We start from the raw sequence: 72,089 nt of genomic DNA, 5'->3' as shown, positions 1-72,089 counted from the left end.
GATACCCCTTTATTCATGATTAAACGTTCAGCCGTCGTGGTGGAGATGTTTTGCTTAGGGGCATAAGACTGTGTTATAAAGAGTCCCATACACGGCTAATTGTTACCTGAGAGCTAGCCAAACCTATTCTATTGAAATTATCTGTTTACCAAGGCTGTCCCTTATCGCCTTTGTTGTTTGCCATATTATCTTGAACCCCTTTGCCTCAGTATTATTAACTCCGCACCTATCCGTGGTTTCTCCCTGACGCAGTGTGAAATTACGATTTTAGCCTGTGCAGATGATGTCACCCTCTTTCGTTTTGACAAAGATAGTGTGCTGCGGCATTGCGTTCGACTAAACAATTTTGCGAGGTATCAGGTGCGGCTCTTGATCTAGATAAATCCAAGAGGTTTTGGTTGGGCCATTGGGGTACAACGACAAGTCATTACTTATTTTTATTTATTTATTTATTTATTTATTTATTTATTTATTTATTTATTTATTTATTTACATACTGCAGACCCTGGTTAGTTCCAAGAAGGACGGGCACTGTACAAAATGAGTGAATCAGAAAAATCACATGGCAACTTGCAGTTTACAGAAAAAGAACAAAAAAAACATATGCATACAATTACAAAGCATGGCTCATGTCAAATATGTCAATGTTGGTCCGTGGGGGGCAGAGAGTTCCAGTCCGCTATTGTGCGCGGAAAAAAAGAAAATTTGAACTCATTTGTGCGTGCGGGATATGGTGCTAATAGGCTGGTGCGATAGTGGCGGGTGGTTCTTGCGGGCTGAGGGAAAAGATATAATGACGGTTCAAGTCCCAACTTATGTTTGAGCAAGAGGGAAAGAAAATCTATACGGGTACCTTTTCGACGAAACTCAAGGCGGGGGGCATACCATGAGACTGCATTATTTCGGAGGGTGAATCAGATTTGGAAAATTTGGAGAACACAAACCTAACTGCCTTCCTTTGTATTTTTTCAATCTTCTTTATGTTGGATGCCGTATGCGGATCCCAGACTACACACGCGTATTCGAGTTTTGGCCTGATCAAAGACAGATAACTAAGAAGCTTTACGTTGGGAGGGGAATTCCGAAGTTTATGTCTCAGGAAACATAGTTTTCTGAACGCAGATGAACAGATGTTGTCAATGTGGGCGTTCCATGACAGATCATGAGTGACTGTCACACCCAAGTACTTGACCGAAGTAACTTCCTTAAGCGGGGATGACCCAAGAATATATGCATGTTTTATCGGATTCCTTTTACGAGTAATGCATAGAGAAACAGTCTTGTCCGGATTTAAAGCCATCCCCCAACGACTGCACCAGTTCATTATATTAGTGAGGCTATTATTCAGGTCTATTTGATGACGAGCAGTCGAGATTTCTGGAAATAACACACAGTAATCAGCATATAGTCTGATCTGAACACCGGGCACAACTTCATCGACAATATCGTTAATGTACAGTAAAAACAGTAAAGGCCCCAGGACGCTTCCTTGGGGCACACCAGACGCAACAGGAAGAAAGCCGGATTGTTGTCCACCAAGAGCGACGTATTGTTTTCGGTTATTTAAATAATCACTTATCCAAGAAATAAGAATATGCGGGAGGCAAATGGAAGGTAGTTTTAATATAAGGCTGCTGTGGGGGACTATGTCAAACGCCTTGCTAAAATCTAGAAAGATTGCATCAATCTGACCATTAAAATCTAGTACTGAGGCAAAGGAATGAACTACGGATACTAGCGGCGTCACGGTAGAGTAACCTTTCCGGATACCGTGTTGGAAATTTGTTAGTACCGAATTAGACTCTAAAATTCGTGAATGCAGGTGGCGATAACATGCTCCAACATCTTGCAGCAGGACGAAAGTAATGATATAGGGCGGTAGTTTTTTTTTTTTAAATGAGTCGGTCACCTTGTTTAAAAATAGGCACAATTCGGGCTGTCTTCCATTCACTTGGCACTTTCGCTGACAACAATGAGATGCGAAACATAATAACAAGAAACTTGCAACAGATTCGGCATATTTGCGGAGAAAAATGTTTGGAATATTGTCAGGGCCGGACGATGTTTTAGTTTTCAAGTTCAGAAGCATTGAAAGCACACCTTCGTAAGTAATAAAATTCGCTGCAGAGGGATAGGCAGGGGCAGCATCAAGTGTGTATGGTTGTGACACCGTGAACACGCTGTAGAAGTATTCGTTGAAATGGTGAGCAATGGCCCTTTGATCATTTACTAATGTATCAGCAACTAATAATTCAGAAACCGGTTTCTTTGCGTCACTTATAAACCCCAGAATTTGCTCGGGTCATTTTTTATGAAGTTTGGAAGAGATATTTTGAAGTAATAATCTTTTGATTTGCGTACCGCGCCAGAGAGTGCCCCTTTAAGCTCCGAGATGAGATCAGGTTGCACGTGTTTTTGTTTCAGCCGTTTTATTTTGCGCTTAAGGTGAATAATGTTCCGATTCATCCAAGGCGTTTTCTTACGGACATTTTTGCGCTTTGTAGGCAAAAAATTATCTAGACAGTAATGGCAGATTTCTTTGAATTTGGTCCAAAGTGCGCATGCGTCCGTTCCATCAAAATCTATAAGGCACGTTTCCAAGTGGTGTATTATGAGGACATCATCAGCGCCCGTGTAATCTTTGAATGTACATACCTGTTGCTGTTTGCGTACGCTGCGCGCGTGAAAAGGTACAGCAATGCTCACAAGATAATGGTCAGAAAGCCCTTTCTCAACCGATACAGTGCAGTCACTAAGAGCACGAGCTACAAATGCCAAACCTAATATAGAATCGCGACTGCTGGATTCACGAGTCGGCTGGCGTACAATCTGGAGCAAGTGATGTGTGAACATAATATTGTAGACAGCATTCACAGGTTTCTTAGAGCCTATACATTCAAGGCGGTCCCAGTCAACACCTGGAAGGTTCAGATCGCCGATCAGCAGTATTTTATTCTTTGTGTATTTTGACATATGGATTTGTAATTTGACTAAGTAATCATCGTTGACGTCAAAGGGGCCTATAAAGCGCATAAAAAATGAAACCATGTCCCCAGCACGACAACTTAAGACATAGGCATTCAAGATCGGGGACGTCTTCGATTAAGGCGGATTCAATTTGGTATGGTGGCATAAGCTGGAACTGCGGGCCCCTTAACTACCTAAGGGTTCCTCCTCACCAAATTCGCAACAGTGGCGCCTACTGGGATTCACAGATAGTCTCCATGAGGCCACAAACCCAGGCGTGGATGCGTACGGAACTATCAGTGTTTGCTCGGGCTCAAGTCTGCAGCATTTTATTTGCAAAACTTGCCTATGTGTTGCAGGTTCTCCTTGTACGAGGAAGGAAGAGCTGGTGACGCACAGAATATTTGCTACATTTGTATGGCGTTCTAAATAGGAACCCATGCGTCGCGATAGCCTATTTCTTTCTCTAGAGTCTGGTGGAATCGGCCTTGTTCACTTATTCGTGCGTCAGCTTGATTGGCGTTTTTTTTCTTTTACAAATCTTCAAATCAAGGCCTTTTTTAGTCGCTGTGCTTATTAGGCGTCTCAGTGGTCAATTTTCTTTCGTATTCGAACCGACAGGACACACTGGTGAGGGGCCTTTAAGGGGATTCGAAGTTGCTGACACCTTCAATTTCCTCACTGTGTGCTTTTCTTTACCTTTATAGCTTCTCCAGAAGGCAGATGACTCAGACACTCACAGAGTATTCGTGCTCTGTAGCGTTAATCGGCAACCTTTTCAGGAGTTCCTTGACGCCAGTGTTTTAAAACGCGTTATGCGAATGTGCATTTCTTCTGCCGCGAAAACATTCTTTTTTAATCTGCACACGTCAACGCTGCCTGTGGAGGCATGGATTCATGCTAAGGAGATGCTTGCGCCATGGACGATGAATTGTCGCCTGTGCAATACACCAGAGACAATTGACCATTGTTTTATTTTGTGCATTGATCCTATATTCTTCTTCTGGGACATTTCACAACGAACAACTAAGAAGGACATTGACATCACAACTTACAGTATTCGTTTTTTGCCTGTGGAGAAAAACAGTGCTGTGCCATATGATCTATTTATGTTGCTGGGACTATTTAGTCTTTGGAAGAGCCGCATGATGGACCGCTACGCCGAATTCCCACGGTCGTCGAAACCTTGGTTTCGGGAACAATGCGCTTTCGTGCGGGGAGTATATGCTGCCCTACAAAAGCTGCCTAGCTGGCTCCCCTATCGGGATGCATGTGTGTGCCTCGCAGACTCTCACGTTTTGGAAGGAGGGGTCATGCAGGGGTAAGGTGGCCTGGTGTTTTGTGGCGTAATCGTGCTTAGACTTTCCTTTTCGGCACTATTTTCATGCAATAAAGAAAAAAAGAGCCGTCGTGGCCGAGTGGTAGCGCCTCCGCCTCATACGCCAAAGGCCCTGGCTCGATTTCCAGCCTCGACACAGGGATTTTTTTTATTCAGTGAGTGTACGGGGTTTCTGTGGCTCCCATAGATGCCGCCGCCGAATACGTTGGTTAGCAGTCAAGCGTGTAAGGGCGGGTAAGGGTAAGGGCAGCTCCGCGAAGAGGCGCGTGGTGTGACGTCATGCCAGATGGCGCGGCGAGCGCGCAGAGCTTCCGCCCAGCTGCGGCGGTTGCTAGGCAACGGCTCAAGGTCTGTCTCTGTGCCTCCTCGAAGCACCGCCAATGCGAAATCGAAATTTCGTGGCGAGTATAGCTTTCGCTGTAAAAATGCTTCCTATGCTACGCGCCACCCTGAACACTGGAATGTGGTCACTCCTCTTGCCAATTATTGCATGGAAAAGCCCTCCCACATCCTGCCTGCTTTCCTTAATGAGCTCAACGATAATAGACTTGATTTACGATGCACTACGGTTTGCGAGCTACGCCACTTTGTTTGCCAATTGCAAACAGCTTTTTTTTTTCTCTGTTTTGTCCAGCCATAAATAATACAGTTGCATTGTGTGTTTCACGTTTGCCTCTGTATCGGCTTGTAGAAGCGACCGTGGGCTCCTGTCCAGCTGTCTTGCAGCTTCTACCCCCGGCCCCCTCCATCTCTTTGATAGAACAATAAACATTATTATTATTATTATTATTATTATTATTATTATTATTATTATTATTATTATTATTATTATTATTATTATTATGTGAGCATGGTTCTTCTGTTTGCAGGCGGTGATTCATTGGTTTCTTTATATATGCTGTTTACAGGCGACATGCAATGGGTCCAGTCGTTTTAGGTATAACTGCCTTGCTGAACCATACATTGCGTAACCACAGCCTAAGCAGGAGCGTACAACAGGGCAACAAATTTCTAGATGACATGCCCTATCAGAGCTCGAGTGTTTGCATGGAAGGACTTCATGTATGTCAACATATCACGTAGCTTTTTTTTTAACCGCGTTTATGTGCGGCAGGAAAATTAGGTTTTATCAAACGTTACACCTAGAAATTTGCGTTCACTTTTTATGGGCACTTCATTTTCGTACATATGTAAGATGGGATCTGTCTTTAATCCTCGTTTGAGAGAGTCAAGAATGCCCAGTGTTTTCCGCGGTAAAAACAGGAAACCATTTCTGTTTGCCCATGTTAGCAGTTCATATATTGTTATCTGCATTATTTTTCGCTTGTTTATATGAAGGAGGACGCGCAAGCTTTCTCAAGATCGTTAACGTAGGCCGAACACATAATAGACATTGCGATTATCTTGTTAATAGAATTCATTTTTCCTACAACGTGTGCTGTACTTGACATGCACCCTTGCGATACTGTATTTTTCTGAATGAAATCCTTCCAAGCTGGCCATTCTAGACCTTCACGAAATGAACGGTTAGACAAGAAGAATTAGGAAGTTCAACGTCCTGTTGCAAATTTCAAGCTCAGTCAAGTCCTGAAAAATGCAATTCTTTCTGGTTGTGTCATATACCTTATCGAAATTTATTAAAATAGACAGCAAGACATGTGCTTCTTGCACGAAAGCTTCTCAGGCAGTATTACTGTGAGAGCACTTGTCCGATGGGTAAACCTCGATCAAGATCTTGCGATGTATGTGGATTTGCGAGAAATAACTCGCGATGAATGTAAGTTTCTTTCAAATGAATAAATAACGTAAATTTTTCCGCGACTAGGTTTCGAACTCGCGGCAGCGCGAGCAGCTCAGCTTCGCTGGCCAGTGCACGAAAGCACTGTGCTATCACCACAGCCGATCACGCCTCGTGTTAAACTGCAACAAACTCTGGCGCTCTGCATTGCACATCTTCTTCATCAACTAATACTGCTTTCGAACTATTATCGTCGCCAGACATGCCGTCCACCCAGCGAAGCAAAGCCATGAGCCAACTAAGCTAAACATGTGCTTTCACGCGTCTACTCAGTTTAACTGCGTTAAAACGCTACCAATTTTTTTTTCGGGATGAGCTATACGGTCGGTTGTGAAGAGTGCCTTTTTAAACCCACATTGATGAACGTCGAGAAGCTCACGGGCTTCTGGAACGAAGGTTAGTCTAATATTGCAAACACTTCTAAAGGATCTCGCAAGACAGCTGGTGAGGGCTATGATCCTGTAACTACAAGGAGAGGAAGGTGGTTTTCCGGGTTTTAAAAGTGGAACGATAAGAGCCCTGTCACACTAGCCCGACACGCCGCCCACGCCGACCCGACAAAGACACCAAAGATCGGCCAACTCGATCGGCAGGCCTTGTCTGTGGCAGACCGAGCTGTCGCACTAGGCCGACTACAACACCAACGCGGCCGACGACCAAATGTTTTCGTAGTGTAACAAGCTTTGACGCCCGCTACGCTGACAAAACCAGTCTGCCGACCATTTCGTGTGTCCTTTTGTGCACCATAACATATTGCTGCAAAACTTTGTGCTGTTCACAATCAAAGCCACTGGCACTCGGCTTCATCATTTCGATTGTGATGCAAGTTACGACCAGACTTATCTCTAATGACCGCAGCCACGTACAACGGCTTCCACTTTGTTCAAGATTGTTGTAGTTGCTTTGGCGCCTTATGTGATCACGGCTTATGTGATCAGCTTTAAAGTGATCACGGCCGAGAGTGCCAGGCATTCTGTTCAACGACCGACGAGCCCGATTGTTGCTACGCCACCGCCGAGTCATTCAGTTCTTTGTGTACGCGAGTCAGCCCAATAATGAGTTCCTTTTGAAAGCCTTTTCGCTGTCTTCCTTACTGTCCTGCGGCCGTCACCAATACGTGCACACCCTGCAAAGCCCCACTGTGTCCATCACGTAGGGGCTGTGTCCAGGGCGTTTCTTTTTTCGTTATTTATTTTTATACATCTTTTTTAATTTGTTTCATTCCTCATTAGCCCCAACATTTTCAAGCAGGGACCCTGCACTTAGAGCCGTCCTTTGCTTTATACTTCAATAGATATTTCGTTTTTGGCGGTTTCAATCAGCATGAGGACAGCTAGGGAACCGCCAGTACAACCGCTTCAGTTTCATGCTCGTAAAAAAGTAACACTTAATAATAAACTTTTAACTCTCGCAAAGGTGCATACCCTATAGCTATATCGATTTATTGCAGTAGCATACTAATCGCATACAACTTTCTCAGCAGCAAGAGCCTTAACGAATTCCGGGCCACGTCAGCAATCGACCGCTCTCATTTCACTCTTAGCGCCTCAGCACTCTCGTCACGATCGCACGCGCCTAAATCCGCTTATTCGGCGCCAGAAAAGAACAGTTACGTTCCCTGTTTCTCACCTTGGCGCCAAAAATATATCGAACGTGCATGTGATGGGTCATTCATTCCGAATCCTCTCGCACCTTCACTAACAGTCGTGGCAGTGTTGATAATTCCATGCGTGAGAGTGCTCCTCTTCGGAAGCGCAGTGTTTCAGAACCGAGCGAGTTCTACTGAAAGTGCAATGACGTCAGTTATGAGCTACGAACCATTACATGCTGTTTTGCAACGGCGCATTTAATGTTACGTCTCTTTCATATCTCTCTGCACAACTATGTTTTGTTGTTGTTGTTCCATCAATGTTTCGAGTTTGTGTCGATACAATGAATACTGCGCCTATCTCTATGATATATGCAATGTAAAAAAGTTGCTGTACTTAATGGCAATTAAATGTGCAAGGTAAACTTCAACGAGATTTATGCAAGAAGAGGTAAACTTAATCAATACTAAAGTAATAAATAGAATTTCCAACCTTGCTTTCAAGTGATCTGGGAATTTATTGTGGTCCAATTTATTATTGTAAAATTTTTAGTTTTTAAACCCCACGTGGTGTTGATTCTGAACCTGTTTGTGTTTGCCGTTACAATTTGAAGAAAAGCACAAAATACTAAATGACAAATAAGTCTAAAACAACAGTCGGTAATTTGTACTTGGCAAAATATGATCTCAGAATGGTAACCCATAAATGAAATACAGTCGAGCCCTGTTAATAAGGACACTTTGGTTCCCCAGTAAAGCTGTCCACAACGCGTCTGGTGCGTAATAATGAATCGTGATGAAAAAGGAATATTTAGACGAAAAAACCCGGATGTGAAGTTGAAATTAGATACAACTTCGTCCGCTACAAGCTCATTAACCTGGTGGCCGTTATGCCTAAAAAATGCAGTGTACCTTGGCGCGCCTTATGTTCTGTGATATGCTTGATGGCGTCTCATGCCTAGATGACCTAACTTCTGCACGACCATTCAATTCCCACGATCAGCTACTACGTATGAACACTCAGTCGGCTGGCCACTGCTGAAAGTGACTTCCTTCGCCCATGTCGCAAGGTGCATACAGTTTTCTTTACAGCTATTCTTCCAATACGGAAGAAAGTAAGGCACGTCGACTGAAAAAAATTGCACTGTAAAGCATGAAACCACAAAATAAAAGAGGCATCACTCAGCCGTTTACTCTTTTTCACTCCACTCGTCTGGTGTGCTCCCCTCAAAATGCAGAAGATGAATCACCTAGTTGGGGCAGTAGATGTTTTGTTCACAATGCCGTCCATATTAACGACGCAAAATAGATTGGTCCCAATTGGTTCTGTGTATTTTACCTCAGTCCACTGTCCGCACAGAGAGTTTTCATATTAACGAGGCAAAACTGCGTTGAAGACATTCGATCCTTGTAAGCATTTTTCATATTTCGAGTCGTCAATATTACAGGAAGTCATATTGACACGAGGATTGGAAGTAGAAGAAGAAAGAGATCGCAGCCTCTAGAAGTATATGACGCTGAAGTGTAGGTCCGTTTCTCTGGTGCCCTCGTTCAGCCGCTGCAGTTACTTTTCAGTGTAACAACTGTTACACATCTGGTGGAGCAGTGCTGGGTACGCTTCCCGACCTGCGTACGCCTACGAGATAAAGACGGCACTCACACCGGTCCATCAGCGCCTAAGCCGCCGCCTCCGCGGTGAGACACCTGAGTTCGGGCTTCTTGACAACCCGACGAGGAAGACGCAGCCTCGACCCACGGTCCCACCGGAAATGGCCACAGACAGTAGGTTCCCGGCGCCCATCCTCTACCACACGCCGCGAACACCGCCATCTTTTCACGGCGACGTGTACGAAGATGCGGAAGACTGGCTGGACACCTTCGAGCGGGTCGCCCGCTACAACGGTTGGAGCGACGACCGTAAGCTCCATAATGTGTATTTTGCGTTCGAGGACTCCGCTAGGACATGGTACGAGAACCACGAGAGCAACCTGTCCACCTGGGAGACATTTCGCCAAAATCTCATAGCTACATTCCCCAACGCAGACCGCCGGGAGTAAGCTGAAGCTGCACTTCGCTCCCGTAACCAGCGGACTAACGAAAGCGTCCGCATGTATGTAGAGGACATGACGCGCCTCTTCAAGCGTGCTGACCCATCCATGGCGAAGGAGACGAAGCTTCGCCACCTCATGCGCGGGCTCAAGCAGGAACTTTTTGCCGGTCTTGTGCGCAGTCCACCGCGTACTGTTGCCGAATTCCTCACGGAAGCGACTACCATGGAGACGACGCTCCTGCAACGAGCCCGGCAATACAATCGGGATGTAAGCACGCTTCGGCCCGCTGTTTCTTCGATGCCGCTAGGGAGTGATGCGGCCGTTTTACGGGACCTAATCAGGTCGATCGTCAGGGAGGAATTACAAGCCCTCCGGCTGCCTCCCAGCGCGCCGTCTGTTACATCGCTGTCTGAAGTCGTCCGGGACGAGGTGCGCCTAGCAGCACAGCAGCAACAACTGCCTGAGATCCCAAGACAGACTGAGGTCAGACCAACCTATGCATCTGTCCTCTGCCGGGCCCCAACGCCAGGCTACGACGTGAATACCGCGACTCACGCAGCGCAGCAGTCTGGTCTTTCCCGTGTGCCTGCTCGACCAGCTTATCAGCGGCCACGGAAGTGTGAAGTGTGGCGTGCACCGGACCGGCGGCCCCTTTGCTACCACTGTGGTGAGGCGGGACATCTTTACAGGGCCTGCCCGTACCGCCGAGTGGGTCTGCGTGGTTTCGCGCCCGACGACCCTTGCCCCCGGAATGGCGAACGACCATTCGAAATTGAAGCTCATCTGTCGGCCCGTCAGAGGCCTGGGACATACGGTCGCTACGATCCTAGGTCGTCATCTCCGCTGCGTTACCGTTCCCCAAGCCCTCGCCGAGACGCCGGCTACCCTGAGCGGCGTTCTCCCAGTCCACGCCGGGAAAACTAATTCCAGCGGTCTCCGGAGGCAAGGCCGCTGCTGTCGGGAAAACTGAAGATCCTCCGCCACCGATATACCGATACGCTGATTCCTCACCGGGGCAATGTAGCGACAGCATCCGACGCGCTACTTCTGATTTGCGTGTGACGATTGACGGAACTGACACCATCGCTTTACTTAATACTGGGGCTGACTATTTCGTGATGAGCCACACCCTCGCCCAGGAATTGAGCAAAGTTTTGACACCATGGTTGGGCCCTAGCATTCGCACGGCTGGAGGTCAAAGTCAAAGTCAAAGTCATTTTATTCAGGCAGCAGTAATAGGTGCCTAGGAGGCAGACATAAAGGCAAATTAATGCCTGACTCAGTGTCGGCCCCCTTCCCCCCTTCCCAAACACATCACTCAACAGCAGGTACAGTCACATCGTTGAACAAAGTTTCGATCAACATAAAAGGAACACATTATTACAGCATAGCATACAGGGCTAAGTCATACTGCGAGGAAACGAACAGCCAATATAAATCGCATGCAGTAATAGGCAGAGCCTGAAGGAGCCGGAAGGTGCACAGCCCGAGTCGGCAGACGCGGTTTCGTCTACGTGTGTGAATTCGTCGTGTTGAGCGAGTGTTCGAGAGATTTGATCCTGGGCCTCGACTTTGTAGAGGCAAACGGTGCTGTGATCGATCTACACGAGGCGCGAGTCACATTTTCGACGAAGCAAGCCGGGGCGCACAGTAACACAGAAGGCCCAGGAGTCAACGCTCTTCGTATAGTCGAAGACGACGTAATGCTGCCACCACGGTCCAGTGTGCTGGTGTTAGTGAGGAACGACTCGTTTCACGACTACGAAGGTATTGCGGACAGTCACCCTTCGCTGTTGCTAGAGAAGGGTGTGGCTATCGCGCGCGGTCTTGTTGAACTGAATGACGGCTGTGCGACAGTTTTTCTGACGAATTTCACGAACGAAATTCAGCACCTCGCCAAGGGAACGGCCGTCGCCTTCCTCGACGACGTGGATAGGTTGCCGAATCTGTGCCCCGTACAGGTGAATCTTCACGACGATGCCGCACCAAGTAACGCCCTTCAGAAGGTTAAAATAAACCCGGAGTTGTCACCTCATCAGAAGAACCTTCTGTCGTCGCTGCTACTTGATTTTAAAGATTGCTTCGCGGCGAGCTCCAAGGTCGGACGTACGCCGGTAGCCAAGCATCGCATTGTCACCGATTCGGCCACGCCACCAGTTTGTCAGCGTCCATACCGCGTTTCGCCTAAAGAGCGCAAAGCTATTAGGACGCAAGTCGATGAAATGCTTGCAGACGACGTTATACAGCCGTCAACAAGTCCGTGGGCGTCGCCGGTGGTCCAGGTGAAAAAGAAAGACAACACGTTGCGATTCTGTGTTGATTACAGGAAACTGAATAATGTTACCAAAAAGGACGTATACCCACACCCGAGGATCGATGATGCCCTTGACCGACTCCGGGACGCCAGGTTCTTCTCTTCCTTAGATCTGAAAAGCGGATATTGGCAGGTCGAGTTGGACGAGCGAGACCGCGAGAAAACGGCTTTCGTGACACCCGACGGTCTGTACTAATTTAAGGTGCTCCCGTTTGGACTTTGCTCCGCTCCGGCCACATTTCAACGCATGATGGACACTGTTTTAGCTGGTTTGAAGTGGCAGACGTGCCTTGTGTACCTGGACGACGTGGTCATCTTTTCGTCTAGCTTCGAACAACACTTGCAGCGATTGCGCATTGTCCTTCAAGCTCTTCAGTCTGCACAACTAACGATCAAGCCAGAGAAATGCCATTTCGCCTTCGAGGAGTACGACGTTACGGTCGTCTATAAATCGGGTCGGCAGCACCAGGACGCGGACTGTCTATCACGAGCTCCTGCGGAACCAGCTACGCAAGACATCCCCGAAGATTGCCCTGTTCTTTGTGCCATTAACATCTCCCGTATGGCGCAGCTTCAACGAACAGATTCTGAGTTGGCGCCACTCGTTAAGTATCTGGAGGGTTTGAATTCTCATGTACCTCGTGTGTTTCGCCGTGGACTACAGACCTTCATTCTGCGGCGTGGAGTCCTCTACAAGCGCAACTTTGACAGCAACAAAGAGACGTTTGTGCTAGTTGTGCCATCCCAGTTACGCTCCGAAATCTTAAGCGCTTGTCATGATGAGCCATCCGCCGGCCACATGGGGGTTAGTCGCACACTGGCAAAGATTCGGCTTAAGTATTACTGGCCCAATTTACTCCCATCCGTGCGTAGATACGTAGCAACATGCCGGGATTGCCAACGGCGCAAATCTCCTCCTCTGAAGCCAGCCGGCTTTCTGCAGCCCATAGCACCACCAAAGACCCCTTTTCAGCAAATTGGCATAGACCTCCTCGGCCCTTTTCCGAAGTCGACCAGAGGAAACCGGTGGATTGCGGTCGCGACAGATTATTTGACCCGATACGCTGAGACCACGTCACTTGCAAACGATACTGCTGCTGAAGTTGCCGACTTCTTCGTCCACAACATCGTCCTGCGTCATGGCGCTCCTGCAGCTATTATTACTGACCGTGGAGCTGCATTTACGGCCCGCTTCACTCGGGCTGTACTCAAGCTCACGCACACCAGCCATAGACGTACAACAGGCTACCATCCGCAGACAAACGGCTTGGTAGAACGCCTCAACAGGACCTTGGCCGACATGCTTTCCATGTATATGGATATCGAGCACAAGACATGGGACGAAATTCTCCCATACGCAACATTCGCGTATAATACCGCGCAGCAAGAGACGACGCAGTTCACTCCGTTCGAATTAGTCTTCGGTAGACAGGTTACCACCCCCCTCGATGCTATGCTACCCGTGGACCCCCCTGACAGTGAGAGTGAACTTGTTTTCGACGTCGCCACCTATGTTCAGCGCGCGGAAGAAGCACGGCAACTGGCCAGACACCGCATTCACCGTCAGCAGCAGATCGATTCTGACCGCTATAACCTTGGACGCCGCTACGTTACCTACCACGCAGGCGACTATGTGTGGGTTTGGACGCCCATTCGTCGTCGCGGCCTGTCCGAAAAGTTACTGCGCCGCTACTTCGGACCTTACCTTGTTGTCCGCCGCCTCAGCGACGTAACGTCCGAAGTTGCACCAGCCTCGCCAGCTCGTTCATCGCACAACGGCAAGCGCAGCGACGTTGTGCATGTGGTGCGGATGAAGCCGTACTACGAGCGACCCCCCGAGTGACTTTCCGGCTGCATGTAGTCATATTCCGTGATGTCAGACTCGTGGTGTACCTCTTGAACACTTTTTCTCCCGCTATTCGGTCTGACGGTAACACCGCATCGGGGCGATGCTCCTGAAGAGGGGGCAGTGACACGAGGATTGGAAGTAGAAGAAGAAAGAGATCGCAGCCTCTAGAAGTAGATGACCATATTACTTGAGGAGAAGAAGAAGAAGAAGATGACGCTGAAGTGTAGGTCCGTTTCTCTGGTGCCCTCGTTCAGCCACTGCAGTTCCTTTTCAGTGTAACAACTGTTACAATATTAACTAGACACGGCTGTACACCTGTCGCAATCTTCAGGGAAGTATTGGTAGCTGCAGTCTAATTTGTCGTCGAACAACATATTGAATTTTACCCCGATCCACTATTCTGATTCCGAAGCAGCCGTACCCTTCTCGGTCACACAGCAATCTTCTGTCAAAGTTTTGCGGATATTTATTGATTTCAGGGCACAGCTTAAAAGCCACCGATACGGCGTATTGAATGAGGGATAGCGCTATAGTTCGCTAGACAATATTTCCAATGGCATTCTTAAAATCTTATCGGTTCGAGTGGAGCGCGGATTCAGTGGGAAGACCATTCCAGTTTTTTGCAATTTCGATAAACAACGAGAAGTGATGCGCAGTGTAGGGCACGCGGAGGGCAAACTTTTTTTTTGCGTTTGGCTGATACGTTGCAAAGTCCGGCGGGAGGGAAAGATGACGGACCTAGATAGTTGGGAATGATAGAATTTATGGAACAAACGAACTCTTGAACGGTGACGCTGAAGAACGAGCGCAGGAAGATTAGCTCGAAATGTCACCTTAATACACCAGTGTAGTAACAACAATTCGAGTAAATAAACCGAACAGCTCGGTTCTATATTGATTCAAGAGTGTTAGAAAAGAATGCTGATGCGGGCCCCAGATCGCGTATCCGTATTCTAATTCTGGTCAAACGAGAGTTAAACCGTAAGTTTCACCGGTTAAGCTAGCTTTAAATGACGGCGAAGAAAGCCAAGACGACCCATTATTAAACGCAGCATGCTGGTTGTTAATACTTTCTTAATTATCTCTTCCTTATTGTTCTCGTCCATCAGTACAGTGTACTGCGATTTTATTCTATTCATTGCTGATTCTACGTCCTCATAGAAGCTTTCAACGGCCTGGTCATCATGGCTGGATGTGGGTGCGTAGGCCTGCACCACTTTCAGCTTGTACCTCCTATTCAGCCTAATTGCTATAGCTGCTACCCTCTCGTTAATACTGTAGAACTCCTCTACGTTGCCAGCTATATCCTTATTAATGAGGAAACCCACACCTAGTTCTCGTCTATCCTCTAACCCGCGATAGCACAGTATGTGTCCGTCCTTTAGTACTGTATACGCCTCAACTGTCCTCCTAACTTCGCTAAGCCCTATCACATCCCATTTAATTCCCGCTAGTTCCTCGAACAGCACTGCTAGGCTAGCCTCACTAGCTAAAGTTCTAGCGTTAAACGTTGCCAGGTTCAGATTCCAATGGCGGCCTGTCCGGAGGTGCGAAGGTGGGCAAGAAGCAGGCTGACGACCACGCGGTAGGTGACTATGGGATAGGCTCTAGAAATAGCAGGGGAGAGTTATTAGTCGATTTCGCGGATAGAAATAATTTACGGATCATGAATACCTTCTTCCGCAAACGAGAAAACAGGAAGTGGACCTGGAAGAGCCCCAATGGTGAGATTAAAAATGAAATCGACTTCATACTATGCGCTAAACCTGGCATCATTAAGGATGTGGCCGTCCTCGGAAGGGTGCGTTGCAGCGACCATAGAATGGTAAGGTCTAGAATTAGCTTAGACTTGAAGAGGGAACGGAAGAAGCTAGCGAAGAAGAAGACCATTAACGAGTTAGCCGTAAGAGGGAAAGCACAGGAGTTTAGGATAGCGCTGCAAAACAGATACTCGGCTTTAACTGAGGAAGATTATCTTGATGTTCATTCAATGCACGATAACCTGACATCAATAATTACGGAGTGCGCAGTAGAAGTAGGCGGTAGGACAGTTCGAAAAGATACCGGGAAGCTATCTCAGGTGACGAAAGATCTGATTAAGAAGCGCCAAAACATGAAGGCATCTAACACTACCGATAGAATAGAACTAACGGAGCTATCAAAGTTAATAAATAAGCGCAAGGTAGCCGACATAAGGAAGTTTAATATGGAGAGAATCGAGCATGCTATAAAGAACGCAGGTAGCCTAAAAACAGTGAAGAGGAAACTAGGCATAGGTAAAAACCAGATGTATGCATTAAGAGACAAGCAGGGCAATGTCATTAGCAATATGGATAAGATAGTTAACGTAGCCGAAGAGTTCTACACAGACCTGTACAGTAGCCAATGTAATCAGAGCGCTAATGAGAAAGACAGCAGTGCACAGCAATGCGTCATCCCGCCAGTAACGAAAGATGAAGTAAAGAAAGCCTTAGAAGCAATGAAAAGGGGAAAATCAGCTGGGGAGGATCAGGTAACAGCAGATCTGTTGAAGGATGGAGGGGACATCGTGCTAGAAAAACTAGCCACCCTGTATACGCAATGCCTTATGACCTCGACTGTACCAGAAGCTTGGAAGAATGCAAACATTATCTTAATTCATAAGAAGGGAGACGCCAAGGACTTGAAAAATTACAGGCCGATCAGCTTACTATCCGTTGCCTACAAAGTATTTACTAAGGTAATCGCTAATAGAGTCAGGGCAACGTTAGACTTTAATCAACCAAATGATCAGGCAGGCTTTCGTAAAGGATATTCTACAATAGATCATATTCACACTGTCAATCAGGTGATAGAGAAATGCGCAGAATATAACCAACCTCTATATATAGCTTTCATTGATTACGAGAAAGCATTCGACTCAGTGGAAACCTCAGCAGTCATACAGGCATTGCGTAATCAGGGGGTAGAAGAGCCTTATGTCAAAATACTGGAAGATATATATAGCAACTGCACAGCTACTATAGTCCTCCATAAAGTCAGCAATAAAATTCCAATAAGGAAGGGCGTCAGGCAAGGAGACACGATCCCGCCAATGCTGTTCACCGCATGCTTGCAGGAGGTATTTAGAGGCCTGAATTGGGAAGAGTTGGGAATAAGAATAAATGGAGAATACCTAAATAATCTGAGATTTGCTGATGACATTGCCTTGCTGAGTCACTCAGGAGGTGAACTGCAAATCATGATCAACGAGTTAGACAGGCAGAGCAGATCGATGGGTCTAAAAATTAACATGCAGAAAACCAAGGTAATGTTCAACAGCCTAGCAAGGGAACAACAGTTCACAATTGGCAGCGAGAGCCTAGAAATTGTGCCGGAATACGTCTACTTAGGGCAGGTAGTGACAGCTGATCCGGATCATGAGAGGGAGATAACTAGAAGGATAAGAATGGGGTGGAGCGCATATGGCAAATTCTCGCAGATCATGAGTGGCAGTTTACCAATTTCCCTCAAGAGGAAAGTGTACAACAGCATAATCTTACCGGTACTCACCTACGGGGCAGAAACGTGGAGGCTAACGAAAAGAGTTCAGCTTAAGTTAAGGACAACGCAGCGAGCCATGGAAAGAAAAATGATAGGTGTATCGTTAAGAGATCGGAAGCGGGCAGAGTGGGTGAGGGAACAAACACGGGTTAATGACATCCTATTCGAAATCAAGAGAAAGAAATGGGCTTGGGCAGGGCATGTAATGCGAAGGCAAGATAACCGCTGGTCTTTAAGGGTAACGGAGTGGGTTCCAAGAGAAAGTAAGCGTAGCAGGGGGCGGCAGAAGGTTATATGGGCGGATGAGATTAAGAAGTTTGCAGGCAAAGGGTGGATGCAGCTGGCAAAGGATAGGGTTAATTGGAGAGACATGGGAGAGGCCTTTGCCCTGCAGTGGGTGTAGTAGGGCTGATGATGATGATGACGATGATGATGATGATATTGTTCTCGTTATCTTTTCCGGACGCGGAAGTCGAGACTCAAATGTGGTCCGAATAATTAGGAGGTCACTGAGGCCGGCAGATGCATAAGCGACGAAAACCTAGTAGCATGAGATGCTAGCACGAGGTCTAAAATATTTGAAGAATAATCCATTTCTCGTGTAGGGGCGGCAACAAGTTGCGGTAAACCAAATGTCAAGCAGGAATCAACAAAAATGGAATGCATCTTGAAACCGCCCAAGAAAGAAGGCACGAGGAAGAAACCAACAGGAAAGAGCGCAGAACTTCAACTGGTTTATTACAACGGTGCGTCACTTTTATACAATCATCGCAAGCACACTGTAACCTGACAAACGATGATCACGTAACAATGGTGCGCAGGCGTGTACGAGACATCATGCTATCCAGATATGAAAACTCTTTATCGGACAAGTTTACCAAAGTTTTGCTGACACACGAGCCGGATCCCTTTTTAATACAGTAGGCCTCCCACACTTCTCTACTTAGGTTAGACGCGAACTTATTCAAGGTTGTGGTATCGTGGAACCGAGGCGTGCAACCATGGCAGTGGCGACGATGGTCGGCCAGATGCCCACCCCCCGCCAATGCGCCTACTGCTGCGTGGTGCTCCTGAAATCTGACGTTTATATAACGTCCAGGTTATCCAATGTAGCTTTTGCCTCAGGACCAGGGTATTCTGTAAACGACCCTTCTTTTGCAATTGACAAATTTGTCTGCGTGCTTGATACGGCATTCTTCCTTGGGCCAGTTTTTGGGGTGCGGTGAAGACCACCGGCACGTCACATTTCTTAGCCATTTTTTTCAACCGATGTGAGATCTGGTGGTAATATGGGATGGGAACGGGTCTCTTAAGTAGCGCTTCTTCCCTGCCGTGGTGCTCAGGTACGCCCCTAGCTTCAATGGCAAGGGTCTCTAGCACAGAGGTGATCAAATCCCCGCGGATCTCAGCACTGGTCAGCCTTTTTTATCTCGAGAGCCACACTGTGTGCCATTTCATTATTGAAGAACTTCTAGAGTTCAGCACGCACGCAGTTTTTGCAATACCCCTTTTAACAAGCTTATTGACTGGTGGCTTAAAATACCTTTGTTTTGAGCGAAACTGACACCTCCAGCACGCTTCGGTTTCGCGGACAATAGCGATATCCAGGAATTGCAAGGACCCTTGCACTGGCACCTCATGGGTAAAGTGGAGACCAAAAGAGCACTCGGAGAATATTTCTAGAACCCGGTTCATCACATTCGTACCCTCCTCATGCGTAACCCCTTAAAGGAAAATTGCGTAATCATCCACGTAGCTAAATACCTTAGTCCAGTAGGCTGCGTTAAGGCGTTCATCAATTCGCTTGTCACAGTACGAAGAAACTACGTCGCTCAGCAAAGGGGCTATCAAGAACAAATACAAACACCACGCTTTTGAATGAAGTTGTTTCCTTCCAAATTGACAATGGTCGATGAAAGATAAAACCTAAACATTTCTAAAAAGTTTTTTACACTTAATCCGCATGCATTATGAAAGGCCACAGGGCCATAGTCATCAATTGTATCTTAGAGAGCGCAAAAGAGTTTGTCCTGAGGTATGGAATATAAAACAGGTCGGTTACTTCTACTGAACAAGGAAACAAAGACTGATTCGAGCTTTCATGGTCACGAAGAAATGCGATAACCTCTTCAGAACTCTTTATCATGAACGGGTTCGAAGTATACGCAAATGTTTTTGTAGAAACTTGGATGAAGACTCCTGCCACGTATTGCGCTCAGAAGAAATGGCTCTAAAGGGAACACCTTCTTTATGAGTTTTCGCGGAAAATAAAATAGGTAGAACAGCGAAGCTACTCTCTCTGTCTGAAATCATTAGGGCGAGATCATTGTACTTGAGATAATCGATGGTTTCTCTAACTTGTAGTCAGCCTTTTTTTCTGGCCTGCATCGACACCAGGCAGTTAGTTAGCACCTTCCGAGATGCACCAGCATTTTTCATCTTCGCGAATGCGTTTAGCTATATCCTTAACTAAGGACAAGAGTTCCAATTAGGAGACCTTAGTCTCAGTCCAGAATTTGGGAACATGGGACAATACCTTATCAACAATTCTCGGTACAGTGCACGGACTGACATAATAAACTTTTCCTGGTTGTGAATTGGCGCTTCTCCGACACTTTAACCAATGAAGGAGTGCTGGAATCCGGAATCGGAAAGCAATCCGGGTCGTGTGACAGCAAAACCACGGTAAACTTGTCCGATAAAGAGTTTCCATATCTGAATAGCATGATGTCCCGTACACGCCTGCGCACCAGTGTTACGTGATGATCGTTTGTCTGGTTACAGTGCGATTGCGATGATTGTATAGATGTGACGCACCTTTTTAACAAACCAGTTGAAGTTCCGTGCTCTGTCCTGTTGGTTTCTTCCTCGTCCCTTGTCTATTTTGGGCGGTTTCAAGATGCATTCTTCTACCAGACACCAACTAGCCCGCCTCTCTCTATTATATTTATTACTTTATTGTTCAATAGGGCCTGTTCTACCTTCTTTTCTCTGCGTCAATCTCTCCGTTACCCTTGTTTACTTGACTGCGATCACCACCTGCCCTCCGCGTGAGTGTGCGTTCGCTGCGAAACACCGGCTCGTGCTGCCGGAGGTAGTCGCCCTCTTCTTCCCGTGTACCTCTTCTCCGATACATGCTACAAGGCTAATGAAGATACTCCGCTCTGCACTTTGGAGGCAAGCCCGACATCTTCAAGGGAACCTGCGTGTGCTGGCAGCGTCCCAGCCTGGGACACAAGAGGACCATGTTGCTGTGTACATAGGGTACTTTCGTGAATCTAGATATTGCACCGAAGTTCCGTGGTTCCAGTGTTTTCCAGCACTGCTTTTTTTGGTTAAAGTGTCGGAGAAGTGTCAATTCACAACCAGGAAAAGTTTCTTGTGTCGGTCCGTGCACTGTGCTGAAATTTCTTGACAGAGTATGGTCCAATTGCCCCTAATTTTGCACTGAGCCTAAGGTCTCCCCAGTGGAACTCTCGTCCCTGGTTAACGATATAGCTAAACGTAAGCCTGACGATGAAAAAGGCTGGTGCATTTCGGAAGGTGTTAACTTCCTTGTGTCGATGCAGGCCAGAAACAATGACTGACTACAAGTTAGAGGAACCATCAATTATCTCAAGTACAATGATCTCGCCTAATAATTTCAGACAAAGAGAGTAGCTTCGCTGTTCTACCTATTCCACTTTCTCGTAAAAAAGCTAAGAAAGCCGTTTCAAAAAACTTCTGCGCCACGAAGTGTAGTGCTATTAGGCTGAAAAAACTAGCGTTGGCCTTGGGCAGCAGGCACAAGCTTACAAATCTTGGGAAAACAGACAAAGGGGAAAAAATCGGGCCAGTGAGAATTTTCTTTTCCGCAAGAACCCATACAGAAGGTCTTCCCTTTAGAGCCATCGTTTCTGAGCGCGATACGTGGCAGAGGGCTTTACCCAAGTTTCTACAAAAACATTTGCGTATACTCCTAATAGTAGACCCGTTCATGATAAAGAATTTTGAATAAGTTTTCGCATTTCCTCGTGACCATGAAAGCTCGAATCAATCTTTGTTTCCTTTTCCAATAGACGTAACCGACCTGTTTTATATTCTATACCTCAGGACAAACTATTTTGCGCTCTTAAAGATACAATTGACGACTGTGGCCTTGTGGCCTGTCAATGCATGCGGTTTAAGTGTACAAAACTTTTTAGAAATGCTTAGGTTTTATCTTTCATCGACAATTGTCAATTTGGAAGGAAACAACTTCATTCAAAAGCGTGGTGTTTGTATTGGTTCTTGCATAGCCTTTTTGTTCAGAAACATATTTTTGTCGTACTGTGACAAGCGAGTCGCTGAACGCTTTAACGTAGCGTACTCGGCTAAGGCTTTTAGATACGTGGATGATTACGCTATTTAACTGAAAGAGGTTGCGCATGAGGGCGTTACGAATGTGGTGAACCGAGTTCTAGAAATCTTCTCCGAGTGCTCTTTTGGTCTCAGCTTCACCCGTGAGGTGCCAGCGCAAGAGTTCTTGCAATTCCTGGATATCTGAATTCTTGTCTGCGAAACCCAAGCGTGCTGCAGGTATCAACCTCGCTCAAAACAAAGCTATTTTAAGCCACGAGTCAGCTCATTCCAAGCTTGTTAAAAGGAATGTTGCGAAAAACTGCCTTCGTGATGCTCTGGTAAGTCCGGCAATCATGAAACGGCACACAGCGTGGGTTTCCAGCTAAAAAGGCTGACCAGTGCTGGTTTCCCCGAGGAGTTAATCACCTCTGTGCTAGCGGCCCTCGCCAGTGAAGCTAGGGGCGTACCTGAGCACCGCCGCAGGAAAGAAGCGCAACGCAAGAGACCCATTGCCATCCCGTATTACAACCAGACCTCGCATCGCTTGAAAAAGCGGCTAAGAAAGGTGACGTTCCGGCGGTCTTCACCGCACCCCAAAAACTGGCCGGACTGCGCAATAAGGTGCAGGGAAAGCCCAAGGAAGCATGCAGTATCAAGTGCGCAGACAGATTTGTGCCGTGCAAAAGGCGGGTTGTTTACAGAATGCTCCTGTCTCGTGGAAAAAGCTACATTGGACCAAACTGGATGTTGTATAAACGTCCAGTTTGTCCAATGTAGTTGTATAAACGACTGACTTCAGGAGTACCACGCAGCTGTAAGCGCATTGGCGGGGGGAGGGAATGTGGCCGACCATTTTCGCCTCTGCCGTGGTTGCACGCCTTGGTTCCGCGATACCACTATCTTGAATAAGTTCGCGTCTGAACTAAGTAGGGGAGTGTACGAGGCCTCTTTATTAAAAAGGAATCCGGCTCCTGTGTCAGCAAAACCTCGATAAACTTGTCCGATAAGGAGTTTTCATATCTGGATAGCATGTCCCGTAAACACCTGCGCACCAGTGTTGCGTGATGATCGTTTGTCAGGTTACAGTGTGACTGTGATGATTGTATAAATGTGGCGCACCATTGCAATAAACAAGTCGAAGTTTCGCGCTCTGTTTTGTTAGTTTCTTCCTCGTGCCTTGGCTTTTTTGGGTGGCTTCAAGATGCATTCCACTACTAGTCACCAACTAGCCGCCTCTCTCTATCATACTTGTCAACAAAAATGCTTTCAGTGTTATTTTCCAATATGGTGAGAGTCAGATTAAACAGGGTTGTGGAAGGACAACTGAAATCGCCAAATAGAACGGTGAATCCGTTCGGTTGTGATAAAGATATCTAGTGCAGGGCTTCGCGGAAAGGGCAACAAAATGAGTGCCAGCATGTGGTGGGTGCTATCGTGAAGCATTGGTTACCCGCAGGCAGGAAGTGTTGGATCGCAAGAATAAAATTCTTGAAGGCGATTTTTATTCGACAGTAGAACACTGTAGGCGACGGTTAGCAGAAAAGAGGACCACTCTGTCGCGTGGTTTTGCACGGCACAACGAAAAACATCAAGATTTGGTAAACTATCCTGTAGTTCAGTGTTAATGCATGAAGCTTAGCACGTTTCAGTTCGCAGATTGACGTCGGTAAAATGCTTTTATTAGTGGATAGAAAATTAAGTGCATTATGATTACGATTTACTGCATGTTTTCAAGACACTATGAGCAATGTGGGATTACCTTTTGCTCAATGCATTCATAAATCTATGTGTTGTTGCCAGTGGAAATCTTATCATGTAGGAGCTTCTGCAATTTATCCTCGGTCTTCGAAAATTTGATCGCACGTTTCCGGGCAAGGGAAGTATTTTTCGAGTATCTTCAGAAATAGTGTACCTTAAACGTCTAAGTCTACTGGTTTTAAAGGTGCCGATGCTATTAGCGTGTTCTAGTTCGATGGTAGCACAGTTAATCCTAGATTATTTCGACATACCTCTGTGACTAATTTCTCAGAAGTTTTTAGGCTTAGCGCTGTGTACATTGCAAACCAAAATGCAAGGTATGAGCGCCCAGCTCGGTTCTAGGCATCATCGATACGCGCAGTCAAATTAGAGGTATCCTTAATTTCATAATTTTTGTTGCGGTGGGCAAGTCAAAGAACTAGACGACTGATAAATGGGTGACATAAGCTTCAATGGTAGAAGTGCCTAGCGCGAAACGCCGTCTCACGCCAATGCGCGCTTCGTCGATGACTTGTACGTAGCAATCTCATCAAATCTTGCATCCCTCTTATCTGCGTCTTGTTATAAACACTTCATTAGAAACGACTGATGGCAGCATATGAATGGCCAGTTCACTCTCTCATATTCGTAGTTCTTAAGTGATAGTAAAGCCTTATTAATGATTACTCTACATGAGTTTGTTTCCGCTACTGTCCGTGTTATCTTTTCAATCGAAGGAGTGTTTTACTGTAAGCAGGCAGCTCTATGTACCACGTAAATCTGTTAGGGAGTGAAAAGTATCAGACGGAAAAAGGTTGCAACCGCAAGCGCTTCAAGTTTTTTTTATATTCTGTCCTATTATTCGTCATGCCACTTTGTACCATGTTTCACATATTCCTATACGGATTTCAATTAGCTCAACATGTCACCTCTGCAAATTCTGCGGCTTTTGGGCTGGCGGGGACATTATTTCGAATAATCTTTTAATTTTTTTTACTTTTTAGAAAGAAAATGAAAAAGGCCCACTTACTGCGCGAAGTCAGCTCATCTAAAAATCCCCAGGTGGTCGAAATTTCTCTGAAATTGTCCACTGCGGCGCCTGTCATAGCCACGCGCAACATCGGAACGTTAAGCTCTTAAACGACGCCGCACATTCACTCTATTTTAGACTTTCCTGTTGTGACAGCATTGGCTTCGAATTGATTCTGGACGTTTTTTTTTTTGCATTCCCTTGTACCCAGGGGAACAGGCAGCATGCAGGTTAGATGAGTTTTGAAATCTGCTCGCTGACACGAGTGGTTTGCACCAACCATGCAAGCCGAACCTACACCATCCTTACTGTTTACAACGTAGGCCAAAAACGTTCACAATGCGGATGCACAGATCAGAAAATATTTCAGGGCAGTCACGCGAGGGAGGCGGCCGAAAGGTATAAATATGTGAGGGGACGTGCATGCGCCATTGACTGATAGCGCTGCCAGCCGACTGGGTCGCGAGGCTGCGTTGCACCAATTCCACAAACTTTTGCTGCCGATAGTACCTTTCCCTTCTGATCATTTTGACTCCAAAAATTCTTGGGACAAAGCGGTGTACAAAATCTACCGAGGGTGAAGCTGCTCCCCCGCCTTCTCAACCTACTTCCAACCTACTTCGCTCCCTGCCCGTTACTTGGCAAGCGCCACCTTTATTCTAGTGTTTGGGCTCGAATTTAAGGGTATTTCAATCTACTCCCAACGACCACAACTACAGCTTTCCTGTCGCGTATAATTTCCACATATATGCGTCTTGTAGAGACTGCTTGTGAAAAATTTTATGGCCCTAAATTCCTCTTTGCCGCTTCTAGAAGCTACAAGATACATGTGTTTCTTTTTAATCGTGAAACTCTGTTACCTTTAATTCTCGCCAAACTAAAGCAAACTTTAAACAGCAACCACGGCGAGGCCCACACGCAAATACTAAGGTTCAAACATACTGAAAATTTTCTTATGAGCTGTGTTCAGCCGAGAAGCGACTTTCCTGCGCCTCTGGTCATACCTTCAAGCATCCGAGATTAATGCGCATAAGCGAGGATATTCTCTGTGTTCTCCCGCGTCTTAGACAGTAGTTGGTTAAATGATTTCATTGAGAGTGCTGAATTTCTTCCTGCGAATTATGGAGCATACTGGAAAGACCGTGGATCTCGAGCAGGAGGAGTTGGCATTATTCATAAAACTTCAGTTTGTACAGAAATTGCTTCCCCACCTGATTTGGGGTGTGCCGTGTGTTCCATGAACATTTGTGGTTTGTTGTAGCAGTATATCGTCATCCAGCAACAACCGAGGAATACATGATTTTACTTAATAATTTCTTAACTGACAAGTTTGGTCACAGTAAATGTAATCTGATAATGGCTGGGAATTTGAATCTACCACTTATTGACTGGACAAGCTTTAAAGAAGGTCAGAATTAACAGGCAACTTCTCGCGCTCTTCGAGATATTGCTTTTTCCCTAGATTTAACGCAAATTGTGAGCACACCCACGCGAACCCATGAATCTGGAGAGTCGCTACCTGACCTGGTCTTTTCAAATAAGTCTGTTTTACAGCTCAAATTTCGGTATAAAGCCTTATACGGGATCTCTGTTCACATGATGGTGATTGCGCACATATCCACTATATATCACACCGTTGAAAACAATAAAACCTTGACCGTCCCGGACCTTGCTAAAGCTGATGATGTAGCAATATTAGATAACTTAGAACTAGGGTGTGATGATTTCCCTCGTTATATTTCTCTAGAATTTACGTCTGTCAACAATGCGTGCGAGAGGTTTAAAACAGTAGTATTTGACTTGTTAAAGCGATTTGTTTCCATGCGCACTAAGAAAGTCAACAAAAGAAACCCGTGGATTACATGATCAAATATTCATAAAAAGCGCCCTTTGAAACGTCTGAGGGCTAAAAAATGCACATCTAAAACCGCACGTGAGTGTATTAAAGTACTCCCTCAGGAGATTAAAAGGGAAGTTATCCAAGCAAAGCACCTTTATATGAGTCAAAGACTAACTAGTTTCATCAAAACGGCTCCTGGAAAATTTGGAGATTTGTTTCAAAGCAAAAACCCGGCATTGAATTTTTGATAAGCGGTGAGAGAACTATTACTGACAGAACTGAAATGGCATGCCTCGTAAATAAATACTTTGAATCAGTTTTTACTATGGATGACGTTACGTTACTACGCCCCAGTCGAAACACTTGATTTACCTGAGCTGAAAGTAAGTCAAACCGGCATTATCAATCTACTTCTTGAACTGGACGAAAAAAAATCTCCAGGTCCTCATGAAATCCCTAATGTTTTTTTAAAGTGATATGCAGAGTGGTGCTCCTTTTACCTCGTAGATGTTTTCACGCAACCCGTTGAATCTGGTCAAGTACCTAATAAGTCGAAATGGTCTAAGGTTATACCAATTCATAAACAAGGTCCAAAAGGTGATGTCACGAACTATCGACCAATTTCCATGACCAGTACGTGCTGCAAAATGCCGGAGCATGTTTTGACCAACCGCTTGATGAAATTTATGGAGGAAAACGGCATTCTGGGTACCAATAAGCACGGTTTTCGATGAGGTTACTCAACATCCACAATTCTGACGGAGCTTTTATATGAGATTGGTGAATGTATTGATGGAAGGGGACAAATAGATATAATTTTTATATATTTACGATAAGCTTTTGATAGAATATCGCGTAGAAAGATGCTTATAAAACTGTCCTGAACCTACGGCAACAATCAGCTAGTGAACTGGATAGAGGCATGCCTATCACAAAGGGAGCAATTTGTTTCATTAAACTCTATGAATAGCTCTAATAAATCAGTTCGATCAGGTGTGCCGCAAAGATCGGTAATAGGGCCTTTATTGTTTTCAATATATATCGGTGATATGAGCACAGGCTTTTCCCCACAAGTTGTGATGAAACATTATGCAGGCGATACCATTGTGTATTCAAAAATATATTCCTCTCCTGACCAGCGAGTACTTAGCAACCATTTGGACAAAATTAGTTTTTCGTGTGACGAGTGGCAAAAGGAAGTAAATGCATCGAAAACATTTTTTATGCGCATGACACGCAAAAAAACCCTTAATATTCTCTTACAGTATCAATATTCCAGCATTAACTGAAGTATCCGATGTCAAGTACTTAGGAATTCATCTTAAACAAGACCTAAACTGGACAACGCACATTGACCACGTTTGCAATAAAGCCATGCGGAAGCTGTGGCTATTGCGAAAAAGCTTCATTATGACACTGCAAAAATAAACCTACTACCTTACAGGATGGCTGTGCTTCTAGTGCTTACTTACGCTAGTCATGTTTGAGAGCCGTATACTCAACAAAACATTTGAAACAGCGAACGGGTACATAACAAAGCTCTAAGATTTATCTTCAACTCGTGCTCCTAGAACCCAATCAGTGTCTGAACTTAGAAACTGTGCCGGGCTCACAATTGTGGAGATGAAAATGCAGTTTAGCAGGCTGATATTCTTTTTTCTTCTGCTGACAGGTAACTATAAGGCCAATCTGGACCGATACATCAAGCCACTGAATAATTCTGGCAGCAGAACAACACATTCCAAACATGTCACACCACTGGATTTCAGAACAGATTCTTTCAAATCCTCTTTTCTGGTTCGCACTATTGACGAGTGTGACAAATTCCGAAAAGAGGTTGTTCAATATTCGGATTTAAAGGCTTTTGAAAACGCCCTCACAAAGTAATTGTGACTAGTTTGACTGGTATGTCTTTGACCCATATCACATTTCATTTTGTCTAAGCCGCTTAATTTACTTTTGCGCTGTTTGCACATACACATGCTTGGGACACTTTACTGTTTGATTTTGCTTGAAGTAATATTCCTATTCCTCCCCAGGCTATGATCTGCTCATGTATTGCATCTTGATTTTGACTATTTTCGCTACATTTGCGGCTTTCGTTTGTAAATGGTTTGAAGGAAACCAATTCTGAACAGTGGACGCTATGTTTTGTTTTTTTGCCGTGAATGTTATGAACTGTATCGTCGCATGTGTGACTGCAGAATGTAGCTTTGTATTGCGGTTTATATTGTTCAACAACCGCAACTCCTGTCTTAGCAGCAATTGAAAGTATGATTACATATATAAAATAAATAAAAACAATGTTCCTGTGGATGCTTATCTTCACACGTTTTCAGAACTTATTCCAAAGACATCTTCCACGGACAAAAGCCGCGTTCAACTCCTCGCTGGTGTCACGGTTCCCGAAGCCGCCCGCGACGTCCTGGCTCGTGGTCTCAAGTACGCAGTTGACAGACAACAGCTCCTAAGCTGCAGAGCCTGGCTCTCCATATTTGCCCCTGAGGCCTACGTGGCACGATGTGTTTTCGAAGCCTTTTACGTTTTTAAGGGTTGCAAAGCTCGCAGTGGAAAATTACGACCTACTTAAGGGAAATTGAAACTTCCTGTCTGCATGCGGGTGAGGAGGGCGACTTGGCTCTGATGCCGGAAGGAGAACACATGATTAAGCGTCTTCAGTCCATTGGTTTGTGGTCTGAAAAATGTAGTGACGTGCCGCTGTGAAGGTGAAAAATCATTCAAATTAGCCATATGGACGCACTAGCCAATATATATTGTGTTGTGAAATAAACTGCAGCAATATTCTGCGCTTGAAGATAATTTCCTATATGATAATCGAAAAGGTTGACTACCCGCTCTAAATAACTGTTTCTGAATCAAGGAATGAGCTTAAATTTGTTTTGATCTATTTACAATGCCCACTTAATTTAGTTACTATCATTTAAGGATTTTTGGTGAGGTGTTTGAACCAAGAATACAAACATTCGGACCCTGAGAGGATCGATAGTGGCGGCTCAACGTGGTGTAAAACATACCGTCAGGGAGACCAAACACGCCCTCCGTGTCGAAGAACAGAAGCTGCAAAAGGCAGCGGCGCATCCCGCAAAGCTGGCCCATGCTCAACGCGAACTTCCAAAATCTACAGAAGAAGACGAAGTTGTTCCAGACCAGAACGCTGTCTCTTTGCCTCTGAAGTTTTAGCGTTTTTTTCTCAAAATCAGGGAGGCGCCGCTCCCTCTTCGTGACGGCGATGGAAGTGGAGGACGTCAAGCCTCGTCTGAAACCCGGTAGGTCGGCGGCAGCCGCCCAGAGGAAGCGCTTCTACCAATCGAGCGAGGCAAGCAGCCAGGCCACCGTGGACTCCTCGGCGGACAACGGGTTCGTCCCAGTGATGAGCAAGAAAGCCAAGAAAAGGCTGCGTAAGACGGAGTACTCGTCTTTATCAAGTACATCTACCGTCATCACGACGCGTGGTGCATCGGCGCAAACAGTCCTGTTTGCGCCTGAAACGCCCACCGACAACCTCAACCTGCTGAACAGACAAGCTGCGTCGGTATTCCTCGAGGCTCGCGTCCCGGGGGTGATCAAGGACGTCAGGATCAACAGCCGAAGGAGCCTCCTTGCCATCGATGCAACGGAGCGGAGTGCCTTGGAAGGTCTAGCCACAATCAAGAAGATGGGAGACATTCCCGTCCGCTCTGTTGTTCTTGAAAACAATGGCACAACCGCTGGCGTCATTTACGACATCGATTCGAACATCTGACTACGACCTGCCGATACTCATTAAACCAGCGACGAAAAGCATCGAAATAACCAAGGTTAAGCGCCTCGGCCAGTCAAAGTGCGTCAAGCTCACTTTTAATGGCGACTGTATTCCATCACACGTGAAGGTTGGCCACTTCTCACATGCAGTTCGTCCATTCGTCTCGAAGCCGTTTCAGTGTCGGAAGTGCATGAAAATTGGGCTTGTAAGTGGTATTTGTAATAACACCATAGCGTGCCCGCGCTGCTCTGAACCACATAACGGTGACAGTTGTCGCGCTACTGTCTTGAAGTGTGCCATCTTTCGTGGCTTCTTCGAAAGTCACTCCCCTCCTGAAGAAAGAACAGACGGTGTTGAAGCAAATGGTGCGAGACTGTTCAACGCACAGAGAAGCCGCAGCTACGGTGCATCGGCGTCGTTCTCGTCGCCGATGTTCTACTAGACAAAAGGGTAACAGCGGCAGGGAAGCCCCCATTGCTCTTGCTACTTGTCCTCCCGAACCACAGAGTAATGTAAGCCCGGTGACTGGTGAAGCCGGAATGAGTCTTCGGAGGTGACACGGCCACCATTGCCGCAGCCACGCTCGACCTTGGTGTCTGAGCAGGCACCACGCCCCCACTGTCCCACGCCTACAGCTGAGCGAGCGCAAGGCAGAGATCGAGCCCCAAGTGAGGAAGTGCAGGCGTTCGCCATCTTGAGGTCCCTTATGGACGCCATGCGTGTGGTGCGGTCTAGCTTTCACTCGCCAGCAGCATGGAACGAATTCCAGGTACTGGACGCGCTAAATCCAATCCATACAGCTTCCCAGTAGCAGACAAAATGGCTCTCCCAGCGTTACCATTTGAAAGCCAACTCAGAGAAGCATTCATTTTCTAGTGGAATGCCTGTGGACTGAGTCCCCGCATTCCGAACATTCGCGATTACGTCTATAAACACAGATTTCCAATCCTTGAGATTTGTGAGCGCAATTTACCAAATCCCGTCCGAATTTCTGGCTATGAAGCGTTTGCATCCTCCACGCACAGGGGAAATAGCAAGGTCATCCTCTACATTCGAAGGAAGCTTACTTAAGTACACCATACGGTTCCCCCTCACAACCATAACCAGTACGTCCGTTTAACGATGAAAAGGCGCACCCTTACGTTTACGCTTGTGGGCGCGTACTTATCTCCAACAACAAGGCTTGACGCCAACAGACTGAGGGACTTGTTGGCTGTAAGTCCTGGCCTTCGGTCGTCACTGGTTACTTTAATGCGCATCACGCCTGTGGGGAGGTATCCGGATGAATTCGAAGGGAATAAGTCTTGTCTGTTTCGCCTCTGACCACGACCTACAATGCCTTAATGACGGTTATCCAACGCACATTCGCGGGCTGTCTTACAGCAGTTGTCTGGACTTGGCGTTTGTCTCGGTGCCTTGTGAGACGCGTCCGTTGGTTTGCCGATGTAGAAAAGCATGGGAGTGACCACATCCCCACATATATCATTGTTTCTGGTCTCGCTGGATGTAGATCTGCCAAACGTTTGCAACGAATAGACTGGTCTATTCTTAAAACCTTTATGTAAAACACCTGCAGAAAATACGTAACAACAGGCATTGAAGAAAGCGTCAAGCGACCTATTGAACACGCGAGATGCTTTTTCACTCGAATGCCAAAGTTCACAGACTTCGATGTGGAGCTGCAGCACCTCTGATCACTTTGACGAAGAGCAGAGAGAAGATACAAGCGCACAAAGTCGCTGCATGAATTAAGGGATGCAAGGCGCACACAGAAGAACATTCATCGCAGAATTCAAACCTTGCAGGCTGACTGTTGGAAGGCATTCTGTGAATTACTGGATCCTCAAAAGCCTCTCTCATGCATCTGGAGTGTCGTGCGTGGTTTGCGATGATTTCCTCAGCAGCTCCAACCATTCAAGTCTGTCGCACTTCATCAAGGATTTAGCCAAGCGGAGACTGGTGAAGATTTTTGCGCAAGAATAGCAGGTTTCAGGAACCAATCCACAACTATGAATTGCTACAAAGTGCCTAGAACTGGGGATTCGCGAATCTACCTTCATTTCTCCATGGAATAACTAGACGCCGCCATGGCTGGTTGCAGACGGTCTTGATCGCCGGGGCCCGGTGGAGTAACATACTCTGCACTTGCAAACCTCGGTCAGGAGGCTCGACGTGTTCTTTTAGACCACTTCACCTGATCATGGTTTGCGGGTACAGTTCCGGACGCGTGCAAATCAAGTCGTCTGGTTCCAGTCCTTAAACCTGGAAAATCGCCGTGTGACCTACCATCGTACCGTCCAATCGCATTGGCTAGTTGCGTGGGCAAACTCATGGAAAGGATGGTACTTACGCGAACTGAGTGGTTTCTGGAACACTATCAAATACACCCAGATGTAATGTCTGGGTTTCGGCGGGGACGTTCGTCTACTGATAGCGTGACTGACCTGGTGTCATCAGTCCAACATCTGAAACACCTGAAGCGCTTGACCGCGGCGTTGTTTCTGCAGGTTAAAGGGGCGTATAATACCCTCACTCATCAAGGTATTTTAGACTTTCTGGAAGCTGCAGAACTTGATGGTAGCATGTTCTGTTGGATACGCAGTTAGCTATCCAACAGATCACTATTTATGCAGACTGAGGATTCACCAACATCTTCACATTACACTTCAATGGGGTCCCACAGGGGGGTGTACTTAGCCCAACGCTTTTCATTCTTGCGCTTGTCTGCCTTGTCGATGTACTACAACAGTCGGCGGGAGTCTCAGTCTATGCAGACGATATTTGCATCTGGGCATGAGGAGTTCCGCGACCATAGGTTCTAGCAAGGGTTCTAAAGGCGGCAAGCATTCTTGCGGCCTACCTCCGCCTGCAAGGCCTGGAGAGTTTTACTGAAAAATGTTGCGTTGTTGCCTTCACACGCAAGAGCATGTCCCATTACCCCGTACGCGCAAATGGGTCAAAAATATCCTACGAAAGAAGCCGTCGCTTCCTTGGAGTAATCATCGATCGTAATCTAACATGGAGCCCACATGTCTCGTACATTAAAAGGCGACTGACATCGATCGTTCACGCTCTCTAATTTCTCGGAGGGAAGTCGTGGGGAGCATCAGTGCAGTCGATGCTCCAGCTGTATGTACACCGCATTATTCATGGTTTTCCTTTGGTACAGTATCCCTGCAATAGGCAACTTGAGGAAAACGAACATGCGGTGTGTGCAAAGGGTTCAGGCTCAACCTCTGCAGGCGTGCCTAGGACTGCCAAAATGCGCGTCTACAGCCGCAACAGTACTAATCGCTCACGAGAAACCAGAGACTGCCCATGTTACAGCCGAAGCCTTGAGAGCGCATATTCGTCACCTATCGCATCCCCGCACACCATCTTGCCAGTCTTCCTGCTAACTGGCCGATTACATCGTTTGCGAAAATTATTGATGCCCATCGCGACTTCCTACCAACCAAATTTACAACAGCCTCTAGACCGTCTTCTCCATCATGGATTCTGCACCAACCTAGCTCGTGTACTTCTTTCTATACCGGGCATCAAAAATAAGGCTGATGTGTCGTCGACAGCACTAAAACAGACCACTCTACAATATTTGCATGAGAAACATGGACACGACAGCACGTATACACCGATGGCTCAGAGACCCCTCTGAGTTCCTCGGGCTCGGCAGTCATCTCAAGGACCATAGTTAAGAAAGTGCAAACATCACACCCGACATCATCCACTGGTGCAGACCTTACTGCTATTCGTGTTGCCATTGAGGATATCAGTGAAGAAACACCCCAGCAATGGTCTGTTTTCAATCATTCAAAGGCAGCCCTCCAAGCGTTACAATCATATAGTACAATGTTACACGTTTCTGCTGGTATTCCTCAGGGCTCAGTTTTAGGACCCTTATTATTCAATATTTACGTCAATGACATGACCGATCTTCCTTTAGACTCTCAGATTTTTTTATATGCAGATGACACTGCTCTGGTGATACGAAGTGAAACTTATGAAGAAGCATGCGGCAGGATGCAACGGGTCGTTCAGTTTTTGATAGAATGGTTCAACGCTAATCAGATTTATGCTATCTCAAAAACCTGCCTTCTTTGTTTTCATAGTCCATACAAAAAACATCGAACATGCTCTAATATATATCTTCATGATAAGAAATGTACATGCTGTCCATTCCCACCTTTGAAACTTAAATCGAGCTTCAAGTATCTTGGCATGACATCTGACGAAACTCTGTCATGGAGTTTTCATATTCAAGAGCTAGCCAAACGTTTGCGCCTGGTGTGTGTTTATTTGTATGCCCTACGATCTATTTGCGATGTGTCGGTTAGAACAATGATTTATAAAGGGTTAGGTGAATCCATATTGCGATATGGAATAACAATTTACAGAACTGAATCTTTATATAAACTAAACATACTCAGCCGCATACTGTACAGAATTGCATCTAAACTTGTCTACGGAACCATCTCTCATGATAAAGCAGTAATAGCTAGTATGGAACATTTTGAGATGCTACCTGTACACAAGCAATTTATTTTTGACATATTGCACAAAAATTTCTTCCACAGCGTCTTTAAAATCGATAATATTAAAGCACGGTCTCTCCGTCAGTCGGAAAAATACGTCATACCACAGATTTACACTAATTATGAAAAAAACCGCAGTCATTGTGTTCCTTATTACTTCAATAAGATGCAAACCGCCCCGAGCATTAATGGACTAAAACAACTTAACAAGTTTCTTCGATCATGGTTGAATAGTAATATTGAGGGACAAATTTTTAATTTATTTCTCCATCTTCTCTGCGTTGCCATTTCGTGCATGAAAGTGACAACGGTGGAATGCTTTCTTGTACTCCACTTTTTTTTGTACATGTGTTCGCCTCGCATCGCGGAAGCAATTTCTGAGTCTGTCTGGTTCGAGCTCTTTTGTGTTTTTGTGTTTCTATTTTTTTGCATCCCGGAAGCAATTTCTGAGTCTGCCTTGTTCGAGCTCTTTTCTTGTTTTTCTATTTTATTCACTGCTGAGTCATGTACTTCACACCCCGGCTGCCCAGCCACGCACACAAGCGATAACGCTTACGCGGGCTGGAGCATGTACTTGCGAATTGAAGTGAATAAAAAATATTATTATTATTATTATTATTATTATTATTATTATTATTATTATTATTATTATTTGTTCTGCGTCATGGGTCCAATGAACAACTTGTCGCGGAAATCCGAGAGCTCAACCGCACAGCCATCAACAAATGGCACGATATTGTTTACCAATGGCTGCCAGGACACAGCGGCATCGCAGGGAACCACCGCACGGGCGAGGCCGCTCGAACTGCTCGCCATCAGGGCGATTGTGTGTCCAACCCCATCTCGAGAGCCGACGCAACGGGCAGGCTTAGACCACTGTCGCGGGACATCACGCTTGCCGCGTGGAATTGAGGCCAATTCTCTCATTCGCGTTTAAAAACCTTGGACCCAGATCTGAAACGTCGGTTTCCATCCGGCCTACCACGACGTAAAGCAACTTTGTTGTGTCGCCTGTGGCTTAGTGTAGCATTCACGAAGCACTAATCCTTCTTAATAGGCATGACTGACAGCCCTGCATGTGCCATCTGCGGGTGTGATGATAGCCCACATTCTTTGTGAATGCCCTGCCTACAGCGCCGAAAGATAGTCTCTCTGCCGTGCACTGGAGCATCTATACCGGCGCCCAATGACGGAAACGAAGATTCTCGGCCACTAGCCGCGGCGGTCATCAGCGGTGAAGGCCTCCAAGGCACTGCTCCGCTTTTTGGGACTCCTCGCCTGCACGATAGGCTGTGACTTCACTGAACGCTGTGACTTTGCATAGTGAATTTCATTTCCTGCAAGTGTCTTTTCTCTTTCATCTTTTTCTCCCCTCACCCCTTTCCCCCGTGCAGGGTAGCAAACCGGCTATTCTTCTGGTTAACCTCCCTGCCTTTCCTCCTTCTTCTCCTCCAAAACCTACGAGTTACCCCAAAATTACCTATGCTTTTCATGCTTTCACTTCCGACGACGAGATACGCTGAAGATTCGTATACGAATGAGAACTTAGTGAAGTTCGGTATCGTGAAATTATCTGACAAAAAACTGGAAGGATTTTAACATAGTTGTTAAACTGACTGGAAGTGCGAAAGCATGTGTTTAGCCTGGTTGGCTCATGATTTTGTTTTGCTCGTTCTCTGTTCCGCAATTCGCTTATTCCAAAATTTTGATAATGCAAAATTCAAGGAACGATGCAATCACAACACATTTACTTTATTTGAGACGGTTTGGGGTTCATTTCAACTGAACTTTACGCAAGAGTTTTTCTCCCCATTTTGTTTTTGATGAGAATGCAATGCAGTCGCGTGAAAAACTCTTGATTGGAAGCAAAACATCGAGGCTTGGCAGTGTCTGACGAACGTAAATAGCTCTCCTCTTTCCAGTTTAATTTGAAAACTTAAATGCTGCAGCGGCGAGTTGCTGAGATAAGAAAGGTAGGGGCAGGAACACAGTCTCCGCAGCATTTGTTTTAGCAGAAGGAATGCTGGTGGCTTTCTCTGTCCGATATTTTGCTACAGAATCAGAATGCCAGAGATCGACTACCAGTTTTATAGGAGGGATATACAATGTACTTCTACAGATTTTTTATTCTTTTCTTACCGTGGAACTCTAAATAAGACACTTTGCTAGCACAGATATGGACGAGTATATCGGATAGCTGGAGGATGATGAACCATTTTGAAAGGAACCTTTTGCTGCTGGATATCAGAATACAGGAATTAAGGCAAATTGCAGTGAATAACGTAAATACCTATTTAGTTGTTATTTACCATAGAGTTCAATCTAGAGTAAACATTACTGAGAACAAGGCAACCACAGAAAAAAATGAAACAATAACAATAACATTTTCTGCTGTTGCCTTTATTTGTTGAGCGATTTTCATTTCATTAGACCGCACCCCTCAAGGACTAACGGTACCCACTTGGCAAGTATTTCTACTCACTTTGCCGTAAGCCTTTATTTATACTTTCAATCCTGATCAGACTAGTACGAAGGGAATGAAACTTTTATAGACAAAACTTTAAACCACACGACAGCATCTATAAGAAAGAGATAGGAACAAATATAATCACTTACATCGTAAATAAAGTTTCCTACGACAAGAAAAGCAGAGATAGAGCCGGTTCCAATCCGTAAGGGACCCTTATATGAAGGAGTAAATGCAGAAAATGATTATATAAGCTGCGACCAAACCTATGGGAATAATGGATCCAAGGTAATCTTAGTGATTCATAAACCAGTGACTATCTTTGGGCAGATGCGTGCACTAATTTCTTTCTCGTAAAGGGTGTAATAGATGCTGTGCCGCCTAGTAAGGTAAGATTCGATAATCTGAGGGTGATTTTCATAAGTTTGACATGACAAAAAGAGTTTTACGAAACATCGAACGGTCTAAAAACTTTTGTAAAGTTCATATTAAGAAATATTTTATTGTTAGTGTAGGTTATGTTATGCAGGTTTTATTTCGTGCAGACAGGTCTCCTGAATTTAAATAAGCATTAATGCGACCGGTGATTTTCTGAAAGAAATTCCCCTTAAGCGACGTCTTGGTGAGGCAAAAATGAGAAAAATATTTCTCCAGTTTTGTAATGCAATGTGTTCGCGAAATGTAACTCTTTAAAGTAATAAATTACGTTCTCCTTGTTTTCTTTCGTTGTCTTTTGTTTTCTCTCTGAGCAACACCCTGGTTTGCTATGTACGTTACTGCTAACGACAATGATTACAGCTACTGCCAAATATCAGTGAATAACTTAACTCTGCTTCAGAATGCTTTTCAAAAACCGCAAAACTTGTTATGTCCACAAACCTTCCTCAGTTCCCAGCATAAAACAACTTGTGAACGGCACGAAAAAACGCAGAAATTTTCTGCCTGATTTAACTGTTGTCAAAATCAATGTACTCGCTATAGCGATTACGGTCTGCGCGTAATCTGTCATACAGCTCTTAGCTGTGCAGGTGGTGTGTGATTTGTCAAGCCGCATCACTTTACATTTCATTAAATGCTCCTGTGCATAAGACAGTAGTTAGTGAGGGCCTCGTTGCATTAGATACAGCGATCTGGACGAGTGATGTTCACGCGCCCTGCGACTAGCAGCTGGCGGTCAGAGTGAAGTGATTTGCGTGCCTTGTCTGGCACGTACACGATAACGGGTTTTAATTCAAGGCACTGTGAAAGCACTAAAGGCATCCACGGAATGCTGATGGCCTTCACATGTGAAGCAAACTTTGTTAAAAAAATGCTGACCTGTCCCAACATGACCATACTAGCCAATAACCCGCTAAATATTCTTCATACCTGCTAAACATTTATGCAGAATTCAACGGGATAAGATTAGAACAAGAATTAAAAAGATTAAGCGGGAAAAGATTAGAACAAGTGTTCTTATTTCGCTAAGAATTAACCTCTCTTTCTGCCATCCAGTTTATGCGCTGACATGTCGTAGTTGTAATACAGCCTGCACACTCTTTAGTTTTATTCTTTCCATTTCTTTCTGTATTCCTTGCTCGAGTCCTTGTCTACTTATCGCTCATTTCTTCACGCTTGCAAAATGTATGTGGCATAGTTCTGGCCAGCTTTAACGTCAACCACTCTCACATGCAAGTCTCTGTTTTATCACTAATGACAGACACAGGTATATCATTGCACCTTTCTTTTAATGATTAGCTGCCATCATTCGCCCTTTGTGAACGGCGCCTAGTTTCTGTCGTAAGCCATACCTGATATTGCCTCAGAATAAAACTGCCTAACCCAAGCGTCAAGAAAGAAACAAGACTATAGAGTTACCAGCCGCAATTCTCTCCAAGAGTGGAACTGTCTGCGGAGGGGATCATACCAACTGCTTGACTTTCAAGCCGTAATTCTTAACCGGATATCGAGCGCAGTGTCACTTTATAAAACAGGAGTTTAAAAACACGTATTTACAATCGAATCATTGCATGAGCATATGTTTACTTAATACATGATGGCATTTTATCATTTTGAAGCGCTTTAGACTTTTTACACCGCCAGTGAAAGGATTTTTTGATAGCAGAATTTCAACTTAAAACAATACCAAAAATCTGACCCTGTGCACAAGCATGCACACAGTGTTATTGATCTAAGAGTGAGAGAAAAATTACAAGTTCAGAAATGAACAATACAAAGCACCCTCTGGTGAGTTGTTTCCAGAAATTCCACAACGCATCTGCCACCTGCGATTCATTTCTCAAAGCATTGAGCCTATTCTCTCTTCTCATAGAGGCCATTTATCACTCACTGTGAGGACAGCCGTGCTACTTTTTTTTAATTCGACGCAGCCTTTATACTCTTGAAAAAACTTGCTTCACTAGAAAAATTCTAAAGGTGATGTTCTTTCATTGTCTGTTTTGTGGCCTAGATCGTATGTTGTGACTGCTCTAAAGACTAATTTCCATTATCTTTTGGTTCCCAGCACACGTGCGCACAGATTTGCAACGCGGCCTCAGATTGTCGGGGCTCACATGGTTTCGCGTTCCCGTTGACGGCTGTTCCGTCATCGTTTCCAAGGTTTCGTTGTTATATTTGCTTTCGGTGCGGCCTTTTTTCCATGCGTTTTGCCCTCTCCCTATCCTTCTCTCCACTTTTACCCACTCCATATTTTTTCGGGCGTTACGCGCTTTGTCAATAAAGTTGTTAGTCAGCTGTGTGTTCCGTGTTCCATGTATGTCTACGTTGATGCATCCCAAAGTTCATGCTGGCCAAAAGATGGACACTTGAATTTAAGGGTATGACGCGATAGCGCATTGGGGTAAATCCCAAGTATGCAGAAGTTCCAGATATGCAGATATGTAGGGCATGTAATGCGAAGGCAAGATAACAGCTGGTCCCTAACGGTAACGGAGTGGCTTCAAAGAGATGACAAGCGTAGCAGGGGGCGGCAGAAGGTTAGGTGAGCGGATGAGATTAAGAGGTTTGCAGGCATACGGAGGGCAAAATTGGCAAGACAAAAGACAGGGTTAATTGCAGAGACATGCTCTTTGCCCTGCAGTGGGTGTAGTCAGGCTGATGATGATGATTATGCAGAAGTTGAATCTCTACTTTACATTCATAGATGCCTGGGAGTCCTCATGCCCCTCCTGGTGCAGTGGTGCAGCGTTTAAGCGATGCGGCACTGCCCTTCGATGGCAGGTGCTCCCAGCACTCGGCATTGTGCGGCCCAGGTTGCTCTTCTCCACCGACTAATCATGAATTTAACTGCCACCTGCCTCATTGGGAAGTTTCCTCCCTATCCGGTGGGCAGGTTGGGATGACGCCGCAAGGTCACGTGACCTAGGTGAGCACCTGCCTCTTAGGTTGCTCTCTGGGGACCACCTGGCAGATCCATGCTCGTGATTATGCGCTCACAACGCCGACACCGGATTTTCAGGTGAACGGGGCCTTTAACGCTCTCGCGTTAACAGAAGACACATATATATGTCCCATAAAAGGCAACCTGTATTTCACCGTTCTTTTTCCTTACTGGACGGAAATTTGTGTTTACAAATTCACTGCCTTGTAGCTTCGCTGCGCACCAAAATCTTACATTACTCTATGTCCGCGGGTGAGATGGTTCCTTCTGTAATTTTTTTTTCGTTTTGTTCATCAGGAAATAAAAATGGTTCGATAACCATTCAATTGAGCATATCTCGTCTTAAGAGGCTCCACTGTATTTCCATTAGGAATGGCATTAAAGTGGTTTCACACTCACCCTGTTTTGTTCTGTCATTATACCATGCGAGCTTGCTTCTGCATTAACAAAAAAACGTTGTTTAAGGGCACTGCATATAAACCCATGACAATTCTTGAAGGCTTCCTAATACGCAACATAGTTTAAAACAACAAGCCCTCTTTCTTTAGGTCTTTAATATAAGCATAGTCATTGCCCTTCCTGTATCACAAAGCTCGCGGTAGATAACATTCGTACCGTACTGTTCACACAGACGGCCAGCGCTTGTCATAAATTACCGCACATTGCCTCTTATACTTGGAGTAGGATTCAAGGTGTACAACCTGTGCTTCACACAGGAACGTCTGTTTTCAGTGAAAGGTGAAATAATTGGCCCAAGTAAGAGCGCAAGAGAGCATCATGAGTGCATAGTGGCTAGTAATGTTTATTTTGCGCATTCACGCAAGATTATATGCGCCATTTCTCATCACAGTGCACCTGCTTGCACAGAAATAGTAGCTTGTGGCTCCAAGCTTTTCTTAAACCAGAGAAACTTTTTGTATATTTAAGCACTGTAGCCTGCAGAGCCCTGTGAACCTTGCTAAGAGTTGAACGCAGCTAGAAGGATTTATGTGACATCTTGAAACTTTATTATACCTAAAAATCATTAGCGGAAAAGCATCCTCAGTCCGCGTTGGAATATACTGTGCTCACTGCGTTGCTCCGTTGTCCACTCCTTCCGTATATTTTTAAAGCGAAAGCTTTACTGGCCGCGAACTTGCGGATTTCGCCGTGGCGGTGCTCCGAGCAGGCACATGACGTCACAACGCGCACCTCGCCGCGGAGCCGAACTGGTCTGGCCGGGTCGGCGGCGGCTGGCGCACTCGGCGCGAAATAGAGACGTGCGCCAAGTCTCCGCCAGTGCGGTCAGAGTGCGCCGAAACCTCCGAACGCGTCGGCGGTCAAGCGCAATTGGAGTATACGGGGTCTCGCTTTGGCCGGCGTGACATCGCCGTGCAGCGCGCGAGCGCGCGTTACGCCGGAGTATAAACGCGCCTTAACGCAGCCTGCGCTTAACCGCTACCCAACGTATTCGGTGGCGGCATCTATGGGAGCCACTAATACCCCCGTACTCTCACTGAATAAAAAAAACTGTGCTGAGGCTCGGAAACAAACCACGGCCTTTGGCGTTTTAGGCTGAGGCGCTATATCTCCGCCACGACGGTTCAAGCGCTAACCATGAATAAAGGTGCATCTAGTGAATGCACTTTTTCGATGCAGAAGAGTCAGCGCTTTCGCTACGTATAGCTTGGCCTAAGAGAGTTAGACTATCAGCAATTTTTCCCAGGGCCGCTCTGCAACTGGGAGCAAATATTTAGGAAACAGAAGAACTCATACTTTCTGCAGATCACCGGTGGTTGGCAAAAATGACAGCTTGTGACTATATAGACAGTGTAAAACCTGTGCCGCACACAGGATTTTCTGTTTTCAGGAGTATGAACTTCAAATCCAGTTTGTTGTAAGATGTAAAGTTGGATTTTGCAGCTCTGTTGAAAAAAGTATTGAAAACGAGATTTTGTGCGAAGGAACAAAGGATGCATGATATCCCATCACATGATTATGGGAACGTGCGGGTGTTTTCACCCGTAGCTCTACTATCTTGTCAGCCCCTTAACATTGGATACCGACATGGCGGTTGCATGCACGCACACAGAGCAAAGGAAGGTGTATCAAAAATTCAATGGGGTGCTTTGTTGACTTAAAGTGCGGTGAGGCGAAGGCCTTTAGCGTGATGTTGCTGCTTGTGTCACGGATGTGCGGTTAAGATGTGAATTAAGTACACAATTGTTTTTAGGTCTTAAATGCTGGAGACACTGGAGGGCGTTTGGGAGGCATCCGTCTCTTTCGACGCCTTTCTGTCAACACTCTCCAGCGCCCTAGACATGGAGAACTACATATTCGTTGGCAAGAAGTAGCGTTTTAACCCCTTTTAAAATGGCTTATAGAAACTGTACCACGAATCTGGTTGATGGGCTCCGAAAATTTCGACCACCTGAAGTTCTTTAACGTGCACTGACTTCGCTGGATATCACTGCAAAACAGATGTTCGGCTTTAACTGAGGAAGACCATCTTGATGTTCTTACAATGAACGATAATCTGACAGCCATCATTACAGAGTGCGCAGTAGAAGTAGGCGGTAAGACAATTGGACAGGATACCGGAAAGCTATCTCAGGTGACGAAAAATCTGATTAAGAAGCGCCAAAGCATGAGGGCGTCTAACCCTACCATCCGAATAGAACTGACTGAGCTATCGAAGTTAATAAATAAGCGCAACGTAGCCGACATAAGTAAATTTAATACGGAGAGAATCGAGCATGCTCTAAAGAACGGAGGTAGCCTAAAAGCGGTGAAGAGGAAACTAGGCATAGGTAAAAACCAGATTTATCCGCTAAGAGACAAGGAGGGCAATGTCATTAGCAATATGGATAAGATAGTTAAAGTAGCCGAAGAGTTCTAGAAAAATCTGTACAGTAGCCAATCTAATCTTAGCGTTAATGAAAGAAAAAGTAGCGCAGAGCACTGTGTCATCCCGCCAGTAACGAAAGAGGAAGTAAAGAAAGCCTTAGGAGCAATTGAAAGGGGAAAACCAACTGGGGAGGATCATATAACAGCAGATCTGTTGAAGGATGGAGGGGAGATCGTTCTAGAAAACCTATCCACCCTGTATACGCTATGCCTTATGCCCTCAACCGTACCAGAAGCTTGGAAGAATAATTATCTTAATTCAAAAGAAGGAGAAGCCAAGGACTTGAAAAATTATAGACCGATATGCTTGCTATCTGTTGCTTACAAGGTATTTACTAAGGTAATCGCTAATAGAGCCAGACCAGCCTTAGACTTTAATCAACCAAATTATCAGGAAGGCTTTCGTAAAAGATATTGCACAATATATCATATTCAAACTATCAATCAGGTGATAGAAAATGCGCAGAACATACTCAACCTCTATATAGAGCCTTCATTGATTACGAGAAAGCATTCGACTCAGTTGAATCATCAGCAGTCATACAGGCATTGCGTAATCACGGTGTAGAGGAGCCTTATGTCAAAATACTGGAAAATATATATAGCAACTGCACAGCTACCATTGTCCTCCATAAAGTCAGCAATAAAATTCCAATAAAGAAGGGCGTCAGACAAGGAGACACGATCTCGCCAATGCTATTCACTGCCTGTTTACAGGAGGTATTCCGACGCCTAAATTGGGAACAGTTGGGAATAAGAGTAAATGGAGAATACCTAAATAGTCTGCGATTCGCTGATGACATAGCCTTGCAGTCACTCAGGAGGTGAACTGCAAATGATGATCAATGAGTTAGACAGGCAGAGCAGGACGCTGGTTCTAAAAATTAACATTCAGAAAACCAATGTGATGTTCAACAGTGTGGCAAGTTAACAGCAGTTCACAACTGGCAGTGAGTGCCTGGAAGTTGTAAAGAAATACGTCTACTTAGGGCAGGTAGTGACAGCTGGTCCTGTTCATGAGAGGGAAATAACTAGTAGGATAAGAATGTGGTGGGGCGCATATGACAGGTTCTCTCAGATCATGAGTGGCAGTTTACCAATTTCCCTCAAGAGAAAAGTGAACAACAGCTGAATCTTACCGGTACCCACCTACGGGGCAGAAACGTGGAGGCTAACGAAAAGAGTTCAGCTTAAGTGAAGGACAACGCAGCGAACCACGGAATGAAAACTGATAGGTGTAACGTTAAGAGACCGGAAACGGGCAGAGTGGGTGAGGCAACAAACTTGTGTTAGTGACATCCTAGTAGAAATCAAGGGGAAGAAATGGGCTTGGGCAGGGCGTGTAATGCGAAGGCAAGATAACCACTGGTCCTTAAGGTTAACCGAGTGGATTCCAAGAGAAAGTAAAGGTAGCAGGGGACAGCAGAAGGTTAGGTGGGCGGATGGGATTAAGAAGTTTGAAAACAAAGGGTGGATGACGCTGGCAAACGACAGGGTTAATTAGAGAGACATGGGATAGCCCTTTGCCCTGCAATGAGGGTAGAGTCTGATTATGATGATGATGATGACATCGCACAGTACACGGGCCTCTAGAATTTCGCCTCCATCGAAATTCGACCTCCGCTGCCGGGATGACACTTAGATGAAGATGCGCGGTCTGCCCGAGATTACTTCAAAGAAAAACATATTAAGCAGCGTGAACTGTACATAGAGCTATGTCTTGGAGATGAAGTTATCGAGTTGATGGGAGAGTTGTGTTCTTTGAAAGAGTTTTGATTTTCTCACGCGAGTGAGACGCATTTCCGCTCTTGATGTTTGAGAATGTAGCACAGAACATGTTTGTGATCTGTTGTAAACTATCGAAATAGGCAATGAAGACCAAAAAAATTTGGCAAGAAGTAGAGTAGATGGAGAGTAGACTCATGTAGATGGAGAGTAGATGGAGAGTAGATGAAGTAAAAAAAAAGAAGAAAAAAAAGAAGTAGAGTAGTCGTTAGCACGCTCAGCTGCGGAACGGAAGGATGGTGGTTCGAATCCCATCATGCACAGATGTTTCTTTTTTTTTCTTATCGAGTTGCTGAACAGCATGACATCGGACGGAGAGGGTCGTGGCCGAGAATATGAGCGATTAAAGGCTTCCGCCTTAATATATGAAAAATAATGCTACAATGTCTCTGGGGCGATTAGCACAGGCAGTGGTGTTTTTTTTTTCGGAGGGGTGTTAAGTTGCAAAGCATTCCCTTTCACCTTGCTATAGGTTTTAATGATGATCAAAACACCGTTGTGCAGTCAACCTAAAGAAGGGTGTAATGACACTGGGAGCACGTTTTAAAAGAATGGTGTGGTGCTCGCTAGCCATCTTTCTTTAAGGCTGCATGGTGCCACACAAACACACGCCAGTCAGAAAACGTCTCTTCTTAACACATTTTAGCATCACATTGTTTTCGTAACGGTAACCTGTATTTGGTCCGCTTATCCAACACCAAAATTGCTTTATATTCTCTATTTTCTCCCTAAGCGCCAGAAAATATCACGTGTGGCAAAGATGTGCGACCTATTCCGAAGCCGCTCAAACTTTCACGACGGTGAAACTGAAATTATAGAAAATGCCAGGTGTAGCGGTACGCCTCTTCGAGAACGCAGTGCGTCAAGAGCGAGCTAGTTGTGCCATGGAAGTGTGACCTGTTCTTTTCCGAGCTATGATCTTATAGAGGTTATTGTGCAACAGCGCAATGAATATGACGTTTGTTTTCATATTCCCCTACGGAGCCCTTTTTTATTGTTGTTACCTTTCCATCAAAGTCTATAATTCCATTTTTGTCTAAACAATTATTTATTTATTTATTGTTCCCTATGGACCTAAGGCATTACAGAGGGGAGTGGGTTAATTAGCATGAACAACAATGAAATAGAATGCAGTGAAAAATAGATATTACAAAATAAATTTCCTCCAGAATAAAACAAATAACAACATCCAGGGAACGTAAATAGTATAAAAACAATGTATACAATACAGTGGAATCAGATATAACACAGAATCAACTTTCTTCAGAATAAACATTATTAGCTACAGCGTCATGAAAGATTTTATTATCAGCAATGACTGCAATTTCGGGGTGTGGTGTGTAAAGGAAGAAAATTGCTTTCGCATGTTCTCTTGGTCTCTTGCAAGTGTACAGAAGCGAAAATGAAATGTTAATGGCAGACGGCAATGAATTTTAGACCGGAGGACGTAGAGGATATGCAATAACGCAATAAGAAATTGAAGTTGCGACATCGTTGTCAAGTTCTTTCGCTTTTAATTGCCATCAACATTCTCATTCGCATCTGTTTATATCTTTTCAGTTTTCCGTTTTTCGTTCGCGATGACCCACTGAAGACCGTTGTGAAAAACGAACTAAATGACAGGACCGCGTAAATCAAAAGTAGCAAGGCGTTATTAGCGATAATATAGCCGCGAATCTTTGTACTTTTTGTTCATTCTTCACGGGTGCCTACACAAGGATTTATCGCTTTGTTTGCGATGCAAGACGCGACCAGATTTATCTCGATTGATCACATCGAGATGGAGCAGGTTCTAGATCGTTCCAGGTCTGTAGTAGGAACTTTTCACGCCATATCTCGAAAGTTTTCTATTAGCTTTAAATTCAGCACGGTCGCGAGCGGCGGGCATTCTGTTCGACGACCGCTGAGCACGCTTGTTGCTTTCGCTGCCGTCGAGTGATTCATTCCGTTGTGGGAGCAAATCACCCCAATAAACAGACTTCTTTTAAAGCACTTTTCGCTGTCTATCTGACTGCCTGGACTCCCGTCCCCACTAAGTGACAGTTCTAATACAGAACACAAGCGCACACGTAAATATTCCTCCGTGACATTCTCAAATAATATTTTACCTCATATCTGTCCAATTTCTTACCGTACAACATCTTGACTGTTACCTTGCTCCACTTGAAGTGCAGTCGTGCGTCTGTCCCTTCTGCATTTTTATGTCACAGCTTTGTGCATACACCACGAGTATTGCCCAATTTGATGAAACTGTTATGAGTAGGCAAGCCAATGAACCGGGCTACTGATAACACGTGACAGGTGCTTAAATCATTGGTGGGCCTAGTGCGAAATCTCCATCTCGTGCAAGTGCCTCCTGTGTCGCCCTTTTCTTCGTTAAAACATTGTCATATGATCCATGCGCCTTACCTGCGTCCTGTTAAACATTTGGAAAGAGCTGATTGATTGCACAGTCGCATTGATGAGTTCAGCTTTATTCGGATAGTTTTTCCATATGACGTTATTTGAGTATTACTGTGCGTTACTCGAGATGTATCTGTTTCTGTTTTTCAACGTTTCTATAGTTGATAAAGTCGAGTCAGAACAACGGCATTTCAAGAATATCGGCCCATCTTCCAAATAACTGAGCTAGTACGGCGAAAGACTGAAAAGAAAAAGAGACAAAACGTTTATTCGCTGCCCTGAAAGTGTTTAGAGCCATCATGGGTGGAGTGCCTAGCCCAGGACTCCTGCGGCGGCTGCGGAAGCTGGGGCCCGTTCAATCAGTGAAAACTGATCTCCGGGTTCCCAGCTGGACAGCGCTTGTGGTTCAGTCATTCTCTGTCATGTCACTTTCCGCCGCGTTCCGTTTCATTCAAATGGGACTTCGCTCAGCTAATGCTCCTGCTATTCGGCCAGCGGGTCAGCATTTCAGTCAGAATGCCCTTTTCTTGTTTTTACCTTTTCGAAAGAAAGTGCAAAAATACCCGCTTGCTATACGGAGTCAGCTCACGTAAAGAACACCAGGTGGTTAAAATTCATAGGAAACCGTCCACCGCAATGCCTGTCATAGTCCACGCGCCGCTTCAGGGCGTTAAACCCTCCTACGATTCAAAACATTTACCCTATTTTAGCCTTGTCAGTTGTAGCAGCATTGGGGTAGAATTGATTACTTATGTTTTCTACATTCCCTTGTATGCAGGAGAGCCAGCGGTGTGCATGTTTCGACGTTTTTCGACCCCTGGTCCCGACCGCGAGTGCTTTACACCCACCAAGCAGGTCGAACATATAACATTACTACTATATACTATGAGCAAGAAAAGCTCTCCGAAGAGAAGTTCCCGGCAGGTGGCAACCTGCCCCCCATGGCAGGTGAAATTATTAATGATTGGTCAAGAAAGGTGACATGACCTTGTGGCGTTATCACAAGCTGCCAGCTGTGGCAGGCAGCAACCCGCCAAACCAGCGGCCGTCCGTCCATGTTCTGAATAAGCAGATGACCCACCTGGCACTTTAGAAGCGACGGTCCCGAGAAAAAACTTGCGTTCGCCCGTCCGTGCCACGAAAGAGCAGGTGGCCCACCTGGTTGCGGGCGGTCGATTTAGCGTGGTTAAGCGAAACGCGAATGTGGTGCGCTGGAGCTTCTGTCTTAACTTCGGTTTTGGTTCGAAGCTCAGTTTTCACGGTGAAATACGCTTCAGACAAAGATTGGCGAAATCGGACTCTAGCTCCGCCCAAAGCGTACGACACCACGATAGCATTTAATTAGTTATTGCGCATACATGCGGAATTCATCATTCTCTATTTTACATTAAAAGATCGCTGGTAGTCCTCATACCACTCGTGGCGCCGTTGTGCGGGGGTTAAGCGATGCGCCATTGCCTTGCGATTGAAGGTTCCACCGGTGGGCCTTCTTCGGACAGAAAATCGTAGGCGAAGTCATAGATTAGCGGTTTTAGTGCTCGCGCACTAAGAACACTTTCCCAGAAAACAGTGGTCAAGCGCGAATCGAACCACTGCCTTTTGGGCTGGTATCCGGGTTCACTACCTCTACCGCACTGAGCTCTGTTCGTGCAGTGTAAGCTAAAGTGAACTTCAGGAGTACTTGTGCGGAGGGATAAGAGAAGGTTAAGCGCCTTTCAAGTTTTTGACTTATTTCATCCGTCTCAAAGCCGTGCTCAAGTATCCACTGCGTGTGAAGCAGTCCTTCTGCCTTTCCTTCAATCACGACCTATTTTTTCATGTTCTGCCTATTTCTTGCTCTGATTCGCTATCTACATTAGGACTTTTGGTGCTGAATTTAATGACTGTGCGGGCTATTATAAGCTGCCTATTGATTCCACGTAGTGAAATTTTAGACACATCAGGTGGAGAGTCTGTGATAGTCTTTGGCCCTGAATTCTCTTTTACCGCTTCCAGATGCTACTAGACAACGGATCCGGAACCCTTCAGCTCGTTACAGCAAGTCGCGAGACGTGCCGCTGAGGCAGATATAGAACGGCGTGTTCCCAAAGGCGTTGACTTGTTCTAGCGTTGTAACACTCCAAGCAATATGCTACCTCTGTGGTAAACTGGGGCCTGCCTGAAGGAAAATGAACTTTCTCTTCCGCCTGCTCACAAGCAAGGAGGCTCCAAATTGCTGTCGAAAGGAGACCTTGTGGCTAAAGCTCTTAAAGGTAAAGGAACCGAACTCCCCGGCAGTAAGGATTACTTCAGAAGATGATATAGCTAAGTTTGTTTGAACTGTTGTCGGCAACGTTAAAGAATTTTATGGAAGCTGTAGCAATCATGTTCTATTCCGATGCACATATGTTTAGTAATAAAATCAAATCAAATCAAATTTTTATTTTCTCTCTCAAGCAAAAAGAGGGGGTGTGGGGAATGATTGCGGCTTGACGAAGCCCGGCCCCCTCATGTACAATTCGGCAGCAGTTTGAAAAAAAAATACATTTATCTTCAAAACGTTAGTTAGAAACAGATTTCGTTAAATACGCTTCAGCTTAAACACAATGCCTATAAAAGAACCTTTCAACACCATTCAGAAAAAAATCTGCAGCAGTACAGAGCACTCCATGGCAGACAAAAACACAGGATATAATGAAATAAGCAACAAGTAACAAACATCAAGAACGCCAAAAAGTACAAACACAAACATACAAAATTTATCAGGCGCTAGCTGCAAGAAAATGTGCATAAACTGCTCGTTTGGACATCTTTGGGCAGACATCGATGGCCGCAAGGTTATTTAAAAGAACAGCTGCGTGATAAGAAATGGACTGGCGACCATAATCTGTACGACAGAAAGGCACAACCCATGAGTCATGTCGACGAGTATTGTAGAAGGAAATGTGGGGTCGAAGATTTATTAAGTTCAGGAAGCTGCGATTACACGCCAAAACGGACGAGCGATATGTAGACGTGAGACGAAAAAGATAGATGGATGCTGTGAGAAGAAGTTTAAAGTGATGAAAGTAATCAGAAGTATGCGCATGACATGGAATATTGGAAAATGCAAGCAAGGCACGTTTCTGACAGATTTTAATTTTCCCTATGTTTTCCTTAGATGTAGTTGACCAGATTAGATGGCAGTAGTTTAGTGTATACAGAAATAGTGCGTTATAAATTACGCGTTTAACTGCGGTTGGTAGGAAGTAGCGTTGGCTGTTTAGTATCCCGCAAACTTTGTTAAGTTTATTGCAGAGTACTTCAACATGCTTATTTGACGTAGGAGTCTCAGAAAATGTTACGCCAAGGGTCTTAATTTCGTTAACAATACTTACTTCCACACCGTCTAAAAGTATCTTACCTTCGGGGTTATCATTTGTGTTCTTAGTGCGGAAAAGAATAGCCTGTGTATTTTTAGCGTTAAACCGTAAATAATTTCTTTGCAACTAGTCGCTAACAAATGACAGTGCATCTTTTGCAGAGCAAATTAAATCATCAATATTGGCCCCTCTGAAAAACATAGCAGTATCATCCGCGTAACCAACCCATTATATGGCGTCATGCAGAAAAAAAATATCATTAATATAAACAGCAAATAACAAAGGCCCAAGGATACTTCCTTGCGGTACGCCGGAAGGGATGCTTTTTATGTTAGAATTATGATTGTTGTGATTTACATATTGGCACCTGTTATGAAGATATGAAGAAAGAAGAAGATTTATACTGCCGCGCACTCTGTAGTCCTCCAGCTTAGACAATAAGGTTTCATGATGGACACAGTCAAACGCTTTCGAAAAATAATCTTCTGAGAACGAGGACCTACCAACTGCATTGATCTTTCTTTGTGCGACTTGGATGCGCAAAGTCTTCAAAACAAAACTTAACAAATCGAAGTGAACCTGGAAACATTAAATTGTCGGTTTGATATTAATCACTTCACAGAGACGTATAGATTTGATGCGGAAAGTCAGAACAGTTCTATGTTCTTTGAAAATAAGCCTGTGCAGGGTGCGGCTCTATATATGCAAAATACCCTGGTTTATGAAATATTTCTCGATTAAACTGTTATAAATGGAACTAACAAAGCTACTTGTCTTCTCACCAAAAAGTTTCTTTTCTTTTATTGTACAGTCCCCCTCAAAGTATGGCAGAGAAATTATAGGAATTTGTCAAGTCTGTTCTTGAAATTGCCGCTCTCAACAAATGGCATGCAATACTATTTGGTCTGCTCTTCAATTTGCAGCTCTAAGGAAAGTGCATGTAACATTATTTGGCGTGTTCTTGAATTTGTAGCTTTTAAAAAACGGCACGTAATAATATTTGGCGATCTAAATACAGAAGTTCTCGTAAATAGCAACGTTAAGACAAATCTCATTGAAGTAATGCCATCTTATGAGTGTAAAAATATCATCAATCCGCTCACAAGAGTCACTCCGTACTCATAAACATTGATTTGTGTAAGCTCTAAAACGTTTTCATTCTCAAAATGTTTCTTCTGGAGTGTTCTCTTCTGCAATGAGTGATCGCATGGCCCTATCTCTCCATTTTATTGCTCCTCTATTTTCCTTAAGAAACCAAGTCTCAGGGGGCAATTACATGCGTCAAATAATAAATTTTGACTGCCCGCTTTTGTTCATTAATGAGTGAAACTAACTATAATGAACTGTACAACCATCTCAATCCTGCAAAAGTCCGTGCTATCGGTTGACAAAAAAATATCAATCAGAATTACAGCTGTTCGTTCTCACATATTAGCGCTAAGAAGCACCGGAAAGCTAGACAGGAAGGTCTCTCACTCTCACTGTTCAAGCGCGTTAAAGAAGAAAGCAGCATGTTCTCTCGATTCTTGGAAACAAATAATCAGGTCGATTTAGTGGAGTTCAAGAAGTATACACATTCATTCCGTACCTCAGGAAGGCAAAGGATGCGTATCATGAGATAAATATCTCCCTCATTAATAATAACTATAAACCACTCTGGGAGTTGTTAATAAAATTCTAAGGAATGAACGGCGACGTATAGCTACCAAGTTAGACATAAATGGAGCAGTCCACTCTGGCGTGAAAGTTGCGAACCGCTTTAATAAGCATTTTCTGGCTTAGGGTGCCTTTACTAGCCCAAAGCAGCGCAAGCCTCGAAATCGGCTACTTCATACCCTCCCTTGGCTTACATTGATTCTTTGTTTCTGGGGCATACCTTAAAATAAGAGATAGCATCCACTGTACACGCACTGTAAGGCACGTGTTCACTCGCTAACAAATGAAATCAGCGTTATTAAAGTACAGGCCGCTCTCTCTTATATTTCCGGTCGGCTTACATCTACATCTGTAACAGATTGCTGGTGCGTGGCACGTCCCACTAGTTACGCTCATATTTAAAGGTGGCATTAAAAATCACCTCGCAAACTGCAAGTAAATTTTCGATATTTCCTCTTTTTTCCGGAACCACGGAGCGCGTTTTTTCAAGAGTTCCTCAATTCATACAGGGTACAAATAAAAATTCAGAAACCAGTTTGGATCGGCTGAATCTACACTACAGGAAATAAAAAGAAACGTTACTCACAAATTTGAACGGCGATTTTTTAAAACGGCAATTTTCCCTGATTTCCGAAAAGCGTTTCATTCAATTAAACATCAAATCTCGCTTAAAAGTTTCACTACATGTGACATCTGTGAGTTGGTAATTACATTAATCCATGGTTTTATAGCTTTATAGCTTAACCTCCCAGAGCGACTCAGGCTATGAGGGACGCTGTACTGGAGTGCTCCGGAAAATTTCGACCACCTGGGGTTCTTTAACGCACACTGGCATTGCACAGTACACGGGCCTCTAGAATTTCGCCAACATCTAAATCAGGCCAGCGCGGCGGGATGGAACCCGTGTATTTCTGGTAAAGAGCCGAGTGCCCAGATTACTGAGCCACGCGGCGTTATATTAATAGGGAGCTACCTTCGGCGCAGAATGCTATATACACAGCTTCACGAATTAAAAATCAAGTTTGGGGAGGCAAAATTTCGACTCCGACAAGGATTGGTTCTGGGTCCTCTGCTTTTTGTTATACATTAACAGTATCGCTAATAATCCTTTAACCCTTGCAATTCCTATGTATGCCGATCACACTAACGCTTTTAGAGTGCAGACCTTTCCTCAATAAAGCAGCATGCTAACATCTGGCTTAACGAGCTTCACATTTTGCTTAATGTTAATGAAATTACCTTAAAACAAATAAAACTGAATTCATAATATTTTGTCCAAAAAATAAACCGTTCCTTCATTATTAGCTGAAAACAAAGCGCACAAGACTAACACGGTACGAAGAAAGAAACGTTCATGGACACAGCACTTCTCTCTTCCTCTCTTCCTTTCTTTCTTCGCTCTGTGCGCTTTGTTTTCAACTAATTATGATATAACTCGTCCACCCGTCGATTTTTTGCTTTTCTTCATTCAACACAGTTTGCATGAACAATTCTAAAATAATCCCGCAAACTCTCCTTGATTCATTGGTTGGTCTGAGCACATAAGTAATACGCATGTGAAGTTATCTAGCGCTTTTGCTATGATACACAAGCTAAGATATTTTCCCTTTGCATCTTCGCAAAAAATTATATTTCTGATTTATCCACCTTCCCCTGACACTGCAAACTAATCTGGCGAACGGGCAGCAAGGCAGATTTTGAAAGTTTTTCCTGAAAAAAAAAAAGAGCCTTGCAAATTATTTCTTCTCATCCGTCCTCATCAACAAAGCATATGTATGAAACCTTAACCATATTAAACGGGTCAAGTTTTTCTTAGGCACACTCATTTTCCGCGAAGTTAACAATGATTATGCCGCCTTTTCTAGCATACGTTTGAACTGAGGTCTGTCATATTATGTGCGGCTATTGCCGGGACGGGAACAACACCGAGGAATAACTTACTAAAACTATAAATAGTTAAGTAATTGCGCTCTGTAATGCATACCCATCATTAATTAAGCTTACCAAAGAAAACGTAACTAAGTCTTATTTTAAAAACAATTATAGCTACTCCTTCGATCCCGGCTGCAGCGGTCGAATTTAGATGGAGGCGAAATTCTAGAGCCCCATGAACTGTGCGATGTCAGTGCACGTTAAAGAACCCCAGGTGGTCAAAATTTCCGGAGCCCTCCACTACGGTGCCCCTCATAGTCTGAGTAGCTTTTTGACGTTAAACCCTATAAACCTATAGCTACTCCTTCTTCCTACCTCAATTTTGCAATTACATTCGTCTCATAACTCCTAAAGTACTAACAAATGTCTCTGTGGCATATTGCTTTGTGGAATGCAAGTGCGACGGATGTTACTAGCACTTTTACGGAATGTATAATCTTTTTTGCACTAAAAATCATGTTGAAATTTTTTCCGCTAACTTTCATTCTTGTATGCGGAACTGTGTTTTTAGCATTGTATTTCCCTTTTTATCTAACATACTTCTAGTGATTTTGTGCCGGCTGTGAGATGTGTAAGCCTTGGGTAAAGGCTTTCTCAGGAGACAGTACTCTCCTTTTGCCTAACCTCGTAGACACATTTCACGTTTTGTATTTATGTCCGATATATATTGACATTGAAATAGGAAGCTTTAAGTTCATGCTTGGAACGCAGCGGTGCGTCCTTGAAGGTATACCATGATTGCAAGGAGCGGTGTGAACCCCTGGACTTAAATAACTTGTGTCATGCAATAGACGGGAACCACAAATTAAGTTGAAAGATGTTTTTCCCGATGAAAATGCGTAAAGCCGGTATCCGCCCGGTAATAATTTTTTTTTTCTGAAAGCGGTAGTTGGTAGAAATTTTTTGAGACATCCGCAAAGCCAACGAAAGTTCCTCGCTATCGATGACTGGTTTTTGATGAGTTCGAAGCCAGTTGTTACGTGCCAACATATGTGAGTGACGCCAGAGTGCAGTACGCCTTTCGTGCAATTAATTTTATGCTCAAGCATACTCTCGGCAAAGAAATGCGCCGCAAATTCTTTGGAGAATAGGAACAGCACCACTGTTCCTCCTTCAGTTCGGTGTCGTGAAGATATACATAGTGGCGTAAACACGCAAAAGATCTCTTCGCAACACCTGGTTCCCGCAGGGGAAGAAAATATGCTGATGTCATGAGGCGCCTGTCTCCTCTTCAGAGATGGATGCTAAATACGGTGGTCCACGTCACGTCTTTAATAGCACGTAATAGTTATCTCCATCGCTGTAAACACCACGTGCGAAACACGATAGTAACGATGCCAGCCGTCTTTTCCAAATGCTCGCTTAAGTTCGAGTAGAACCCGCTTTAAAGCAGAATAGTAACGTGGTATATGCCCTCATCAGCTCCTTGCTGATGCAAAGTTTCAAAGCCAGGCATGACGCAGTTATAAAATCGTGGGCCAGCTTCGCACTCATGTGGTTCTTGTCATCATACACTAAGTTTTCTGTCGGACAGCAGACAACATTTCGCTGGCTATCTGGGATTTTACGGCAGTGACACTCATTGAAAGAGCCGTTTTAATATTTACTTAAGCGCTTTTCAGTGAAGCGAAATGCACTATGTGAATCCAAGAAATCTCAGCTCTGCAGCAGCTGATTGGTCTGAGCTCTGTAGGCTTCTTTCTATCATTCGGTAGCCCGTGCTTCTATAACCGTAGCCGGTTTTTCAATACGATAAAACAATTGACGAAGCAAGCGCTGAAAAGGTGTCCTTATGACCTTCCGTCTTTACACAAAGGCAGACGGCACGGACGCGTAGCAGCGTTTTCTGTGTGTTTGTCCTATTTATATAACTTTTCGCGCTTTGAGCTTAAGGACATATCGGACTGCATTTTAGTAAACCGGCAGTAGGCACCGTGGAGCAGGCAACAGGATATGTTTTCTTCATCGTGTGGCGATTTATTGTGATATTTTCACTTTTTCTATAATGTCTTAAGATATATATTTGGTTGTCAAAATGAAGGAACAAAGCCAGAATGTCGATGCATACTTCACTTAGGAAAGCTTTCAGTCGTTCTGCTTGAACTTGACGCGTATGTTCTTGTCCACTTTCTTTTTTAGAATGCGATGTAGTGTTCATTAAACACTCGTGCATTAAAAAAAAGATCACACTTGGCAGTTTTACAGTCGGTACTCGCTGTCGTCTCTGCAGCGTAATTGGAAACGATTTCTTTATCTACACAAGATTCCTTATGAGAACTAGACTGTCATGACGTATCCGCCAGTTTCAGCAAATGCATAAATAAAGCACATCTGTGATTCTTTATTGTTTTGTTATTGTCAAATCTTATATACCATATTTTCCACTACACAGGGATCCTCTCCGTAACCCTCCCATGACTCCCTTAGCATGCGCAATGAGGTCGTCAAGTCACGCCCGTAGACTAGTTCAGCGGGGCTAAATCCTGTGCTTTCGTGGGGGACGGATCTCATTGCAAAGAGTGCTGCTATAATGCAGCCTTCCCAATCTCCCTTATGCTTAAAACACCGAGACCTAAGTATCTGCTTTAGCGCTGAGTGCATACGCTCGACTGGATTTGACGGAGGGTGGTGAATGGAACTGCGGATTATTTTCTTCCCACACCGTTTAAAGAACGTTGTTGTCAAGCAGCATGTGAACACGCTCCCGTTATCGCTTTGTATCTCTGCAGGGAACCCCACGCGAGAGAAAATTAACAAAAAGGCGTCTACAACACATGCGGAACTTAGCTCCTTCAAAGGAATGGCCTCGGGAAATTTGGTTACCACGCACAGTGAGGTGAGAATGTAGCGATAGCCAGAGTTGGACGCTGGCAGTGGGCTGACAGTATCTATTACAAGACGCCGAAATGGCTCTGTAAATATGGGAACTAGTGTCATGGGTGCTTTCCGTCGACTTGCCGACCCGCTGGCTTGTGTCGCAAGATCTAACAAGCTGTTCCACATCTTTCCAGCAGCGAGGCCAGTAATATTCGAGGGCTAATCTAGATTTTGTTTACTTTATGCCCAGGTAGCCCGCCCATGCATTTCCGTGTGCGAGCTCTAGAAGCTGCCGCCGGTACTTGTCAGGAACTAGGAGTTGCTCATATGCGCGTCCCTTTGAGTCGCAGTATTTCCGGTACTGAAGGCCTGATTTTTCGTGGAAGCTGATGTTCATTCTGGCGACTCCCTCTCTCACATTATTGCTTAGAGCTCTTAACGATTGGTCGCTGTTCTGCTCTGCAATGAGTGCTTTCCTATCAACCTTAGTCAAATCCTCCAAACAAGTCGAAGCAGGTGTTAATGTCGAACCCTTCGCGTTGGTTCCTGTTGCCCCATTCTCTACGGAATCGGCAGTTCCTTGGATTTCGTGAGCTACTGCTGGTTCGGGAACACCTTCATGGTCATGCTCATGCAGTTTAGACGGGTCAGTTTTCCTGCAAGGATACCCCGGTTGTTGGGGAGAATGGTTCGGTGCCTGCTCATTTATCGGAATGCAGTCGAGTTTCATTGCGAGCTTTCGCGCTCGAGAACGTGTTAGCGACATGCAAGCCAAGCCCGAGGTGAAAGAGAGACCTTTCTCTTTCAGCAGCTGCTCGGTTTGTTCGAAAACAGGTAGGGCAAGTGTGTCGGCAAGTTTGCGCAAACTGCCGCTTCTGTGTCTAGCCTGCCAAAAGTCCCCTCTAGGGTCACCTTCGCTATAGGCAAGCATGCACTCTTTTCTTCGGCGGCCTGCTTAATCCAGGCGCATTCGCTGGTGTAATCCATGGAGAAAACAGGACGGGTGAGCAACATCCATGGTAGCCGCTGAATCCCGCAGTGCCCTGAATTTCTTGCCATTTATAACCACGTCCCGCATGTATGGTTCCAGCAATTTAATGTTTTTCTCCGACTCTCGCATGCACGCGAACGCCATCTTTTGCTGTTTGCGGTTCACTGAGATGTGACCCTCCTTGTTGCAATTATAGCAGACAATGGGCTTTCGCTCTTCAAACGCGCGAGCTCCAGGTGCCTGCTGTTTCGGCGAATCAGCAGATCTGGGTGACTCCATCTTGTTTTCGCTACCTCCTCCTTTCAATCCCGCATCCTCTGCTCGGTGATCCCGGCGTGCTGGTGGCACCCTTCGGTCGGGGATTCTCTTTAAATAGGCTTCTCCCTTTCCTAACCTGTTATCGTACCCTGCCTTGCTTTGGAGGTTTCGGCGAACGTAATGCTCGTTTGCGAGCTGTGTGCTTTGTCTATGTTTATATCTGTTATCCTATCTTGCAGCCATATCCTCAGATCTTCTGGAATCGCGCTATAGTACTGCTCTAGTGCGATGCACTCCAGTACCTTGTCATGACTTCCGTGCACCTCAGCGGTCTTTAGCCACTCGTTTAAGTCGACTTTAAGCCGGTACGCGAAGTCAGTAAGCGACTCTCCGCCTTTCTTTGCCTGCCTGAATCGCTGCCTAAAGGCTTCAGCAGGAAGCCGGTACTTTCTAAGCGGTGCGCTCTTTACCTTCTCGTAGTCATCACACTCTTCCCGTGAGAGGCGCGCCACCACTTCGGCCGCCTCGCACGGAAGGAGAGGAAATAACTTCTCAGACCAAGCGCTCTTCTCGATGTGCACCTTCCCGCATGCGCGTTCGAAATTTACCAAAAAGAGTGCAATATCGCCTCCCACGCGGAATGGTGAGACGAGATGCTGCAATCTCTACCTCCCATGCTCCTCTACCGAAGCTACAGGGCTAAGACTCGCCATATTCCCTCCGTTCGACGCGATTTCGAGCTCCTTCATTTTTCTAGCCTGTTCTCTCGCTTTTTCCTCTGCCTCACAGACCTCCCGTCTCTCTTGAGCCAACCGAAGCTCTTTTTCTTTCTGCTCGCACAATTCCCGTCTCTCTTGAGCCAAACGAAGCTCATCTTTTTCTTTCTGCTCGCACAACTCCCGTCTTTCTTGAGCCAACCGAAGCTCTTCTTTTTCTTTCTTGCCTCCAACAATCGTTTCCAAAGCCTCGTCGACCACCTTAGTAGTCACCTGCTCCTGCCGCATAACCTAGAGAAGTTCTTTTTTACTTTTCGCAGAAAGTAGCGAAATCCCCAGCTCCTGGCAAATTTCGAGCAGGTCCTGCACATTTAACTTCTCCAATGTGAGTTCCACCATGCGTTAGCAAGCCTACTAAAGCAAAAGCCCTAGCTTGAAGTGGACAAAGCAGTTTCCCTAAATCAATTTCCCAGACAACAGGAATCCGCACCTAGCATCTGCCTGTGCTAGTACGGTCTGGCGAAATGAACGGAAAACATTGGGCACTCACCCTGCCAAGGTATAGCTGACGCCTCTCAGTCCCGTGGCTGCCGAGGTCCGTTGGAGATGGTAACTTCACGTGGACGTCCCACCCCTGCCACCAGTTGTTGGGATTCAGGTAGGGTGACTGGGCCAGAGAAGAGACGAGGACGATCGGAGGAAGAAAACTTGTAAAACTTTATACAGGGACTATTTACATTATTTACAAATACGGGCAACTGAGAGCACTTCTCAGTAAAGAGAGCTTCTTAGGAGTCGGGAGTCTCTGATACCTCTCAAGAAGGGGGCTTTCTCTCGGTATCAAACCAGCAACTCCTTAAATACTCTTCGTATTCCCCAGATCCCTAGCTGGGGAATACAGTTCGAAGAATGATGTCCAATCACACGATGGCACTGATGGTACCACCCACGGCAGGGCGGTCCTGATGTTTCTTCGCAGCTCGGTTGAGGGAAAGGGAACAGGACCCGGTCACGTTGTCGCCCCCGCGGCCTCCAGGTGGCCGCGCACGTGCGTCCGGACCGCGCCCATATTGACCCGGAGTGCACCTGCATGACACAGCAATGCAGGCTGTCTCCCAGCAGGTGTCGAAAGATCCTGTACTGGTGACCGGAACGCGGAAGCTCTGTCGAAGGCGCGGCACTTGGGCAATTGTTCAAATCCAGCGTGACTGAAGGGGACCACACTGATACCGCCCTTCGTCGTGGCGAGGACCGGAACAAATACGCTTATGGTCGTCGCTGGTATTCCTGTTGAACACGTGTGGACGCTATTGTCGTCGCTGCTTCCGGCATTTCTGTTCGAACACGTGGGGACGCTATTGTCGCCGTTGCCTCCGGCAGTCCTGCAGTCACGTCTCCCCCAGAGGTCTCACCCACCCTCGCTGTGGTCTTCAGGGAACCCTCCCCATGCTCAACTTCGCCGAATTCCACAGCAGGAAGGAAGCGCGAGCACAATACGCCTCTGTCCTGCGGGTGCCAGCGAAGTACACGAGAATGTAAGCTTCATTGGCATCTTCTGCATAATTTGAGAACAATATGAAGACATCTAATGCCCACCGCGGTATACTATAGAGCACTTGCTTGATGCCTTTGTTGCATTCATTACTACATGATATTGCATGTTGTGCTGAACTTGAAGGCAAACTGCAACGTTAGCTGCAAAATTTGGCTTTTTTGAATAGTAACGTACAGTGGAAACGCTGCGTTTCCTGCATGCTTTTCGAAAAGATGTATTTTAGCAGCATGTAGCAAACCTTTCTCGAGGGTAGAGCGCCAAGGATAATTGCGTTTATGAAATTGTAAAAACTTATAGCGCATTAATTAACTAGCGGCTACAGATCTGTAATTGAAAATAGGCGCCTAACATTATGCGGTAAAAAGTTAATGATTAAAAATTCCTTAACGACGTCACTACGTAAAATATTCTACCTATCTCCTAGTTTCCGCCAACAATGGTAATAGTATGCCACTAAAGCCATTAATAACCCCAAAAACCTAGTTGTGAAAATTATTTAGTCTTCCCTGAAACGCCCTGCATACCCTCAACAGCACTCCAGCTTTCACTTTAGTGCTTCGAATGTTCCTGACATGCCCCCAGTTAAACGATGAGAATGATCCACACCTCATACAAAACTTGCACTCTTGTTTCAAGCATTTATACAGAGTGTTGCAGCGGACGCCTGCACCTGTTCGCTAGTCGCGCAGTTAGACCACTTACAGAGTACGATGTAAACACGCACACCTGACAGCCAGTTTCAAGTCGGGCACATTTAAATGAACGAATCGCAGATGACACGAATTGAATCGCTTGAACCTAAGCTTCGCAGCCTTATGTCCAGTATGGCCAGCAGCGAGCCAACGAAACACCCCAAATTCGGCGCCGAGGGTAGTCTCCTCTCCATCATCGTTACCGTCGCTTGTTAAATCCTGCACTTATTTGGGACAGTTTCGAATTTGCCAAGTTTGAAATAAGAACAAAGCCACAAGTAACGAGAGCAAAGCACAAGGAAAAATTACGAATTTCGGAAGTGAAATGACCCCTTGGCTTATTTACCTTTCTGGTGCATGCGCGCATAGCAACACACGGCAAGGAGACAAACTTCATAAGCCGCGGGTTGAAAGAATCACTGAGAAAGCGTGGATTGTTAGTTATTATTACGTGCATTATGCCTTGCTATCTGATGATCTGAAGACAGTTCACCAAAGTCGGCCAGCATGCCGACGGCATCGATGACAAGGCACGTACATTGAACAGGAGGGAAATGTATGCATACCCCGATAAGGAAGAAGCAAAGTCGAAGAGCCGGCTCTATGTTTTGCGTGCCCTCTGTGGGTCTTTGGCAGATAGCCGTCACGAGCTCCGTCAGCCGCTGGGTGCTTAGGGCGTTCAGATCTGCGGGCGAAAGGAACGAGTAAAGAACCAAGTGTAGCAAAACCCTACCCGACATTCTCCGCTTTCCTTCACGGGTCTAAACAACATTCACAACAAAGTCAAACTTCTCGTGGCGGCCATGCTTTAGGCATAATTATGATGTCAAGAAATAGTTGAGAGGAAGCTGACGCCAACCAATATTTTTAACTTAACCCAGCGTTTTCGGACAAACTGGCTCCCTTCTTCAGGGGTGAAATGAAAGAACACCGGCAGACAAGCTCCGCAGTACAACAAAAGCATCTCCCTTTGGTTCTCTAGTGCGGGAGCTCCAGTCATACATCCAGGTTATCTGCGTGAACTACCATAGCCACCTCACTGTGCCACACCCGCCAGATTTGAGGGTGAAGCTGTTTTCGGCCAGCATTATAGCTTACTCAGCCTAGGTAAACTTTACAGAAACTATGCTACTCGCTGAACCCTTTTACACCCAAAGGTATAAGGCTATGCAACCAGGCTGGATGGTTCCAAACATCGCCCTTGGTGTGGACTCATCGCAGGTGAATACCACTCCGCAATGATGGAACGTGGCTGTACGCTTTCTCACCGTGCAGCGCCTTCTTGATGAGGCCCTGGGGCTGGGCGTGCAAGGAGACATTAGCGGATTCCGGCTCGTCGCGCAAGGCGCACTTGGGCTGCCGAAGCGGGGGGCGGCTGCTCACACCGAACCGTTCCATCCTTGAGCACGACATCGAGTAGGGTACTGCGGGTGGAACCTAGAAGACGACAGCGGAGCACGATATTGAGAAAAGATGAGCAGAGCCGGCTTGCGCCTGATTGCAGGCCATTGTAGCCGCTCCCGAACAAGGCACTCTCATGCTGTTGAACCTATGAAGGAGGCACACTCCGCACTTGGCGTTTTTTTGTGCTGCAGGTAGCGATAGTATCCAATTTTCTGCACGGGTGTTTAATCTTGGAAGTTATTGCTAGCCTCGATCAGAGCGTATCTATTAGAAAAAAAAAGCCCGCAAAATCCTCACAAAGTAAACTTTAGCTGTTCAACCAAGAACACTGTCGCTTAGACTTCATCAACATGGCCTCTTACTGCGATCTGTTAGCGTCCTAAGCAAGTTACGTTATGATACCAGTGCATCAACGACGGACCGACACAGGCCCAAATCCACAGCGGTGGATTAGAATCATACCCACATGCGGGCCCCTTTAATTACTGTCTCGAACCTCATCTCAGGAAAAAATAACTCCAAACAGAGAAACACAAGCTGTTACTGCAAGCAGCTACTTTACCGCTGCTTTCATAGTGCCCCGTTCATTGTAAATTTATCGATTTCATCACGGTCTATATCTTCCTTGTGCTCTGTGCCTATATCCAAAAATTTTAGGGTGCCTAAGCTCCCATGATTCATCACTTCCATTAAGTTCTTTCTTTATTTCTTTTCTTCCCGTGTTGATTCCTGATGCGCTGGTCGATCGCTTTATACCAGTAATTTTATTCGACACCAACCTGCACCTAGCATCCGACAGCACCCAGTCAATTACCGCTGCTCCTGCACAACGGGGATATCGTATTTATGTAGGACTATATTTAATCCCAGTTGTGCTAGTGATTCTGTCAAATCCTATTTAGAAGCCACCCTGACTAGACAATACAATTCCCAATCCACCCAGACAAAACCACCCTTCGCACATCACACGCTCCTGAGCCTGACTACAGCTTCCTCCTAGTACCGAGGGCCCTAATTAACCTCTGGCACTAATGGACGCTCTGCCAAAAGATAGACAAGGGGAATGAAACCGAATACTTGTTGATTTGTCTTAGACTTTCTCCAAGCCATGTCATTTTGCCAGCACTTGTACCTCAAGCCCGAACATGTTCTTGAAAATTTGACTTCATTCCTTACAAACAAGACCGTTAATGGACCAACATGATAATGGCTCCTCCTATGTTATTCGTTCTTTTTCTATACAGCGCTTCCCAATTATAACAATCATTATACGGCGAGTGCTCGAGACCCAGAAAATGTGTGTCGAACGGAGTAATGCATCATTTTGTTCACATTTCGCATGTTTGTGCAACTAACCTTGTATCTATTTTTCGTTGCTACTTTGCCGTTTTGTTGGCCTGAGTCTCCGCATGGACTATCGAGCATTATTAAAGTGTTTCGGACGCAAAGAAAGGCGGTTCCGGCGGATAAGTGCCAGCTGAATTGTCGATCATCTCATTTCTCTTCGTCACGCTACATCACGAGTGTCCATGTTTCCACAGCAATGGTTCGTCACGAGCCACCGAATAACACCATAGCTAAGGACATTTGTTCCGCCTCACGCATCCCGAAAACTGTTGCTCCTTAAGTACACTGTCTTTTTCCTTAGCACCTGATCCGCAGCAAGAAGTTGCGGTGGTTACCCTAAAATAACACACGGCGCGGCCCAGATAAACACATGATTTGGCTTTGCTACCCTGCCACTGGAACAGATTCCTCCTTGTTTCTAATGTCTTAACCAATCTTGATACTTCAGTGCGGCATTGAAATCTGACAGATGGTTGCGCCCTGTAGCTATGTGAGACCATTTATTCATTCTCTCTTCCTGCATTGCGTTTATATTCTCGCCATTCCTGTGCGCCTATGTTACTTTACCTTTTGCACTCGCGCTCGCCCCAAACTTTCTTATATTTGTCTGAGTAGTGGTATACGCCTCCATACATTGTCCCCCACTCCTGACTTCCTTTGGCTGCTTGCTGTTATCATTCTCGCGACTACGTCGATTCCTGAGCTCATTTCATGGCCTTAGATTGTTTGCTTTCTCAGAGTCACTTCTCGGGACGCGCTATGGTATGAGGCTCTAACTTCAGGTGACCGAAGCAAACAAAATGAAATGATTTCTCACAAGTGTAGGGTCACGCAGACCTATGGAGCAGCGCGGTGGTCATTTCAGCATCTATCTACATAGCTGAACACGTCCAAAGTACAGCGGCAGTTTTTCTACCTAAGCTTAAACATCGCAATAATTTCTCTACAAAGCAGCCGCATAAAACACAAAGCTACATACCTGGTTCTGTCGCTAGGAGTGATCCTTGTTCAGTACAATCACAGGCACCACTGCTGCAGGCGCGTCCTGGCGCTTATCGGATTCCGAACGGAGCGACGTATCGGGCTAGATTTCCTGGCCACCGAAGCTGTGACGAGCAGAATAGAGGAGGCAAGTCTCTAAGGTCTGCGCCCAGGTACAAGGTGCTAGCGCTTTCTATGAAGGCAGCAGCGACTTACAGCCAGTGCGATCACGAGACAAACTAGCGTGAACTGAAACTTGTGAGATCTTATGTAGCCCAGAAAATTAAACACCACAGATGCGAATTGCACACAGTGAAAACTCTTCAGCCAAAGGCATACACCGTTTGCCATGACGTCATGGTGTTTTGCAAAGACACTTGCTAATCACGTACGACTGCATGGTAGGGTTTTGCATGTGATATCATTAGGGAAGTGTGGAAGGTTTCGTTTCTTCCGCGAAATGACGGAGTCATGTCAAGCTTAACATCCCTGGCTTAGAGATATAAGCGCCAGGGATGAGCACCTTCATACTCATTCCTGTTTTCTTGGAAGTGTCAGCTGTTTTCTGTCCCTTTCTGGCTCTGATGCTGACCCCTTTTCTCAGGTTTGCATGGTACCCTTCCTCAATGGAAAACCTTGCGAAAAACTTCCACCCTTGGGTTTCAAAGGGGCGGTGATCGAACGCTTTCCCAGGGTCAGATGTCCCCCCTCCCCCATTTTTTTATTTTTTTTGGCTTTGCACTCGTTGAGTCTCCCATTGGATTTTTGTTTCTGTCACGTTCTCGCCTCAGTCTTTTAGAAGAGCTCTTTGGTCAAAATATTCTGAGATTAAGATTCGCAAACATAGCTAATTTTTTTTTCCTGAGATATATTTGCATACACCACCCGAGTGTGCAAATTTACACCTAAACAAGGGCATTAATTGAAATGATCGTGCTTTTTTTCATATTTTTGTTTTGGTTTGCGATTTTATTGCGAGCGATGCTCTTTTTTCAGTCGATTAAACGTTAGAACTCATTACTTTATAAAAGATTGATTTATTTTATTTCTTATTTATAAATTTATAATTTATACAGCACCTGTGATTTTGTCAGTCTTTCATGCCCGCCTTCCGCCCAAGCTATAGTGCTCATAGATGTTGAAACAACCTGCCAGCCACACACCTATTAAGCAAAAATACCCCTCAAAATGCACCAGAATTCTTCGAAATAAGAACCACTGGCTAGTTTAGCTCCACTATAACAAAAAATGCCATGAAGGTACTGTGCATGTTAGAAATTCTCAAGAGTATTACACACTACAAAGTGAGTTGACATCCCATAGGCCAATATCAGAATACAGCTTTCTAATTGATCACCCCACACTCTCGCGAGACGTGCACGCGCCAAACTTATATGCTCTTGACAATGTGCTCATCCGTCAAATATGCACCAGAATATTCCAATATATTAGCTTGCTCCCACAGGCTGCTCTTACTTAAGACTTTAAGACTCTAGGGCTGTAGTTTTTTTTAGAACTTCATTTTTGTTGTTCTTTAGACCCACCGCGGTGGCTCAGTGGTTAGGGCACTCGGCTATTGATCCGGAGTTCCCGGGCTCGAACCCGACCGCGGCGGATGAGTTTTTATGGAAGCAAAACGCTAAGGCGCCCCTGTGCTGTGCGATGTCAGTGCACGTTAAATATCCCCAGACGGTCGGAGCTCTCCACTGCGTTACCTCTTCCTTTCTTCTTTCACTCCCTCCTTTATTCCTTGCCTTACGGCACGGTTCAGGTGTCCAACGATATATAAGACAGATACTGCGCCATTTTTCCTGTCCCCCCCACCAAAAAAAAAAAAAAAGTTATTAAAAACAATTTTGTTTTTCAGTATATTAAATAAAATTCTAAGCACAGATTTTTTTCACCTTCGTGACTAGCTCGAAGACCTGCAGCACCAAATAATTACCGTGTCCAATGCGCAATACAAAAATTACATTGCTCAGGGTAGCGCGAAAAGGAAGGGAAAGGGGTATTAAGGGAAGCCTTATATTCCGGGACCCAAGATTTCCACAAGAGGACTGAAGGCGTCTATAATATGTGTGAGCTCGAAACAGCCAACCATCCACTGGAGATTAAGCAAGGGTTTTCATGTGGACTGGATGGCGGGCCAGGAAATGTACTTTGTTTGTTAATTATACAGGACAAGTGCACACTAAAATGTTTTGCGTGTTCAAGAAACGAAATCGACAGCGCAATCGAGCGTGAATCCCCCCTACCACACCACAGCGCATGTGGATGCCATAACCATGATCCTAACCATGCTGCGGCAAAGATAACGCTTCTATTCTCATGCAGGTCTGGAAATTTTGCCAAAATTAGCGCGTTTCTGTTTAATTCATGTTCAGTGCTGAAATGCGTGCTCCGCCATGCGTTTAATATGCGTATAGCTCGGACGAAATAACAGGCACGAAACGACACATTACGAAGCAAGCTCTTGTCATGAACTGATGGTATAATAAAAAACCACGGATTCGCAACAAATGATCAAGTGCCAAAATTGTAAACAATCAAACAGCATGCCCGACGGCACCTCCCAATACAAGAACTCAATTTTCGGCAGAAAAATAAACATTCAGTTTACTCTTCCAGGAATGCCTTTCCACATGTGTAAGAATTGTCTCCACTATCTCTCGCTCCATCTCGTACGTGTTTGCAGATAGTACATGTGTCTGCTCAAAAAATTGAGGTACAATCTTTTTCATCATGTTCGCACCATTGGCAATGTGCCGCCAAGTATCCAAGGCCTCATATAGGTGCTGCATGAGTATTATCCTCCATGAGGCGAACAGTGCAGTCGATGTAACATTTTCCGCATGATAACGTAATTCTATAGACCACATTGGTCCTGCAGGCCAAATACGGCTTCCAGGTATGATGTAGTTGCCTCCGGTATTATTGTCTCCGATTATATCGAGGCTACGCTCTGGAAAATCCTGCGTTGTGAGTGCTTGTGCCTTTGCGAGCAGAATACTTACGGAAGTTGTTGGCAGATATTATGCGTTCAGCTTTTATTCGCGGTTTCTGTATCAAGAGAGCCGCAAAAAATAAAAGGAATAAAACCTTTAGTCGCAGAACACACTTTATAGCTATCATAACAACCAAAACCTGCGTCACTCCCTCAATTGTGTGGCGATGGCGTCACGTCTCTGGATTCCTGGACACTGGAGACCGTTCTCAGTTCATTTTGGCGGCAATTTCCTCATGGGATGGCCGAAATCTTCCACACTTTTCTACACCGATTCTGCTTTTGACTAGCACTCCCTGGCGGCGCTTCTTAGTATTAGAGAGGCTTTTCTACTTGTCCATGCCTTTAATCTCCTGGTGTTAGCCTAGGCAGGAAATGGTCCATTGTCATCATGCCTTGGGTAGTGGCCTCTTCAACTCTACTGTCCGTGCACCCCCCCCCCCCCTCCAACCCAACTTCTCCATTTACTACCATTCACGCCATTTCCCCACTAGTCCGAACAATGATCAACCCTCAGGAAACAAGGGGGGGGGGGGGGGGGCAGCGAAAGGAAAGTATTGGATTTCCATCCTAGCCTCTTCTAGCTTACCATAAAAAGTATCCAGTTGGGAATGACGGGATTTGGAGAACGGCAAGCCTGTCGCCCGGCTCTCTTAACTCAATGATGGCTGCCGCAGTGACGTTGAAGCAAACTACAAATATCCAGTCTTTTTTAGTGCGAGAGCATTCCTTGGCTCGTTGAGCGAAAACCCCGCTGTCGTCAAAAAGCCGAGGAAGAAACGCGCTCCGTGAATGACGTCATTCCCATTCCTGTCACGAGATTAGACACGAGTTGAATAATTTCGGCATACATCATCTAATACAAAATGTTTTATAAACACGCAAATAAACAAAACAAAGTGGATCAGTTCAGAAACCAGGAAAACAGCTCGTAGCTGAGTTAGTACCATACACAAATGCATAAATTGAAGAGTAAGGAAGAGAGTTGCAATCTATGCAGCTCCGCGGGAAGTACCTAACCTTTAAACGCTGATTCAGTAAGGTCGCCATTAGAATAAACTTACTAAGCCAGTGCCCTGATGTTTCAGTGGATTTGATTTGAAATCAATCTGATGTGTTTATTTTTGGAAAAATTGTCAGGCCTTTTCGTATTCCAGGGCTTACATTCTTTTATACCTGGTTCTGGTCCCGAGCTTCGGTAGTTGAGCTTCATTACAGAGTTCTGCTAAAATTTGGTTGCGATTGTATTAATTATAAAAAACCTGAAGCCAAACCACTGTATCCAACCAAGTTTGAGATAACTGGTTGCATTTCGAGGATGCCATACTATATTCGCATATTCAATTATCGATCTAACAAGCGTTTTGTATCACAGGCACATAACGTCGTGACTTGCTCTGTGCATAGGGCGCCCCAGGTACGCTAGTTATTTATAAGCTTTGGAGCCGACATTTTCATTGTGGGTATTCCATCTTAATTCTGGTATAAACGTTATGCCTCGGTAAAAGAATGTGAGTCCTTTATTTGGAAACGGCTTTCTTCGTCACGGGCGTCATTTTCACGTTCAGCGCGTAGCTTCAACCGCGCAGTAGTCCTGCTTCATCAGTGCGAAAGAACGAAAGTTGTGTTTGGGTACGGTTAGGGTCCCCCTAAAGATCGAATCACAAGACGGACTGTCTGTCCACGGCCCGTCTGCTCCCCACGCATCACGTGTTCGCACGTCACTACAAACTGGTCTGCGATCCGATGCTTACAAACGGACACGGCGGACCAAAAAAGTAGACGACGCAACGGGCGAACGAAAGTTTCTAGACTAAGTTAAAGCATTCGGCAGCGCTGGAAGCGAGAAAGAGAAGGAGACAAGCTTTTGAGCGCGCACTGTGGGCTGTCTCAGCCTTAACGACATGGTCACTCCAACTTCCCCCCCATTCACAAACCTAGCCCGAACAATGAACTCACTGGAGTCTCTCCTGCCAATGGTTCCTGCTGATTCTCCTTGGGCTGGCTAGTGTGAAATCACTGGGTGACAGACGAATGGGGAATAACTAAGGCTTAATAGGGTTAAATAATGCATCCTGTAAATCGGTCACAGTGAGACAGACATTTACAGCAGCCGGAACAATGATGATAATGATGTTTGTGGCCCTCCGTATGCAACGGGCAGTCGACGAAAGTTTGTATCAGGCCAAAATGTCTAAGTAAAAATTAGAGAATACAAATTGGGAAGAGTGGGCTGATTTCCAGGCCTAGCACGCGAATCGCGGTTTGATAAATCCACTTGGTAGCAGTGTTGGCGCTAACGCGCTACAAGTGCCGGCGTTACCGGTAACGCGTTACTTTTTCGGTAACATAGTAACGTACTCGTTACCAATTCGTAATTATTACGGGTAACGTACTTAGGTTAATATTTTTCGGTAACGTGAGGTGTGTCGTTACTAGGTACTTTTTATTCCCGTTGTCTCCTCCCCCTGCCTCCTTTTCCAAAAAAAAGTGCAACGGAGCTAGAGTGATGTTGCAAATAAACAAAATGTACAGGTGCGCTAGGCAACAGTTACTGCATGCCAGAAAAAGCCTGCCCTTGACGACGCGCCAAGCTAAAAAAAAGAATACAGAACACCTATAAAGCACGAAACACCAGCACAAACACGCATTCACATACTTGCCTTCACCTACCTCCCCTTCCCGACACACACACCAAAGCTCACTAAAGGGTGGAAGCATGCTGAGCGTTTTGGAACATCACATTTTTCACAATTGCTGTAGGTTCGTTGAGAGCTCAGGGAATTCTTCTTTCTGAAGTTCGAATTGATGATGATGTGTCATTTTGTGCTTAATGTAAAATTCAGAAAATGGCTTCCACATGTGTCACAGAGTAACAGGCAACTTTAGGCCGCTATATGATTGCGAAGCTCCTGCTCATTCGTGCAAAGTATACGCGTTAATTGAAGATTTCGGGTAAAATCTTTGTTTGGGCTAGAAGTTTTATTTGAAATATAAGGGTTTTAAAATTACTCTCGTGAATTCTTACAGCGAAGACGCACTGAATGAAAATTTTTGGCATGGAGTAGAGGCAAAACAACGTGCGGTACTTTTTCTCGGTACCGGCAACTTTAACGCGTTACATTTCTTTGTAGGTAACGGAGGGCGGTAACGCTTTCCTTTTTTACAGCGTAGCGAGTAAGGTATTTAGTTACTTTTTCTCGGTAACGCCTACAACACTGCTTGGTAGGGACCCCACATGTACTTTCTTGCTTAGGGTGGGGACATCCTTTGAGTGACCCCTTGTGGACGCCCTCTAAATTTCAGTGTTGCCATTTCTGGGGTTTTATTGGAAGCCGCGCCATTTGGGCTGCCAACTGCAATAGCACAGTGAGCTGCATTTGTATTGGAAGCCTACAAGTGCTTCTTCTTTCGTGTGCCCGGAGAGGAGGGGTGGAAGAGGTTGGCTGTCACCAGCTTTTGACATCCCATGGTGCTGTGGGGCTGTTAGAAAGGGCACAATGTCCCTTTTTCTAATAAGCCTGAAGTGGTGGTCAGTGCCACTGTAGGAAGGGGAATGAAGGATGAAAGCAGTTAGCCCTCTGAAGTTCTAGTGGGAAAGTCAATGGGTACACAAAAGAAAAAAATTCATGGGCGCACTTTGCTAACCTAAGGTGAGGTGAGGCGAAAGCCTTTGGCGCCGTGTTGCTGTTCGTGTAACTGAAGTGCAGTTAAGATGTTGAGTACACCAATATTTGTGAATCTTAAATGCTGGAAACACTTGAAGGCGTTTGGGAATCATCCGTCTGATTCGACGCCTTTCTGCAACCCCTCTCCAACGTCCTA

The sequence above is a fragment of the Amblyomma americanum genome, chromosome 7, assembly GCF_052857255.1.
Source record: "Amblyomma americanum isolate KBUSLIRL-KWMA chromosome 7, ASM5285725v1, whole genome shotgun sequence".
In the NCBI taxonomy this organism is placed as follows: Eukaryota; Metazoa; Arthropoda; class Arachnida; order Ixodida; family Ixodidae; genus Amblyomma; species Amblyomma americanum.
Note: the sequence above shows the minus strand (reverse complement) of the source record.